Source organism: Schistocerca americana, chromosome 11, assembly GCF_021461395.2.
Source record: "Schistocerca americana isolate TAMUIC-IGC-003095 chromosome 11, iqSchAmer2.1, whole genome shotgun sequence".
NCBI classification, from domain to species: Eukaryota; Metazoa; Arthropoda; class Insecta; order Orthoptera; family Acrididae; genus Schistocerca; species Schistocerca americana.
Window position 1 is genome coordinate 200,649,289 of NC_060129.1, and position 72,089 is coordinate 200,721,377.

At 44.9% G+C, this 72,089-nt stretch overlaps 1 protein-coding gene across 1 annotated transcript; it reads right to left on the reverse strand.

The window, feature by feature from the left end:
* Window positions 1–21,842: 21,842 nt before the first annotated feature.
* On the reverse strand, window positions 21,843–43,685 carry LOC124553558 (caldesmon-like). The gene is made up of 3 exons (XM_047127404.1): window positions 43,635–43,685; window positions 28,086–30,330; window positions 21,843–21,895 (listed from the first exon to the last, which is right to left on the reverse strand). Exons 1-3 carry the CDS (start codon window positions 43,683–43,685, stop codon window positions 21,843–21,845), a joined length of 2,349 nt encoding a protein of 782 aa, XP_046983360.1.
* Window positions 43,686–72,089: the final 28,404 nt, after the last annotated feature.

Genomic DNA, 72,089 nt, shown 5'->3' on the forward strand with positions numbered 1-72,089 from the left:
GATTGAAATTGCGTGTGACGATAATGAATAACTAAAGGGCCTGTGCTGAGATTAGTCGTTCTTAATTCTGTACGACGAAGGCAGTGGCTGTCTCCTTACTTCGTGTTTTTGTGATGAATATAGGTCGTTGATTAATGAAGCTGTGGTGTTGTTCTTCTTGCCACCAGACATATCATTATTACAGCATTCGAGGACGACAAAATGGAATGTAACATCTCCGTAGCAGTCCAATCCGATTGCCAGCCCCATTAGGTACACGGTCACATTAATTAATAATTTATTTGGGCTGCTATCAGATCCCGATCGAGCGGGATAAGTCAGTAAGATCAAACCGGAGTGTTACATGTTAACACAATATGTTCTGCGCATGTGAATACTCACTCCAGAGATACTTCCTCTATGATGCTTCGTTTATTTGTTGTTATATCTTTGCAATTTTCAAGCTGCTAGGTTGGCTTTGTTGTCGCTGTCGTGCTGTTCATTATGGCTGCTCCGCTGCCTATTTGCACCAAAGAAGAGGGACGTTCAGTGATACGCCTTCCGACAACAGAAAAACGTATCAGGGGCCGAAATACCATAGAATGGTTCCGGTACAGTAAGAGAACAGCGTTTTGCCACAACGGAGTGTCTCCGAACGGATTGAAAAATTCCGAAATGGTCGCTCAAGTGTTACGCACGATGAAGGATCCGGACGACCATTTACTGCCACAAATGAAGAAAACATTCAGCGTTCACGTGAAGTGATTCTCTTAAGACACACTATTGGTGAAGTGGCGCATCGTCTGCAAATTAGTCACGGTTCTGCCTACGAAATCATCCACAACTGACTTCGGTTTCATAAAGTTTGTGCAAGATGGGTCCCAAAACAACTAACACAGTTGCATAAACAAACGCGCTTGGACATCTGTAAAGAACATTTGGATCGCTGATGATGACGAAGGGGACAACTTCTTAGACAGCATCATTACTGGTGACGAAACATGGATAAATCATTACGAGCCGGAGAGTAAACGGCAGAGTATGGAATGGAAACTTCCAAATTTGCCGTGCAACAAAAAGTTGAAGACCGAACCGTCCGCAGGAAAACTGATGCCTACGGTCTTTTGGGACGCACAAGGTCCAGTACTGGAATATTATGGGGAAAGGGGCACAACAATAAACAGTGTACGTTACAGTGAGATGCTTACTGCCAGGCTGAAGCCTGCAGTTGGAAGAAAACGCCCAGGATTGCTGTCAGGTGTTGTGTTGTTGCACTACGATGCCCGTCCGAATACTGCTGCCCACACTGCCGAAACGCTCCAGAAACTCAAATTCGAAGTATTGGATCATCGTCCGTATAGTCCCAATCTTGCCCCCTTCTGACTATCACTTGTCTGGTCCACTGAAGCAGGCATTAATGGGCCCTCTTTTTCCTCGGACGAAGCAGTGAAGAAGAGGTGCATTCCTGGATCGCAGCTGAACCGAGAACATTCTTTTATGAGAGCATCAGAAAGCTTGTACAACGACGGACAAAGTGCGTTGAAAAGCAACGAGACTACGTCGAAAAATGTTCTTCTAAGTTTCCTATTTCATAACAATAAAATTTTAGAACTACTTTGCGGATAATTGACTTTCCCTCGTACTTCGTAAAGAAAGACATGAAAGCAAAGGACATACGTGGCGATTTCCAGAATACGCAGGAAGACGCTGCTCTTACATATTAAACTGTTGCCAAGTGAACAAATTGATTTAAATTTGGTCGGGAGAACTTACATGACGATCCGCACAGTCGTCGGCAAAGATGTGTCACTATTCCAGAAAACATTGCAAAAGTGCACAAAATGGTCACGGAGGGTAGCCCATTGAAAGTGCGTGCTCACGCTTGCCACACAACTGAAAGGGTATATCACATCTTAACTGAAGAAGAATTTGAAATGAAAAAATTATCTGCAAGATTGATGCCGCGACTGTTGATGCTGGATCAGAAACTCACGAGAATGGACATATCGGAATAGTGTTCGGCCAGTTTTAGGAGAAACGAACAAAATTTTTTGCTCCGGTTTGTGACCACAGATGAAACTTGGGTGCACTGCTATACCACAGAGACAAAACAAGTCAGAGCAGTGGAAACATGCCGATTCTGCGCCACCAAAGAAAGCAAAGACAATTCCTTCTAGCGGTAAAGGTCGCGGCATAAGTGATCCAGGATCTGAAGGGGATTCTCTTTCTAGATTATCTCCCCACTGGGCAAACAATTACTGGAGGATACTGTGCCATCTTCGTGGACAAATTGCAACAAAAGATAAGCGAAAAAGGCCAGGTTCAGCAAGGAAGTAAGTCATCTTCCATTAAGACAATGCGCGCCCACACACGTGTGCAGGCGCCGTGGCAAAAATTACACGAACTAAGCTACGAACTGTTGCCACACCTTATTCACCTGATACGGCTCCCAGACTTACATCTCTTCCCAAAACTGAAAACTTTTGTTGGTGGACGAAGATTCGCTTCAAAGGAAGAAACCATAGCCGGAGTTCACAACTACCGGGTGATCAAAAAGTCAGTATGAATTTGAAAACGTAACAAACCACGGAATAATGTACACAGAGAGGTACAAATTGACAAACATCCTTGGAATGAAATTGCGTTTTATTAGAAAAAAAGAAAAGTTCACAAAATATCCGACAGATGGGGCTGGACAGCAGAACGTCAGTAACTGCTACCGTGACGGGTGAGAGGTACGCCGATATGTTACAGAATCGCATCATCCCCAGCCTGGCTGATAAACACCTGCTGGAACGTACGATGTTTATGCAGGATGGCGCTCCACCCCATATCGCTAGACGCGTGAAAGATCTCTTGCGCGCGTCGTTTGGTGATGATCGTGTGCTCAGCCGCCACTTTCGTCATGCTTGGCCTCCCAGGTCCCCAGACCTCAGTCCGTGCGATTATTGGCTTGGGGGTTACCTGAAGTCGCAAGTGTATCGTGATCGACCGACATCTTTAGGGATGCTGAAAGACAACATCCAACGCCAATGCCTCACCATGCTTTACAGTGCTGTTCACAACATTATTCCTCGACTACAGCTATTGTTGGGGAATCATGTTGGACATATTGAGCATTTCCTGTAAAGAACATCACCTTTGCTTTGTCTTACTTTGTTATGCTAATTATTGCTATTCTTATCAGCCGAAGCGCCATCTGTCGGAAATCTTTCGAACTTTTGGGCGGACATTTTTGGAACTTTTGTATTTTTTGGTTATAATAAAACCCCATGTCATTCCAAGCATGTGTGTCAGTTTGTACCTCCCTATCTACATTATTCCGTGGTTTATTACGTTTTCAAATTTATACTGACTTTCTGATCACCCAGTATTTTGAAGACCTGGAGGAAACTCATTTCCGAGATGGGACCAAGGCACTGGGGCATCGTTGGACCAACTGCATTAATCTACAAGGAGACTACATTGATGAATAAAAGTTTCAGTGATGTACGTACTTTTTCTGTTCCGTTCCGAGAACTTTTCAAGCCACCCTCGTACATTGTGTAGACAAACGTATTCACCAAATTTCATTACTCTCAACTTAGTGTTAAGATTGTTTTTCTGTGAGTGTAGGTACCCGTTTATTTTCTCATACGTCTGGAACAGTAAATGCAGTGCGTAGCAGTCACGTAATGTACTTCCCGTCAAGCACAGGGGCTTCCAGCGTGTGTAGGGCAGATGCATTAGTGTCACAGCACGCTAAGGGGGTGGAGGATGTCAAGCGGGCCGACTTGGAGCAGGAGAGGCACCACAGGACATTTTAATTTCCACTGTCTATACTTTTACAAGTAAATTCATAAAACTTTGTCAGCATCACCAGGAAGAATTCAGGATTCACACTCGCAGCAGCGGAAGTTCAAAAATATAACAAAATAATTTTCTTCATGTGAAATTTTTTTTATCATTTTTTCACTTACTACTGGCTGCTTTTGTTGCTATAGGTACACTATTCTTCCTAAGAGAGATTCTTCAATGACTTTCGCACAGCATACAAATCGTAGTTACAGGAGTATGAAACCTTAGAAGTTATTTAATGTAGGTTATTTCTTACAGAGAAGAAAACAGCAACCAGCCACTGTTAATACTGCTATTTATTTGGGTAAATAGCGCCGTTACCGGTTTCGAACTGGAAAGTTCATCAGACGGCTGTTCACATAATTCTCAAGATACACTTTACATTATCGTCCGTTTTCGATTTTTATTATTCCACTGTGGCGAAGTATATTTGGTGTGTCCTCGCCGTACGGTAGAAAAACAGTGTTAGAAACGCCCTACGTGAAAATAACTAACCTCCAAACGATGAAATACAGCGTAAATAAATATGTAAAGTTAAGTGGCTATGGTACTTACGTCGAAAATTCCGCGCAATTTTGTTGCGAAGTTGCAGGATCGTATTTTTCACATATTCCTAAATATATCCAGCACTTACGTAACTCGTACAGCACCAAGTTACATCAGCTTTCATTTTCCGATCTACTACAAAATCGGTGGCAGCCGACAAAGAGCGCATACCTAGGGCATGTCTCGGTGAGTCAGCGGCGGCTTTAGACCTTTGTCGCGCTGTTATCTCTGACCCACCGGCAGCAGACATGGCCTTACGTAATGGAGACGTCAGCCGCGATAAAACTCACCTTCCCACCTGTGCGGGTGACTGGCGATTTTCCGGTGCGGACAGGCGTCCGGGGACCACCGGGGTTCGAACCCCTAACCTGTGCTAGTATCCGCAGCTCCCTACGCGCCAATCCGCCAGTCACTACCTCATTCCGAGGTAGGCGCATGTCGAACCCGAGACTAAAGACTGGAAAGCCACACAGGCTGCAGCAATTAGCACGAAAGGAAACTGAACTAATCCGCTGAATTGCAGACACATATCATTGGTACAGATTTGTTGTTTTTGTTGTTGTTGTTGTTGTTGTTGTTGTCTTCAGTCCTGAAACTGGTTTGATTCATGCAACTCTATCCTGTGAAAGCTTCGTCATCTCCCAGTACCTACTGCAACCTACATCCTTCTGAATCTGCTTAGTGTATTCATCTCTTGGTCTCCCTCTACGATATTTACCCTCCACGCTGCCCTCCAATGTTAAATTTGTGATCCCTTGATGCCTCAAAACATGTCCTACCAACCGATCCCTTCTTCTAGTGAAGTTGTGCCACAAACTACTCTCCTCCCCAATCCTATTCAACACCTCATTAGTTATGTGGTCTACCCACCTTAACTTCAGCATTCTTCTGTAGCACCACATTTCGAAAGTTCCTTTTCTGTTCTTGTCCAAACTATTAATCGTCCCTGTTTCACTCCATACATGGCTACACTCCATACAAATACTTTCAGAAACGACTTCCTGACACTTAAATCAATACTCGATGTTAACAAATTTCTCTTCTTCAGATACGCTTGCCATTGCCAGTCCACTTTTTATATCCTCTCTCCTTCGACCATCATCAGTTATTTTGCTCCCCAAATAGCAAAACTTCTTCACTACTTTAAGTGCCTTATTTCCTAATGTAATTCCCTCAGCATCACCCGTCTTAATTCCACTATATTCCATTATCCTCATTTTGCTTTTGTTGATGTTCATTATCCTCCCTTCAAGACACTGTCCATTCCGTTCAACTGCTCTTCCAAGTCCTTTGCTGTCTCTCACAGAATTACAATGTCATCGGCGAACCTCAGTTTTTATTTCTTCTCCATGGGTTTTAATACCTATTCCGAATTTTTCTTTTGTTTCCTTCACTGCTTGCTCAATATACAGATTTAATAGCAGCGGGGAGAGGCTACAACCCTGTCTCACTCCCTTCCCAGCCACTGCTTCCCTTTCATGTCCCTCGACTCTTATAACTGCCATCTGGTTTCTGTACAAATTGTAAATAGCCTTTCGCTCCCTGTATTTTACCCCTGCCACCTTCAGAATTTGAAAGAGAGTACTCCAGGTAACATCGTCAAAAGCTTTCTCCAAGTCTACAAATGTTACAAACATAGGTTTGTCTTTCTAAATCTAGCTTCTAAGATAAGTCGAAGGGTCAGTATTGCCTCACGTGTTACAATATTTCTACGTCATCCAAACTGATCTTCACCGAGGTCGGCTTCTACCAGTTTTTCCATTCGTCTGTAAAGAATTCGTGTCACTATTTTGCATCCGTGACTTATTAAACTGATAGTTCGGTAATTTTCACTTCTGTCAACACCTTTCTTTGGGATTGAAATTATTATATTCTTCTTGAAGTCTGAGGGTATTTCGCCTGTTTCATACACGTTGCTCATCAGATGGTAGAGCTTTGTAAGGACAGGCTCTCCCAAGGCCGTCAGTAGTTCAAATGAAATGTCGTCTACTCCCGGGGCCTTGTTTCGACTCAGGTCTTTCAGTGCTCTGTCAAACTCTTCACGCAGTGTCATATCTTCCATTCCATCTTCATCTACCTCCTCTTCCATTTCCATAATATTTTCCTCAAGAGCATCGCCCCTGTATAGACTCTCTATATACTCCTTCCACCTTTCTGCTTTCCCTTCTTTGCTTAGAACTGGGTTTCCATCTTTGCTCTTGATATTCATACAAGTGGATCTCTTTTCTCCAAAGGTCTCTTTAATTTTCCTGTAGGCAGTATCTATCTTACCCCTAGTGAGACAAGCCTCTACATCCTTACATTTGTCCTCTAGCCATCCCTGCTCAGCCATTTTGCACTTCCTGTCGATCTCATTTTAAAGACGTTTGTATTCCTTTTTGCCTGCTTCATTCACTGCATTTTTATATTTTGTCCTTTCATCAATTAATTAAATATTTCTTCTGTTATCCAAGGATTTCTACTAGCCGTCGTCTTTTTACCTACTTGATCCTCTGCTGCCTTCACTATTTCATCCCTCAAAGCTACCCATTCTTCTTCTACTGTATTTCTTTCCCCCATTCCTGTCAGTTGTTCCCTTATGCTCTCCCTGAAACTCTGTACAACCTCTGGTTCTTTCAGTTTATCCAGGTTCCATCTCTTTAAATTCCCACCTTTTTGCAGTTTCTTCAGTTCTAATCTACAGTTAATAACAAGAGATTGTGGTCAGAATCCACATCTGCCCCTGGAAACGTCTTAAAATTTAAAACCTGGTTCCTAAATCCGTCTTACAATTTTATAATGTGATACCTTCCAGTATCTCCAGCATTCTTCGATGTATACAACCTTCTTTTATCATACTTGAACCAAGTGTTAGCTATGATTAAGTTGTGCTCTGTGCAAAATTCTACCAGGCGGCTTCCTCTTTCATTTCTTAGCCCCAATCCATATTCACCTACTATGTTTCCTTCTCTCCCTTTTCCTACACTCGAATTCCAGTCACCCATGACTATTAAATTTTCGTCTCCCTTCACTATCTGAATAATTTATTTTATTTCATCATACATTTCTTCAATTTCTTCGTCATCTGCAGAGCTAGTTGGCATATAAACTTTTACTACTGTAGTAGGTGTGGGCTTCGTATCTATCTTGGCCACAATAATGCGTTCACTATGCTGTTTGTAGTAGCTTACCCGCATTCCTATTTTCCTATTCATTATTAAACCTACTCCTGCATTAACCCTATTTGATTTTGTGTTTATAACCCTGTAGTCACCTGACCAGAAGTCTTGTTCCTCCTGCCACCGAATTTCACTAATTCCCACTATATCTAACTTAATCCTATCCATTTCCCTTTTTAAATTTTCTAACCTACCTGCCCGATTAAGGGATCTGACATTCCACGCTCCGATCTGTAGAACGCCAGTTTTCTTTCTCCTGATAACGACATCCTCTTGAATAGTCCCCGCCCGGAGATCAGAATGGGGGACTATTTTACCTCCGGAATATTTTACCCAAGAGGACGCCATCATCATCTAACCACTAGACATGGCCTGCACCTCAACAGGTATGGGAAGGGGAGGTTGGCAAAACTTATAGGTGACAGCATAGGTGGGGGTGGTGGGATCACTCATGGGAAAATTCCGTTAGTTGTGGGTGTTAGAGCTGTACCTTTTTTAGATTGAAGTCAGCTGATAGGTATTCCTGCTTAAGGGAAGTCTCTCTAACAAAGAAACCACTTTCTACAAAGCTTGGGTATCCGATTAATGAGGGAATTAGTATATTTCATCAAAATATACAAGGTATTCGAGATAAAGTTAGTGAACTGCTTATAGATATTGACTCTGAAATTATTGGTATATCTGAACACTTCTTAAATAAGGAGATAATTCAGAGGCTTCCTTTACCAGGATACAGGTTGGCTGGCAGCTTTTCTAGGAGCTCTTTGCGGTGTGGGGGAGTAGCCATGTATGTGAGAAACGGTATCCCATTTGAGTCAATTGATGTTTCGAAGTACTGCACTGAAAAGGTGTTTGTATGTTGTGCAGGTGTGGTTAAATTTAGTGGAGCTAAACTTCTTACTGTTGTTATTTATAGATCCCCAGACTCCGATTTCACAACATTTTTGCTAAAGCTAGAGGAGGTTCTTGGTTCACTTTATAGGAAATACAAAAAGTTAGTTATATGTGGTGACTTCAATATTAATTGTATAAGTGATTGTGCAAGGAAAAGGATGCTGGTAGACCTCCTTAATTCATATAATCTTATGCAAACCGTATTCTTTCCAACGAGAGTGCAAGGGAACAGTAGAACAACCATAGACAATATTTTTGTTCATTCGTCATTATTAGAAGGGCATTCTGTTAGCAAAAAGGTGAATGGCCTTTCAGATCATGATGCACAAATTTTAAGTCTAAAAGATTTTTTTGCTTCAACACATGTTAAATATAGTTACCAACTTTTTAGGAAAGCTGATCCAGTTGCTGTACAGACTTTTGTAAACCTTATCAAGGAACAAGATTGGCAAGATGTTTATAGTGCTGATACTGTAGACGATAAATATGCTTTCCTCAAGACTTTTCTCGTGCTCTTTGAAAGTTGCTTTCCGTTAGAACGTTTAAAACAGGGTACTAGCACAAACAGGCAGCCTGGGTGGCTAACTAAAGGGATAAGAATATCTTGTAGAAGAAAGTGGCAATTATATCAAAACGTTAGAAACAGTCAAAATCTAAATGCAGCAGCCCATTACAAACAGTATTGTAAGGTGCTTAAAAAAGTTATTAGGAAGGCAAAAAGTATGTGGTATGCAGATAGAATAGCTAAGTCTCAGGATAAAATTAAAACCATATGGTCAGTCGTAAAGGAAGTGGCTGGTCTGCAGAGACAGGTCGAGGATATAGAATCAGTGCGTAGTGGGGATGTCCGTGTTACTGATAAGTCGCATATATGTACAGTACTTAATAATCACTTTCTGAATATAGCAGGTGAACTAAATAGAAACCTAGTCCCAACAGGGAATCATATAGCGCTCTTAGAAAAAAGTGTTCCGAGACTGTTACCTGAAATGCTCCTCCATGATACTGACAAGAGGGAGATTGAGTTAATAATTAAATCACTAAAGACCAAGAACTCTCATGGATATGACGGGGTATCTAGCAGAATACTGAAGTATTGTTCCACGTATATTAGCTCAGTACTTAGCCATATCTGTAACTTTTCCTTTAGCAGTGGTCGGTTTCCTGACCGATTAAAGTACTCGGTAGTGAAGCCACTTTATAAGAAGGGAGACAGGGATAATGTTGACAATTATAGACCTATTTCTATGCCATCGGTGTTTGCTAAAGTTATCGAGAGGCTTGTATATACAAGGTTACTGCAGCATTTAAATTCACATAATTTGCTGTCAAATGTACAGTTTGGTTTTAGAAATGGCTTAACAACTGAAAATGCTATATTCTCTTTTCTCTGTGAGGTTTTGGACGGATTAAATAAAAGGTTGAGAACGTTAGGTGTTTTCTTTGATTTAACGAAGGCTTTTGACTGTGTTGACCACAAAATATTACTGCAGAAGTTGGAACATTATGGAGTAAGGGGAGTAGCTTACAATTGGTTCGCCTCCTACTTTAAGAACAGAAAGCAGAAGGTAATCCTCCGCAATATTGAGAGTGGTAATGATGTTCAGTCCCAATGGGGCACTGTTAAATGGGGCGTTCCCCAAGGGTCGGTGCTGGGGCCACTGCTGTTCCTTATTTATGTAAATGATATGCCTTCTAGTATTACAGGTGATTCAAAAATATTTCTGTTTGCTGATGACACCACCTTGGTAGTGAAGGATCTTGTGTGTAATATTGAAACATTATCAAATAATGTAGTTCATGAAGTAAGTTCGTGGCTTGTGGAAAATAATTTGATGCTAAATCACAGTAAGACTCAGTTTTTACAGTTTCTAACCCACAATTCAACAAGAACTGACATTTTAATCAGACAGAATGGGCATGTTATAAGCGAGACGGAACAGTTCAAGTTCCTAGGCGTACGGATAGATAGTAAGCTGTTGTGGAAAGCCCATGTTCAGGATCTTGTTCAGAAACTAAATGCCGCTTTATTTACCATTAGAACAGTATCTGAAATAAGTGACATTTCAACACGAAAAGTAGTATACTTCGCATATTTTCATACGCTTATGTCGTATGGTATTATTTTTTGGGGTAATTCTTCTGATTCAAAAAGGGTATTTTTGGCTCAAAAACGGGCTGTTCGAGCTATGTATGGTGTAAGTTCGAAAACCTCTTGTCGACCCCTATTCAATAGTCTGGGAATTTTGACATTACCCTCACAGTATGTATTTTCTTTAATGTCGTTTGTTGTTAGCAATATTAGCTTATTCCCAAGAGTTAGCAGCTTTCACTCAGTTAATACTAGGCAGAAATCAAATCTGCATGTGGAATGCACTTCCTTGACTCTTGTGCAGAAAGGAGTGCAGTATTCCGCTGCATCCATTTTCAATAAGCTACCACAAGAACTCAAAAATCTTAGCAGTAGCCCAAACACTTTTAAGTCTAAACTGAAGAGTTTCCTCATGGCTCACTCCTTCTATTCTGTCGAGGAGCTCCTGGAAGAGATAAAAAATTAAGCAAATTCCAGTGTTACATTCTTGATTTTCTTTATTTAAACTAACGACTTGTTTCATTTTATCTGTTTCTACAATCGTGTTATAATTTAATGTATTGACTCGTTCCATGACCATGGAGACTTCTCCTAAATGTGGTCCCACGGAACAATAAATAAATAAATAAATAAATAAAATACAGTAAAGCTGCATGCCCTCGGGAAGAATTACGGCTGTAGTTTCCCCTTGCTTCCAGCCGTTCGCAGTACCAGCACAGCAAGGCCGTTTTGGTTAGCGTTGAAAGGCCAGATCAGTCAATCATCCAGACTGTTGGCCCTGCAACTACTGAAAAGGCTGCTGCCCCGCTTCAGGAACCACATGTTTGTCTGGCCTCTCAACAGATACCCCTCCGTTGTGGTTGCACCTACGGTACGGCCATCTGTATCGCTGAGGCACGCAAGCCTCCCCGTATAAAATGCCGTATCATATCGAAAACTACCAAAACTCGAGTGATTCTGAACTGTGACATCTGTCGCAAAGAAGTAGGATGTAATATCACTTGCCCTTGAAAGTTACGCAGCTGGTTTATTCCCTGTATCAAATGGATAGTGTTAAAATATCTGCGTACCATATATAAATAATCCACGACACGTACGAAAAGAATCCGTCTGTATTAGGGATGTAGCGACATCCTAAATATACAGGGCGCTATACGGACAAACACAAAACGTCCCGAGAACACGTGACCAGGCCGGCAGTGTATCTTGACAACACAAAATATGTTCTGAGCATGTGAATGCTCACTCCAGAGGTATTTACTCTATGGCTGTCGCCCTGAACATTGTGGACGATTCGAGCGAATGGTTTGGCCACCCAGTTCGCCCGACGTGAATCCCATTTATGGGACACAATAGAGGCCAGTTCGTGTAGGAAATCGTGCATCGGCAGCACTCGGACAACTATGGACAGCTGTACAGGCAGCATCAGTCAGTATTTCTGCAGGGAACTTGAAACTATTTGAGTCCTTGAGTCAATGCCACGTATGAGTTGGTGCACTTAGCTGGGCAAAAGACCCGGTATTAGGATTCCCTTAAGACTTCTGTCATCTCGGTGCACGTAGGTTCGTGTCTCGAACCGTCTTTTGGACGTGTCTGAAAGAACAGACATCATTGGTGATTTTGCAACGCTCGAAGAATGAAATTATCTGCTTCCAGCCGTTGATAAATATCAACGGGGACATCTACATCTACATCCGCAAGCCACCCGACGGTGCGTGGCGGAGGGTACCTTGAGTACCTCTATCAATTCTCCCTTCTATTCCAGTCTCGTATTGTTCGTTGAAAGAAAGATTGTCGGTATCCCTCTGTGTGGGCCCTAATCTCTCTGATTTTATCCACACGGTCTCTTCGCGAGGTATACGTAGGAGCGAGCAATATACTCCTCGACTCCTCGGTGAAGGTATGTTCTCGAAACTTTGACAGAAGCCCGTACCGCGCTACTGAGCGTGTCTCCTGCAGAGTCTTCCACTGGAGTTTATCTATCATCTCCGTAACGCTTTTGCGATTACTAAATGATCCTGTAATGAAGCGCGCTGCTCTCCGTTGGATCTTCTCTCTCTATCTCTTCTATCAACCCTATCTGGTACGGATCCCACACTGCTGAGCAGTATTGAAGCAGTGGGCGAACCTACTGCCTTTTTTCGGATTGCATTTCCTTAGGATTCCAATGAATCTGTCTGGCATCTGCTTTACCGACAATCACCTTTATATGATAATTGCATTTTAAATCACTCCTAATGCGTACTCCCAGATAATTTATGGAATTAACTGCTTCCAGTTGCTGACCTGCTATATTGTAGCTAAATGGTAAAAGATCTTTCCTTCTATGTCTTCGCTGCACATTACACTTGTCTACATTGAGATTCAATTGCCATTCCGTGCACCATGCGTCATTTCGCTGCATATCCTCCTGCATTTCAGTACAATTTCCCATTGTTACAACCTCTCGATACTCCACAGCATCATCCGCAAAAAGCCTCAGTGAACTTCCGATGTCATCCACAAGGTCATTCATGTGTATTGTAAATAGCAACGGTCCTACGACACTCACCTGCGGCACACCTGAAATCACTCTTACTTCGGAAGACTTCTCTCTATTGAGAATGACATGCTGCGTCCTGTTATCTAGGAACTCCTCAATCCAATCACACAATTGGTCTGATAGTCCATATGCTCTTACTTTGTTCATTAAACGACTGTGGGGAACTGTATCTAACGCCTTGCGGAAGTCAAGAAACACGGCATCTACCTGGGAACCCGTGCCTATGGCCCTCTGAGTCTCGTGGACGAATAGCGCGAGCTGGGTTTCACACGACCGTCTTTTTCGAAACCCGTGGTGATTCCTACAGAGTAGATTTCTAGTCTCCAGAAAAGTCATTATACTCTAACACAATACGTGTTCCAAAATTCTACAACTGATAGACGTTTTAAATATAGGCCTATAGTTCTGCACATCTGTTCGACGTCCCTCCTTGAAAACGGGGATGCCCTGTGCCCTTTTCCAATCCTTTGGAACGCTACGCTCTTCTAGAGACCTACGGTACACCGCTGCAAGAAGGGGGGCAAGTTCCTTCGCGTACTCTGTGTGAAATGGAACTGGTATCCCATGAGGTCCAGCGGCCTTTCCTCCTTTGAGCGATTTTAATTGTTTCTCTATCCCTCTGTCGTCTATTTCGATACCTACCATTTTCTCATCTGTGCGACAATCTATCCGACTTTTTTTAACAAAATATGTGACTGAGCCACGGAGGACACAGAGGATAGTGCGACTTCAGGGACTTGACAGTGGCACCAGACTTCCAACTTACTGTCCGCACACTGCATTTGTAGTGCCCCTGATACTATGCTCATCACTAGAGTCAGTCAATCTACCGATTCCCACAAGAGTTTGAGCAATGTGAGTGCATCCGCACTGAAGATCATTGGCTGATAAGCCTTATCTACATGGAGATTTTATCTGTTGTTTCGGACATGTTTAATATACCAACGGGCATAATTGAAAATGTGTGCGCCAACCGACATGAAGCGTCTGCCATGTAAGCAGATCCTAGGTTCGAGTCCGGCCACACATTTTCACCTGTACCCGTTGATATGAGGATTGCGGCTTTAATAGTGGCAACTATTTCCTTACAGCTCGTACAGAATACACATGTAGGACATGTAGGATATGTTATGAGGCATGAAGGGCTCACCAATTTAGTGTTGGAGGGCAGCGTGGAGGGTACAAATCGTAGAGGGAGACCAAGAGATGAATACACTCAGCAGATTCATAAGGATGTAGGCTGCAGTAGGTACTGAGAGATGGAGAAGCTTGCACAGGATAGGGTAGCATGGAGAGATGCGTCAAACCAGTCTCAGGACTGAAGACCACAACAATAAAATACGTACGTGTTTCAAGGTTTTACTGACCTCCAAAATAGTCACCAGCGTTGTGTGTTACCGGTTGCCAGTGATGCGCAAGTCGTGGGATACTCTCAGCGGTGCCAGTTGTGTTGACAGTTCGAGCGGCGCGGTCTATTGCCCGACGAATTTGTAGCAGTTCTGAAGCGAATGCCGGGAAGTGTTTAAAAAAATGGTTCAAATGGCTCTGAGCACTATGGGACTTAACTGCTGAGGTCATCAGTCCCCTAGAACTTAGAAATACTGAAACCTAACTAACCTAAGGACATCACACACATCCACAACCGAGGCAGGATTCGAACCTGCGACTGTAGCGGGCGCGCGGTTCCAGACGGTAGCGCCTAGAACCGCTCGGCCACTCTGACCTGCGAAAGATTGTCAGGTCCTGCAGAAAGTGTCATCACTTCTACGAGGTGCATTCAAGTTCTAAGGCCTCCGATTTTTTCCTCCGGACTGGAAAGAGAATCATGCACATTGTTTTAAAATGAGGCCGCGTTCATTGTCAATACGTCCCAGAGATGGCAGCACCGTACGGCAGATGGAATTTTACCTCCAGCGGCGAGAATGAGAACTGTTTTCAATACTTAAAATGGCGACGTTTTCCTTACTTCAACAGCGTGCAATCATTCGTTTTCTGAATTTGCGTGGTGTGAAACCAATTGAAATTCGTCGACAGTTGAAGAAGACACGTGGTGACGGAGTTACGGATGTGTCGAAAGTGCGTTCGTGGGTGCGACAGTTTAACGAAGGCAGAACATTGTGTGACAACAAACCGAAACAACCTCGGTCTCCCACGAGCCGGTCTGACGACACGATCGAGAAAGTGTAGAGAATTGTTTTGGGGGATCGCCGAATGACTGTTGAACAGATCGCCTCCAGAGTTGGCATTTCTGTGGGTTCTGTGCACACAATCCTGCACGACGACCTGAAAATGCGAAAAGTGTCATCCAGGTGGGTGCCACGAATGCTGACGGACGACCACACGGCTGCCCGTGTGGCACGTTGCCGAGCAATGTTGACGCGCAGCGACAGCACGAATGCAACTTTCTTTTCGTCAGTTGTGACAATGGATGAGACGTGGATGCCATTTTTCAATCCAGAAACAAAGCGCCAGTCAGCTAAATGGAAGCACACAGATTCACCGCCACCAAAAAAATTTCGGGTAACCGCAAGTGCTGAAAAAATGGTGTCCATGTTGTGGGACAGTGAGGGCGTACTACTTACCCATTGCGTTCCAAATGGGACTGCGGTAACCCATTGCGTTCCAAAGGGCACTACGGTAACAGGTGCATCCTACGAAAATGCTTCGAAGAATAAATTCCTTCCTGCACTGCAACAAAAACGTCCGGGAAGGGCTGCGCGTATGCTGTTTCGCCAAGACAACGCACCCGCACATCGAGCTAACGTTACGCGACAGTTTCTTCGTGATAGCAACTTTGAAGTCATTCCTCGTGCTCCCTACTCACCTGACCTGGCTCCTAGTGACTTTTGGCTTTTTCCAACAATGAAAGACACTCTCCGTGGCCGCACATTCACCAGCTGTGCTGCTATTGCCCCAGCGATTTTCCAGTGGTCAAAACAGACTCCTAAAGAAGCCTTCGCCGCTTCCATGGAATCATGGCGTCAGCGTTGTGAAAAATGTGTACGTCTGCAGGGCGATTACGTCGAGAAGTAATGCCAGTTTAATAGATTTCGGGCGAGTAGTTTGTTAGAAAAAAAATCGGAGGCCTTAGAACTTGAATGCACCTCGTAAGCTGGTAATAGGTTGTGATCCAAAAATGAACAGCGTAGACACAGAAGTGACGACACTTTCTGCAGGACCTGACTATAATTTCGCAGGACAATGCTCAAGCACACACGTGTAAGATGCTACTGATGTGTTTGACAGATGGTGCTGTCAAGTGCTGTACCACCTACTGCACCCACCTGACTTAAGCCCTCGTGAGTTCAAATTGATTTCTGAACTGAAGGAAACACTTCACTGCATTCGCTTCAGAACTTCTACAAATTCGTCGGGCAATAGACCGCGCCGCTCGAACTGTCAACACAACTGGCACTGCTGAGAGAATCCTACGACTTCCACATCGCTGGCAACGGGTCATACGCAATGCTGGTGACTACTGTCTCAGTAAAACTTCGAAACACGTATCTATTTTGTAAGAGCTGTAAACAAATACACTACTCGCCATTAAAATGGCTACACCACGAAGAGAACGTGCTACATACGCGAAATTTAAGCGACAGGAAGAAGATGCTGTGATGTGCAAATGATTAGCTTTGCACAGCATTCACACAAGGTTGGCGCCGGTGGCGACACGTACAACGTGCTGATATAAGGAAAGTTTCCAACCGATTTCTCATACACAAACAGCAGTTGACCGGCGTTGCCTGGTGAAACGTTGTTGTGATGCCTCGTGTACGGAGGAGAAATGCGTACCATCACGTTTCCGACTTTGATAAAGGTCGGATTGTAGCCTATCGCGATCGCGGTTTATCGTATCGCGACATTGCTGCTCGCGTCGGTAGAGATCCAGACTGCTGGCAGAATATGGAATCGGTGGGTTCAGGAGGGTAATACGGAACGCCGTGCTGGATCCCAACGGCCTCGTATCACTAGCAGTCGAGATGACAGGCATCTTATCCGCACGGCTGTAACGGATCGTGCAGCCACGTCTCGATCCCCGAGTCAACAGATGGGGACGTTTGCAAGACGACAACCGTCTGCACGAACAGTTCGACGACGTTTGCAGCAGCACGGACTATCAGCTCGGAGAGCGCCTGCGATGGTATACTCGACGATGACGAACCTGGGTGCACAAATGGCAAAACGTCATTTTTTCGGATGAATCCAGGTTCTGTTTACAGCATCACGATGGTCGCATCCGTGTTCGGCGACATCGCGGTGAACTCACATTGGAAGCGTGTATTCGTCTTCGCCATACTGGCGTATCACCCGGCGTGATGGTATGGGGTGCCATTGGTTACACGTCTCGCTCACCTCTTGTTCGCACTGACGGCACTTTGAACAGTGGACGTTACATTTCAGATGTGTTACGACCCGTGGCTCTACCCTTCATTCGATCCCTGCGAAACCTTACATTTCAGCAGGATAATGCACGACCGCATGCTGCGGGTCCTGTACGGGCCTTTTTGGATACAGAAAATGTTGGACTGCTGCCCTGGCCAGCACATTCTCGACATCTCTCACCAACTGAAAACGTCTGGTCAATGGTGGTCGATCAACTGGCTCGTCACAATACGCCAGTCACTACTCTTGATGAACTGTGGTATCGTGTTGAAGCTGCACGGGCAGCTGTACCTGGACACGCCATCCGAGCTGTGTTTGACTCAATGCCCAGTCGTATCGAGGTAGCTATTACGGTCAGGGGTGGTTGTTGTTCTCGGTACTGATTTCTCAGGATCTATGCACCCAAATTGCGTGGAAATCTAATCACATGTCAGTTCTAGTGTAATATATTTGTCCAATGAATACCCGTTTATCATCTGAATTTCTTCTCGGTGTAGCAATTTTAATGGCCAGTAGTGTAGTTGCCACTATTAAAGTTCCAACCCTCGAATATCAACGCCTGTTAGCAGCTAATGGTCCGGATTTCATTGTAATTTCATCAAGGTCTTAGGTGTTTGTCATATATTCAGAACGTTAACTCATTTGCGAAGTTATCTGATATTCGAAGCTGTTTCACATGTGGGAATTGGCTTGTTTAATGATTGGTGGGGGTGTTAATGATTTATACTGTTCTCAATTATCAGTGTGTGACTCAGTGTTGGCAAAGTGAGCTAGTGTGTGCTTCTTCTACTGGCTGCGTTTTGGATTTGCGCTCTCTGATGGCATTTTCTCTTGTTTCAGATATCTACCGCATAAGGAGACAGCACGGCACGAAGATACGCGACGTGGCGCAAGCAGCAAGCGAGTAACGGCCACACGAAGAAAGTAGTAGTGACGGAAAGACTGACTCAGTAATTGGAGACTAGACGAGAAAAATCGCTCTTCTGTGATCACCCCCTATTTTTGTAGCGCGTTTAATTTTTTCGTCACACGCCCTTACTTGGTGTGTACGTGTGCAAGCGAAAGTACAAATGGTGGCAAAGTGAGGGAATGTCAGTTGAGTAAGAATAGCAAACGGGAAGGAAGGTAGTAGCGTAATCTTCGAAGTGCCCAGTAGTTGCTGGCTTAGTCGTAGCTATAATGTTCTGAAGCGACAGTTCACACCAAGTAGACCGTAGGTGGTAGATGCGACAGATCGCCGCCTTAGACAGTTAGTATCGCGGGAGCTCCTGATTGTGTGCGCTTCAAAATACACGCTTCGCTTTCTTAGGCAAAGCGTCCACGCGTACGTTTCTCTCAAAGTTTTCTCACAAGTGTACTTAAAAGGACTCACATACATTTGCAAGTGCCAGATTTTTAATTAATTTATTTTTTTTCCCACCGCGATGTGAGCTGTCGTTATCCTCTGCGGCCTGTCAAAGTGGGAAAAGAAACGCTGCCGAGAGAATTTTAATTGCTTCGGTTTTATACACCAAAGTTAATCGTTGAATACGCAAAAGTCAAATCGATTTCTCCTCTGGCGAGATTTTTTGGAAAAGTTTTTTCGCGCGTGTCGCAATATTGAGCATTGTGTTTTTGGTAGTGCCGCTGTGTATTTTGTAATCGTACTTTATCATCTAGTTTTAAATAAAAATTGTTCCCGGGCCTGATGGTTTCGATTCAGGAGCTAAGATTTTTTGTGATACTCGATAGCAATAAGAAGAGCTTGCCTTGCAACTGTAAAAGCCAGAAATTGTGAATAGGAAACGTTTTATTTGGGATCAGTCGCGTTCGTTATTGGAATTTTCAGACAACGAAGAATCGACGCAGGGATAGACGAGTAGAAGGAAAAAGCCAAGAAAGTTGCCTTAAAGTTCAGCGTTTCAAGACAGTACTTAAACATTCTCGTCTGTGTCTGATATATCAGTCACAATAAAAGTACAAAAAGGGGTACTTTAAACTAGTTGGAAACTAGTCAAAGGTTTTTTTGAATGCGGTTTGTCTGCGTATTGAGCGTTAACTGATCGCTAGGAAAATTAGTACCATTTCATATTCTGCCACGTCTATAGTAGACGTGCAAAGTCTGTACTCAGATAGCATATTTATCTACGCCCAATTAGTCTTCGGCACTTGCACACTCACACATTGAGATAGTAATAGTCTAGTTGTATTTAACTGGTAATTGGCGTGCACACTTAATCAAACGGCTTGCAAGAAAAAGTATACACTCTTACCAGAAGTGTATCGGAAAACATTTTCCTGGTCTGTAAACAAGTACTTAAAAGATTACTCCCGTTTTCATCATCAGTAGGCGGTATCTCAGTACAAACAAGTATTTACGTTGGTTCAGTACTTAAAATAGTGGAATAAAGTATATGTACGTTAATATACCGATTAGTTACGGCCTAGCATTATTCCTTGTAATTTGGGTACTCAAAAAGAAACATACTCCCACAGCAGGAGCGATTTTTCGTCACAGTTCTCTGCAAGATAAAGGCCTTCCTGCTTACATTCGGTAAACGTTGAAAATTTAGCGGGACATAATTCAAATTGGAATTGTAGTGTGGAAGAGTGTAAAGATAACCATTTTGACCATCGGCAAGTTACTGTGTGTTACTGTGTACTTAATAGCGGGGTGCAGCGAACGTGGTGGAATTGATCAACCACTGGACTCGTGCAACGAATTTTTCTGCTCTTGAAAGTTAGAAGTGGCCTAATACTTGTCTTCCAGTTCACACTCTGGAGTGTGGTAGGATCTCGGATGACGACTGAATATTCAAGCTTCCGAGGCTCATAAAAAGACCTGTGTGCGTCTTGACATCTGGTGTCGGTGTCTTCGTATTCGTCGGGGCATCGGTGTCTTCGTATTCGTCGGGGCAGGGCTAGGAGATACTAGAGGACTGACAAATTTAAGTACTTAAATAGTAATTTCTTAAAATCAATTGCTGGTGGAATTGTAGACCACAGATTTCTGCGGAGAAAGTGCTGCGCTCGCAGGTGTGGTACAGATATACTTCCGAACTGGGTACTTAATAGTGTAGATAGAGATCTGCAAGTGCTTCAGAGAGAGGGAGAAACGGGAGCTGTGATAAATGTTCCTCTACTGAAATTCCGCAACCAACTCACTTCTCGTACACTGTCAAAGGTGCACGACAGGGCAGCTGGTTTGGTAGCCTCCTTAGCAGAGTACTTAAGAGTGGACAGTTTTTCTTTTTAGTGTGGTAGCACCCTGAACCCCCCAGTTGCGGTTAGTAAGCTGTCTCGACCCTCGCAGTATCAGCCATCGACCTCGGCACTCGGGCCAAATGTCGTTCCAGATCGGCGAATCGTGCCTGCCACTCTCAAAGTCTCCTCTCTCTGTGCAGACCTCTGAAGACAGCTGACAGTGGGGGAACGTTGAGGACTACTGCTGCCGCTACAGACTGTCTGATTCACTGGGGAGACTTTCCTGCCCATCGCTAGAGTCCGGAGCTGTGTCCCGGCACTACTGTTTCCTGAAGCACGCTTCCCTGGGGAGGATCCAGTTGGACTACTGTGCACGGTGTCTAGCTGTGGTGGTAGCTCAATTCCAGGCTCGTGAAAGGCCCAACTATTTCTAGAGTGACTCACACCTAATTACAGTGCGTCGGTAAAGAGCAACTGGCCCGGACACTCGGTAGTATCTGATCTTTGGCGAGCTCCCGAGTGCTGCCGGGAACCCGAAAGCCCAATTCGGAGTTCCCCGCTTGCCGAACCCCTCGGATCGAACGATGCCGCCGAAGAAGCCCGCTCAGGAACCCGGCGCCAAGGGTTTGAAGAAGGCGCCGGCTGCGGGTCCGGCGCCTCTGGCCGCGCCGGACGACTCTTCGCCGTCGCCGTCACCCCCGCCGTCGCCCTCGGCCGACGACGACGACTCGTCGCAGTCGAGCAGCAGCTACAACACCATCACGTCCCTGGCGGCGCTGAAGGAGCTGCTGCACGGGCCCGGTTCGGGACCCACCAACGACGTGGACCTGGCCTGGTTTGAGCACTACTTCCTGAGCCACGTGAACCGCCTGCCCAAGCACGAGCTGCGCTCGCCCTGCCTGCGGCCCATCCTGGAGGGGCGCCGGGTCTCGGAGTGGGCCGGCGACGCCCACGCCAACGAGGCGCCGCCCCACGCCGGTGAGTAAGAGTACAGCTGCTGTGCGCACAACTAGACGGTAGTAGCTGAACTGCCGCTGTCGTCTCTCTTCTCATCATGCCGTTTGTCTGCCATGAGTGGCCACCTATCCTATGCCTAGTGCTTCGGTGACTCCCTCCTTCGGTGACTCCCTCCTTCGGTGCTAGCTAAATTCTGTATGTTACGGCTCACTAGCTCACTCATGAGTTAGTTGGCTATTTCACCAAAGTTAGCCAGCACATACATAATTTAGCTACTATAATACATATTTTTCAGCTCAAATTCCCTATACCTTCTAAAATCTGAAAGTCAGAAAATAAATTTACAATAATTTCTTACAGAATGTGAAACTTAGAAAATAAGTGAAATGGCTTTATTCAGCAAAAGAATTATCAAGTATATACTAAGATGGTATATGTTCTTTCAGACATATCCGAAAGAACAGATACCATCGGTGACCATTAGAATGAAATTACAATGAAATGAACACCCTTAGCTGCATTCAGGCGTTGATATACGTCAACGGCGACAGATGAAATTGTGGGCCCCGACCGGGAGATCCCGAGTTCGAGTCCCGGTCGGGGCACACATTTTCATGTCCCCGTTGACGAATGTCAACGCCTGTATGCAGCTAAGAGTGTTAATTTCATTTAAATTTATCAATTAAATGTAGGTAGGTGCTTCAAAGATACATGGATTCCTTTGTTAAACCAAAAAGATGTTTTGATCACGATCGACATTTTATGCTTCATTCATTATGGAATTTCAAAGTATCTTAGCGGGTCCCGTGAATTTTTAGAGTTTAGAGATACAAACCAAGCAATTAGAAAAAAATATAGATGTAGCTGATGGTAAGAAATTTTCGTATTTAAACCATGTCACCCAGACGAGGTAAGAAGGTAATAAAAAATCTTCAGCATTTGTTAATGAACCTGGATTATATTCCTCAGTTTTAAAACCACTTCACATTGCTTTCAACTACCCAGTTTAAACTACTTTCTGAAAACAATTTAATTTTATGTCCATAATTTTGCATCTCTATTTCTAACTACTTTTTTCGAAATGAAGATGTTTTTTTCTACTTTCAATGGAAATTTTTTCCCCAGAATAGCTTATCTAAAGATACATTCAGTTTTCGAAAACAGACAGTTAATTGTGTAAAGACTAAGACCATCAAAAGCACAAAAATCCATCAAATTTTACGAAATATAAAAATAAAGAACTGTAGACGATTAGGAAATGTAGAACGATTAGAACTAATCATTACCAACATCACAATAAAAGATTATCGTGGAATAGATACATTTTTAAATCCTAAAATATACGAGATTGTTATTGTTCCAGTTATAGGATAGAAGGAATCGGAATTAAAAATATAGGTCTAAATTTCTTTTTGGTCATCAGTCTACTGACTGGTTTGATGCGGCTCGCCACGAATTCCTTTCCTGTGCTAACCTCTTCATCTCAGAGTAGCACTTGCAACCTACGTCCTCAATTATTTGCTTGACGTATTCCAATCTCTGTCTTCCTCGACAGTTTTTGCCCTCTACAGCTCCCTCTAGTACCGTGGAAGTCATTCCCTCACGTCTTAGCAGGTGACCTATCATCCTGTCCCTTCTCCTTATCAGTGTTTTCCACATATTCCTTTCCTCTCCGATTCTGCGTAGAACCTCCTCATTCCTTACCTTATCTGTCCACCTAATTTTCAACATTCGTCTATAGCACCACATCTCAAATGCTTCGATTGTCTTCTGTTCCGGTTTTCCCACAGTCCATGTTTCACTACCATACAATGCTGTACTCCAGACGTACATCCTCAGAAATTTCTTCCTCAGATTAAGGCCGGTATTCGATATTAGTAGACTTCTCTTGGCCAGAAATGCCTTTTTTGCCGTTGCCAGTCTGCTTTTGATGTCCTCCTTGCTCCGTCCGTCATTGGTTATTTTACTGCCTAGGTAGCAGAACTCCTTAACTTCATTGACTTCGTGACCATCAATCCTGATGTTAAGTTTCTCACTGTTCTCATTTCTACTACTTCTCATTACCTTCGTCTTTCTCCGATTTACTCTCATACCATACTGTGTCCTCATTACACTGTTCATTCCGTTCAGCAGATCATTTTATTCTTCTTCACTTTCACTCAGGATAGCATTGTCGTCAGCGAATCGTATCATTGATATCCTTTCACCTTGTATTTTAATTCCACTCCTGAACATTTCTTCTATTTCCATCATTGCTTCCTCGATGTACAGATTGAAGAGTAGGGGCGAAAGGCTACAGCCTTGTCTTACACCCTTCTTAATACGAGCACTTCGTTCTTGATCGTCCACTCTTATTATTCCCTCTTGGTTGTTGTACATATTGTACCCCTACTTTTTTCAGAATCTCGAACAGCTTGCACCATTTTATATTGTCGAACGCTTTTTCCATGTCGACAAATCCTATGAAAGTGTCTTGATTTTTCTTTAGCTTTGCTTCCATTAATAGCCGTAACGTCAGAATTGCCTCTCTCGTCCCTTTACTTTTCCTAAAGCCAAACTGATCGTCACCTAGCGCATTCCCAATTTTCTTTTCCATTCTTCTTTATATTATTCGTGTAAGCAGCTTCGATGCATGAGCTGTTAAGGTGATTGTGCGATAATTCTCGCACTTGTCAGCTCTTGCCGTCTTCGGAATTGTGTGGATGATGCTTTTCCGAAAGTCAGATGGTATGTCGCCAGACTCATATTCTACACACCAACGTGAATAGTCGTTTTGTTGCCACTTCCCCCAATGATTTTAGAAATTTTGATGGAATGTTATCTATCCCTTCTGCCTTATTTGACCGTAAGTCCTCCAAAGCTCTTTCAAATTCCGATTCTAATACTGGATCTCCTCTTCTCTTCTAAATCGACTCCTGTTTCTTCTTGTATCACATCAGACAAATATTCACCCTCATAGAGGCTTTCAATGTATTCTTTCCACCTATCTGCTCTCTCCTCTGCATTTAACAGTGGAATTCCCGTTGCACTCTTAACGTTACCACCGTTGCTTTTAATGTCACCAAAGGCTGTTTTGACTTTCCTGTATGCTGAGTCTGTCCTTCCGACAATCAAATCTTTTTCGATGTCTTCACATTTTTCCTGCAGCCATTTCGTCTTAGCTTCCCTGCACTTCGTATTTATTTCATTCCTCAGCGACTTGTATTTCTGTATTCCTGATTTTTCCCGGAACATGTTTGTACTTCCTCCTCTCATCAATCAACTGAAGTATTTCTTCTGTTATCCATGGTTTCTTCGCAGCTACCTTCTTTTTACCTATGTTTTCCTTCCCAACTTCTGTGATGGCCCTTTTTAGAGATGTCCATTCCTCTTCAACTGTACTGCCTACTGCGCTATTCCTTATTGCTGTACCTATAGCGTTAGAGAACTTCAAACGTATCTCGTCATTCCTTAGTACTTCCGTATCCCACTTCTTTGCGTATTGATTCTTCCTGACTAATGTCTTGAACTTTAGCCTACTCTTCAGCACTACTATGTTGTGATCTGAGTCTATATCTGCTCCTGGGTACGCCTTACAATCCAGTATCTGATTTCGGAATCTCTGTCTGACCTTGATGTAATCTAATTGAAATCTTCCCGTATCTCCCGGCCTTTTCCAAGTATACCTCCTCCTCTTGTGATTATTGAACAGGGTATTCGCTATTACTAGCTGAAACTTGTACAGAATTCAATTAGGCTTTCTCCTCTTTCATTCCTTGTCCCAAGCCCATATTCTCCTGTAACCTTTACTTCTACTCCTTCCCCTACAACTGCATTCCAATCGCCCAACACTATTAGATTTTCGTCCCCCTTTACATACTGCATTACCCTTTCAATATCCTCATACACTTTCTCTATCTGTTCATCTTCAGCTTGCGACGTCGGCACGTATACCTGAACTATCGTTGTCGGTGTTGGTCTGCTGTCGATTCTCATTAGAACAACCTGGTCACTGAACTGTTCACGGTAACACACCCTCTGCCCTACCTTCCTATTCATAACGAATCCTACACCTGTTATACCATTTTCTGCTGCTGTTGATATTACCCGATACTCATCTGACCAGAAATCCTTGTCTTCCTTCCACTTCACTTCACTGACCCCTACTATATCTAGATTGAGCCTTTGCATTTGCCTTTCCAGATTTTCTAGTTTCCCTACCACGTTCAAGCTTCTGACATTCCACGCCCCCACTCGTAGAACGTTATCCTTTCGTTGATTATTCAATCTTTTTCTCATGGTAACCTCCCCCTTGGCAGTCCCCTCCCGGAGATCCGAATGGGGGGCTATTCCGGAATCTTTTGCCAATGGAGAGATCATCACGACACTTCTTCAATTACAGGCCACATGTCCTGTGGATACACGTTACGTGTCTTTAATGCAGTGGTTTCCATTGCCTTCTGCATCCTCATGTCGTTGATTATTGCTGATTCTTCTGCCTTTAGGGGCAATTTCCCACCTCTAGGACAAGAGTGCCCTGAACCTCTATCCGCTCCTCCGCCCTCTTTGACAAGGCCGTTGGCAGAATGAGGCTGACTTCTTATGCCGGAAGTCTTCGGCCGCCAATGCTGATTATTTATCAAAATTTAGGCAGTGGCGGGGATCGAACCCGGGACCGAAGACGTTTTGATTATGAATCAAAGACGCTACCCCCTAGACCACGGTGATATAAATTACAAAGTTAAAATTAAAGTCGATAAAGTTAAAACACCTAATAATAATAATAATAATAATAATAATAATATACTTGTTTGTTGTTCAATTGTTGTGCATATTGCAAGGTGTAACAGAATGACGTATGCCTAACGTACTGTATTTTTTTATATATCTATTTTAACTGTTACGAATTTTTTCTGGAATAACTATATTATTCTGTGTTAATTTTTTAAAGCATGGATATTCGTAATTGTCCAACTAAACTTGCTATATGTTTTCGAATATTGTAACGACGACGAATGAAATTTCCATCCTCTGCAGAATAGATATGGCAAACATTATATCCCAAATAACTAAACAATAGCAGATACCATTCTCTTCGTATAGTTTCCATAGTTACGTAAACAAATCAGCTTTCCAAGGTGTGATGTCTTAAGGAATAATTAGTTTCTCCATTTAATCATAATTAAATTTATTTATGACTTACTAAAAATCTGTAATAATAAATGGAGTAAGACAGAAACGCAAAGTTTTTAGATCTGTTTAAGTGTAAAATACATTACCAAGATACGAGAGAAAAATAGTTTGTTAGACGAAGAACACTAAATAGAACGTTTGAATTTAGTTTTGCTTAAAAATAGTTGTGCAAAAATTATGGTTTAGAAGGAAGAGGATACTTCCGTACAATTAAAAGATTCAAATAAAAGAAGGAGAAACAAATTTATAAAAAAGATTCTTTTGACAATTAATGTTATTTTGAAGAAAGAGACAGGGATTCTAGCGAACAAAGCGAAACAGACATCGATAAATATTATAAAGAACCATTTCCACAGGATGAGGTGCTGAAAGAGCACAATGGTGGTGGAATTTACAGGATGATGATTTAAATTTTTCTACATTTCTCTTCCAATTATTGGTTGGAGAAAGAGATCAAAGTTGTTGTTTCTATTTGTTGTTTTGTTTAACTTCTGCAACGTTTAAATATTTTAATTTCTGAAATTGCTTGATGACTTGCCTTCAGAAAGGAAGACATCGATTTTTTTTTTTTTTTTCGAAGCAGCGCAGTGGCTGGAAAAAGCGACCAGTAAACTCGAAACGAATATGGAAATTACATTCGAAAGGAAGATAAGTTTAACTTGTAACGAAGATCAATTAAATTCGAAACAATAATAAAAGAACTTCAAACAAACGTTAAACGAACGTTGGACATTGAAATTTGTTTGTGTTTATGTTTAGCTTAACGTCCAACGTTGAGTGAGCTAGTGAGCCAGAACACACAGGATTCTGCCACCTCCTGCACTCCGCTGTCAGCTGTTACTCCTTCAGCTTAACTACACGCTACCTGCAACTTTGGCGGTGGGTGTGAACCCTTCACCACTTCAGCTTTGTGCTGCCGCCCGTGTTCACCTTGCCCTTCATTCGCTCCCTAAGGACACTACTCCAGCCCTTTGCACGGAATTTCGCGTAGCGCCGTCGTGTACGCTGATGACTTTCGAGTCACGGTGGTGTCGAATGTGCTTTCGTCATTGGCGGCAAAGTTCTTCGGTATCGGCTTACGGCACACTGCTCAGTATTTACAGCAGGGCTCTTGGCCCTGTATCAGACCACACAGTACATTCGCCGACACAGGCTTTCCAATTGCGCCCTCTGCTCACTGTCTCTGTGCCCTTCGGAGCCTATGCGTGCTGTACATAGTCTAACGGGTCCAGGAGAGCTGTCACTCGCTCACCCGTGATTGAGCCACTTCGATGTTTACGTGGGTTTCCTGGTCACTTCGGTCTGACGGACGCTGCTGCCAAGTCTGCAGTCCTCGTACCTCCGCCCGCGACTTCCAAAGCTTCCTCCTGAGCTTCCTCCTGAGCTTCCTCCTGAGCTTCCTCCTGAGCTTCCTCCTGAGCTTCCTCCTGAGCTTTCCTCCTGAGCTTTCCTCCTGAGCTTTCCTCCTGAGCTTTCCTCCTGAGCTTTCCTCCTGAGCTTTCCTCCTGAGCTTTCCTCCTGAGCTTTCCTCCTGAGCTTTCCTCCTGAGCTTTCCTCCTGAGCTTTCCTCCTGAGCTTTCCTCCTGAGCTTTCCTCCTGAGCTTTCCTCCTGAGCTTTCCTCCTGAGCTTTCCTCCTGAGCTTTCCTCCTGAGCTTTCCTCCTGAGCTTTCCTCCTGAGCTTTCCTCCTGAGCTTTCCTCCTGAGCTTTCCTCCTGAGCTTTCCTCCTGAGCTTTCCTCCTGAGCTTTCCTCCTGAGCTTTCCTCCTGAGCTTTCCTCCTGAGCTTTCCTCCTGAGCTTTCCTCCTGAGCTTTCCTCCTGAGCTTTCCTCCTGAGCTTTCCTCCTGAGCTTTCCTCCTGAGCTTTCCTCCTGAGCTTTCCTCCTGAGCTTTCCTCCTGAGCTTTCCTCCTGAGCTTTCCTCCTGAGCTTTCCTCCTGAGCTTTCCTCCTGAGCTTTCCTCCTGAGCTTTCCTCCTGAGCTTTCCTCCTGAGCTTTCCTCCTGAGCTTTCCTCCTGAGCTTTCCTCCTGAGCTTTCCTCCTGAGCTTTCCTCCTGAGCTTTCCTCCTGAGCTTTCCTCCTGAGCTTTCCTCCTGAGCTTTCCTCCTGAGCTTTCCTCCTGAGCTTTCCTCCTGAGCTTTCCTCCTGAGCTTTCCTCCTGAGCTTTCCTCCTGAGCTTTCCTCCTGAGCTTTCCTCCTGAGCTTTCCTCCTGAGCTTTCCTCCTGAGCTTTCCTCCTGAGCTTTCCTCCTGAGCTTTCCTCCTGAGCTTTCCTCCTGAGCTTTCCTCCTGAGCTTTCCTCCTGAGCTTTCCTCCTGAGCTTTCCTCCTGAGCTTTCCTCCTGAGCTTTCCTCCTGAGCTTTCCTCCTGAGCTTTCCTCCTGAGCTTTCCTCCTGAGCTTTCCTCCTGAGCTTTCCTCCTGAGCTTTCCTCCTGAGCTTTCCTCCTGAGCTTTCCTCCTGAGCTTTCCTCCTGAGCTTTCCTCCTGAGCTTTCCTCCTGAGCTTTCCTCCTGAGCTTTCCTCCTGAGCTTTCCTCCTGAGCTTTCCTCCTGAGCTTTCCTCCTGAGCTTTCCTCCTGAGCTTTCCTCCTGAGCTTTCCTCCTGAGCTTTCCTCCTGAGCTTTCCTCCTGAGCTTTCCTCCTGAGCTTTCCTCCTGAGCTTTCCTCCTGAGCTTTCCTCCTGAGCTTTCCTCCTGAGCTTTCCTCCTGAGCTTTCCTCCTGAGCTTTCCTCCTGAGCTTTCCTCCTGAGCTTTCCTCCTGAGCTTTCCTCCTGAGCTTTCCTCCTGAGCTTTCCTCCTGAGCTTTCCTCCTGAGCTTTCCTCCTGAGCTTTCCTCCTGAGCTTTCCTCCTGAGCTTTCCTCCTGAGCTTTCCTCCTGAGCTTTCCTCCTGAGCTTTCCTCCTGAGCTTTCCTCCTGAGCTTTCCTCCTGAGCTTTCCTCCTGAGCTTTCCTCCTGAGCTTTCCTCCTGAGCTTTCCTCCTGAGCTTTCCTCCTGAGCTTTCCTCCTGAGCTTTCCTCCTGAGCTTTCCTCCTGAGCTTTCCTCCTGAGCTTTCCTCCTGAGCTTTCCTCCTGAGCTTTCCTCCTGAGCTTTCCTCCTGAGCTTTCCTCCTGAGCTTTCCTCCTGAGCTTTCCTCCTGAGCTTTCCTCCTGAGCTTTCCTCCTGAGCTTTCCTCCTGAGCTTTCCTCCTGAGCTTTCCTCCTGAGCTTTCCTCCTGAGCTTTCCTCCTGAGCTTTCCTCCTGAGCTTTCCTCCTGAGCTTTCCTCCTGAGCTTTCCTCCTGAGCTTTCCTCCTGAGCTTTCCTCCTGAGCTTTCCTCCTGAGCTTTCCTCCTGAGCTTTCCTCCTGAGCTTTCCTCCTGAGCTTTCCTCCTGAGCTTTCCTCCTGAGCTTTCCTCCTGAGCTTTCCTCCTGAGCTTTCCTCCTGAGCTTTCCTCCTGAGCTTTCCTCCTGAGCTTTCCTCCTGAGCTTTCCTCCTGAGCTTTCCTCCTGAGCTTTCCTCCTGAGCTTTCCTCCTGAGCTTTCCTCCTGAGCTTTCCTCCTGAGCTTTCCTCCTGAGCTTTCCTCCTGAGCTTTCCTCCCTACGCGCCAGCTGTCGACCACTTTTTATCCGTCGTATCAATATCCCGAAGGACATTAAATTTTTAGTGCTGGACCTCCGTTTCTGTCTCGTATTTGATAGACATTTCTACACGTCCCAGTTTCTAGTTGTCTTCTTTTCCGTCACTTGGGATTGACGCGTGGTCGTTTTTTAACTCCTCTGTCTTCGTGTTCTCTAATTTTGACATAGGCGCGTATCACCCTCGTTGTTTTTGCGCCCCAAAACAAAACAGGCTAACAAATATTCAATAGAGATATGAAGATAGTAACTGTTCTCGAAAGAACAGATACCATTGATGACGGTGCAGCTTATTCAGAATAAATGAAAATTGAAACCTTCAGCTGCCGACAGGTGGTGTTCATATACCTCGATGGAGACCGCTGAAAATGAGCTGTCGGCAACTGACGGTTTCAGTTAATTATCATTTATTCTAAAGAAGCTGCACGGTCATCAATGGTATCTGTTCCTTCGAGAACAGTTACTATCTTTATATATATATATATATGTGTATATATATATATAGTTAAAGGCTACCCGGCCATTAACCTTGGTGAGTAATGACTGGATGGGCAAATATCTATTACGTATGTAGATTGTGGACAGTTGGGAATGTGGGTCTCACGGAAAGCGTGCAAGGGATAAGTCCCTGCAGTCGCGCTATTCATCTGTGTCCTCGGTGGCTGAGACGGATAGAGCGTCTGCCATGCAAGCAGGAGATCCCGGGTTCGAGTCGCGGTCGGTGCACACATTTTCAGCTTTCCTAGCCGGCCGCTGTGGCCGAGCGTTTCTAGGCGCTTCAGTCTGGAACCGCGCGATCGCTACGGTGGCAGGTTCGGATTCTGCTTCGGCCATGGATGTGTGTGATGTCCTTAGGTTCGTTAGATTTAAGTAGCTCTAAGTTCTGGGCGATCGATGGCCTCAGATGTTAACTCCCATCGTGCTCACAGCCATTTGAACCATTTCAGGTGTCGTTATCGAGGTATATCAACATCTGTCGGGAGCTGAGGGTTTCAGTTAATTATCATTTACTAAATAAAGGTTTATGCGTCGTGTTAAAATTGCCTGCTGTCGAAATATTTCTTCCCCACGCAGTGGATGCCAAGTGTGACGAATATTCGGGTCGGTGGTAAAAACGCACAGTAAACGTAGGTTCGACCCCCGTAAGCCATACAGTGGATTACAGTAAATGAAAATTTCCAACTTAAAGATGTGCCGGGATTAGTAGAGACGGTCGATTTTTGCAAGAAATGTCTGCGATCACTCTCCGTAGCAAACCTGGAGGCACTTTACCCTTGCTGTCTTCAAAATTTGCAACTACCATTACGTGTTGAGGTCTGTGTGCGGGCTGTCAGCGTGAAAAGAAATCGAATAATGCAGCGTAAGTAGGGCTGGCACGCTACCCTCGCCCTCTCTTCAGTCCCCTAGAGCCTAGAGGGTGCACGTGTGTTCTTAGCTGCGAGCGAATGGGAGGCAATCCAGTCAAGTTGTCAGCGGATACTCGCCCGCTTGTTCACTTCTGTTCGTTCCAGTGCAAAAAGAGGGTTTTCATGGGAACGGAAGGGTTTTTAGGGGAACGTAGTACACAGTATTGGGAACCTAGAGGATACGTCGACACCTTCGAGAAACTTGCTGCCAGCGCAACAGACGATGTAGTGTGTGCGCGCGCGGTCACTCAGGCCGGCAATTTTGGAGAAAGTGTGGCGCGCGCATTAACATTTTGCAGGCTCGCTAACCTGCTATCACTGCCCCAGTACCGGATCGGCGGCCCCCTTGCGAGTAGCCGTGCCCTCTGGCGATATCTCTCTATCGCACACGCACACGAGAGAGGGAGAGGGAGAGATCGGTAGCCAAAGCCAACTACAAAAAACTGCGCCCGAACAGGCCTTGGCAGACCCAACGGTACCGACCGGCCGCCGTGTCATCCTCTCAGCCCAGGGGCGACACTGGACACAGATACGGAGGGTCACGTGGTCAGCACACCGCTCTCCCGGCCGTATGTCAGTTTACGAGACCGGAGCCCCTACTTCTCAGTCAAGTAGCTCCTCAGTTTGCCTCGCGAGGGCTGAGTGCAGCCCGACTGCCAACGGCGCTCGGCAGACCGGGCGGTCACCTATCCGAGTGCTAGCCCAGCCCGAGAGCGCTTAACTTCAGTGATACTGAAACGTTACAGTAGTTACCGCTCCATAAGCAGGATTTGTGATTGCTGTAAAGAATGGCAGCTAACTCTAAATATAGATAAATGTAAATTAATGCAGAAGAATAGGAAAAAGAATTCTCCATTAGTAGTGTAGCGCTTGAGACATTCACGTCGATTAAATATTTGTGCGATATGAAGTGGGACAAGCATGTAATGGCAGTTGTGGGGAAGGCGCATAGTCGTCTTCGGTTCATTGGTAGAATTTTGGGAAGATGCGGTTCATCTGTAAAGGAGACCGCTTATAGAACACTGGTGCGACCTATTCTCTAGTACTGCTCGAGCGTTTGGGATCCATATCAGGTCGGATTGACAGAGGACATAGAAGCAATTCAGAGGCGGGCTGCTAGATTTGTTACTGGTAGGTTTGATCATCACGCGAGTGTTACGGAAATGCTTCAGGAACTCGGGTGGGAGTCTCTGGAGGAAAGGAGGCGTTCTTTTCGTGAATCGCTACTGAGGAAATTTAGAGAACTAGCATTTGAGGCTGACTGCAGTACAATTTTACTGCCGCCAATTTACATTTCGCAGAAAGACCACAAAGATAAGAGAGATTAGGGCTCGTACAGAGGCATATAGGCAGTCGTTTTTTCCTCGTTCTGTTTGGGAGTGGAACAGGGAGAGAAGCTGCTAGTTGTGGTACGAGGTACCCTCCGCCACGCACCATATGGTGGATTGCGGAGTATGGATGTAGATGAAGCAACAGGTTTCGTTGCTCGCTCACACTGGGAATACAAACTGAGGACGGTCAGCCGCCAATTTATTGCACGATTGCAGCGTAACCCCATGTGGACGGATGGAGTGTGTGTTAGGCTTCATTATACATATCTGTATATGTCGGCTATGACGTTTTACTGGCACCTGAAAGCGAATCATGCAGGTGGACATTCCTAACCCTCCCACATGTTCATAAAGCGTGGGCAAATACTAGTTGCGAAAAAGCACAAGTACACTGCTGGCCATTAGAATTCCTACACCAAGAAGATGACGTGCTACAGACGCGAAATTTAACCGACAGGAAGAAGATGCTGTGATATGCAAATGATAAGCTTTTCAGAGCATTCACACAAGGTTGGCGCCGGTGGCGACACCTACAACGTGCTGACATGGGGGAAGTTTCCAACCGATTTCTCATATACAAACAGCAGTTGACCGGCGTTGGCTGGTGAAACGTTGTGATGCCTCGTGTAAGGAGGAGAAATGCGTACCATCACCTTTCCGACTTTGATAAAGGTCGGATTATGGCCTATCGCGATTGCAGTTTATCGTATCGCGACATTGCTGCTCGCGTAGGTAAGATCCAATGACTGTTAGCAGAATATGGAATCGGTGGGTTCAGGAGGGTAATACGGAACGCCGTGCTGGATCCCAAGCAGTCGAGATGACAGGCATCTTATCCGCACAGCTGTAACGGATCGTGCAGCCACGTCTCGATCCATGAGTCAACAGATGGGGGCGTTTGCAAGGCAACAACCATCTGCACGAACAGTTCGACGACGTTTGCAGCAGCACGGACTATCAGCTCGGAGACCGTGGCTGCGGTTACCCTTGACGCTCCATCACAGACAAGAGCGCCTGCGATGGTGTACTCGACGACGAACCTGGGTGCACGAATGGCAAAACGTAATTTCTTCGGATTAATCCAGGTTCTGTTTACAGCATCACGATGGTCACATCCGTGTTTGGCGACATCGCGGTGAACGCACATTGGAAGCGTGTATTCGTCATACTGGCGTATCGCCAGGCGTGATCCTATGGTGTGCCATTGGTTACACGTCTCGGTCACCTCTTCTTCGCATTGACGGCACTTTCAACAGTGGACGTTACATTTCAGATGCGTTACCACCCGTGGCTCTACCCTTCATTCGATCCGTGCGAAACCCTACATTTCAGCAGGATAACGCACGACCGCATGTTGCAGGTCCTGTACGGGCCTATCTGGATAAAGAAAATGTTGTCTCAACAACTGAAAACTTCTGGTCAATGGTGGCCGAGCAACTGGCTCGTCACAATACGCCAGTCACTACTCTTGATGAACTGTGGTACCGTGTTGAAGCTGCACGGGCAGCTGTACCTGTACACGCCATCCAAGCTCTGTTTGACTCAATGCCCAGGCGTATCGAGGCCGTTATTACGGCCACAGGTGGTTGTTCTGGGTACTGATTTCTCAGGATCTATCCACCCAATTTGCGTGAAAATGTAATCACATGTCAGTTCTAGTATAACATATTTGTCCAATGAATACCCGTTTGTCATCTGCGTTTCTTCTTGGTGTAGCGATTTTAATGGCCAGTAGTGTAAGACACGTGTCTGGCGCAGTAGTTAGATCGGTTACTGCTGCTACAGTGGCAGGTTACCAACATTTGAGTTGGAACGTGGTTTTATAGTTAGCGCGCGAACGAGCGATGGGAACAGCATCTCAGAAGTAGCGGCGGTGTGCTGATTTTCCCGTATGACCATTTCAGGAGTTCACCGTGGATATCAGGAATCCGGTAAAACATCATCAAAGTCTCGGACATCGCTGCGGGCGGAAAAAGATCCTGCAAGAACGGGACCAAGGACGACTGAAGAGAATTGTTCAACGTGACAGAAGTGCAACAACCCTTCCGCAAATTGATGCAGTTTTCGACGCTGGGCCATCAAAGAGTGTCAGCGTGCGAACTATTCAACGAAATATCATCGATAAGGGCTTTCGGAGCCGAAGGCCCACTCGTGTATCCTCGATGATCGCACGACACACAGTCTTTACGCCTCGTCTGGGCCCGTCAACACCGACATTGGACTGTTGATGGCTGGAAACGTGTTGCCTGGTCGTACGAGTGTCGTTTCAAGTTATATCGAGCGGATAGACGCGTATCGGTATGGAGACCTCCTCATGAACGAACTGCATGTCAGCAGGGAACTGTTAAAGCTGGTGGCTGCTCTGTAAAGGTGTGGGGCGTGTGCAGTTGGAGTGATATGGGACCCCTGATACGTCTAGATACGACTCTGACAGGTGACACGTACGTAAGCATCCTGTCTGATCACCTCCATCCATTCATGTCCACTCTGCGTTCCGACGGGCTTCGGCGATTCCAGCAGGACAATGCCACAAACCACACGTAGAGAATTGCTACAGAGTGGACCCAGGAACAGTCTTGCGAGTTTAAACACTTCTGCCTGTCACCAAACTCCCCAGAGAGGTACACAATTCAGCGTATATGGGATGCCGTGCAACGTGCTGTTGAGGAGAGATCTGCGCCCCGTCTTACTCTTCCGGATTTAAGGACAGCCCTGAAGAATTAAAGGTACGAGTTCCTCTAGCACCACCTCGGACAGCAGAGTCCATGCTGGGCCGCGCTGCGGCGCTACAGCGTGCTCTCTGGGGCCCTCCACGACATGAGGCAGGTTCATTAGTTTCTTCGGCTCTTCAGTGTGTGTGTGTGTTTATCATGCACTAATTAATTTTCAAAATTATATTTCGCCTTAATAAATACGATAATGCTTTCAATAGGCAGCACCAGATCAAAAATGGTTCAAATGGCTCTGGGGACTTAACTCTGGGCACTGTGGGACTTAACATCAGAGTTCATCAGTCCCCTAGAACTTAGAACTACCTAAACCTAACTAACCTGAGGACATCACACACATCCATGCCCGAGGCAAGATTCGAACCTGCGACCGTAGCGGTCGCGCGGTCCCACACTGAAGCGCCTAGAACCGCTCGGCCACTTCGGCCGGCTCCACATCAAAGTAGATCCATCCCTCCAATATAGTATGTCAGAGGCCTTTAAAGATAACCTTGCAAGAATCCAATAACTCAAGTGTGGTTCAGCGGTACAATTGTTACGCTGAAAACTGGACGCAGTTAACATTGCGTTTTTCGCGAAAGCTGATAACATACAGTGGTCCTACAAGCTCAAGACGTGCTAGTAAGCTGATACATTCTCATGTATTCATTTGGAACATAATTGTTGACAATGCACAACGGTGGTGATGACAATAGTCACGCTGCTGTTATTGTCGTTGCGGACCGTCGACGCTCTTGCGATTAGTGACCCGCATTGCCGGTTTACTACGTCTGTGGAACACAGCTGAATCACCTGGCAGAATCTCCTCTGTGCAACGTGAAACGGACAGAAAACAGCAACACTCCAGTAAAGACATGGTGGAAATAAATTTACGTAATTGAAGCATATACTACAGGGTGTCGTGCAAAAAAACCTGGGCAGTAGTACTAGAATGTTCATTGCCGCCGGACAATTTTTCGTATGTTTCGAAGCTGTTGCGACGGCGTTTTGTGTTGTCAGTACGAAAGCCGTTGCGACTTTATAAGTCATGCGAAGTATCTCGGCGAGATGTATTCTCTTATACATCTACATGACTACTCTGCAATTCAAATTTAAGTGCTTGGCAGAGGGTTCATCGAACCACAATCATACTATCTCTCTACCATTCCACTCCCGAACAGCGCGCGGGAAAAATGAACACCTAAACCTTTCTGTTCGAGCTCTGATTTCTCTTATTTTATTTTGATGATCATTCCTACCTATGTAGGTTGGGCTCAACAAAATATTTTCCCATTCGGAAGAGAAAGTTGGTGACTGAAATTTCGTAAATAGATCTCGCCGCGACGAAAAACGTCTTTGCTTTAATGACTTCCATCCCAGCACGCGTATCATATCTGCCACACTCTCTCCCCTATTACGTGATAATACAAAACGAGCTGCTTTTTTCTGCACCCTTTCGATGTCCTCCGTCAATCCCACCCGGTAAGGATCCCACACCGCGCAGCAATATTCTAACAGAGGACGAACGAGTGTAGTGTAAGCTGTCTCTGTAGTGGACTTGTTGTATCTTTTGAATGTCGTGCCAATGAAACGCAACCTTTGGCTCGCCTTCCCCACAATATTATCTATGTGGTCTTCCCAACTGAAGTTGTTCGTAATTTTAACACCCAGGTACTTAGTTGAATTGACAGCCTCGAGAATTGTACTATTTATCGAGTAATCGAATTACAACGGATTTCTGTTGGAACTCGTGTGGATCACCTCACACTTTTCGTTGTTTAGCGTCAACTGCCACCTACCACACCGTACAGCAATCTTTTCTAAATCGCTTTGCAACTGATACTGGTCTGATCGTAATAATACGAATCGTAATAGTGGAGGCTTACTATGACCGGTTCATTTAAGGAAACGCGGGACATTCTTGCAAAGTAGTTTCCTGGCGTTTCCATGCCAGCAGAGCAGATTTGGTGACAAAGTGGGTCAGTTGCAAATGCAACTGCGATCGCTGATGTTGGAGGACGAAGGATGCAGAGTCCAGAGACGTAGACACGAACATCATCGCAACAGGTGAGCGTCTCGCGTACCTATTTGGAAACTACTGCGAGAGCAAAGAGCTTCACTGCAAGATAAACGCAGCCAAAACCTCTCAGACAAACAGAAGCTAAACGATGTCAAAGTTAGCGTAAGGAGGGAGGGCTATGCGTGAAGCGTTCAGTGAATTCGTAAGTATAATTCTCTGTACCGATTTGACAGAAAATCCTACGAAGTTCTGGTCTTCCGTTAAATCAGTAAGTGGCTCGAAACAGCATATCCAGACAGTCTCGAATGATGGCGGCATTGAAACAGAGGATGACACGCTTAAAGCTGAAATACTAAACACCTTTTTCCGAAGCTGTTTCGCAGAGGAAGACGGCACTGCAGTTCCTTGTCTAAATCCTCGCACGAACGAAAAAATGGCTGACATCGAAATAAGTGTCCAAGGAATAGAAAAGCAACTGGAATCACTCAACAGAGGAAAGTCCACTGGACCTGACGGGGTACCAATTCGATTCTACACAGAGTACGCGAAAGAACTTGCCCCCCTTCTAACAGCCGTGTACCGCAAGTCTCTAGAGGAACGGAGGGTTCCAAATGATTGGAAAAGAGGACAGGGAGTCCCAGTCTTCAAGAAGGGTCGTCGAGCGGATGCGCAAAACTATAGACCTATATCTCTGACGTCGATCTGTTGTAGAATTTTAGAACATGTTTTTTGCTCGAGTATCATGTCGTTTCTGCAAAACCAGAATCTACTATGTAGGAATCAATACGGATTTCGGAAACAGCGATCGTGAGACACCCAACTCGCTTTATTTGTTCACGAGACCCAGAAAATATTAGATACAGGCTCCCAGGTAGATGCCATTTTCCTTGACTTGCGGAAGGCGTTCGATACAGTTCCGCACTGTCGCCTGATAAAGTAAGAGCCTACGGAATATCAGACCAGCTGTGTTGCTGGATTGAAGAGTTTATAGCAAACAGAACACAGCATGTTGTTCTCAATGGAGAGACGTCTACAGAAGTTAAAGTAACCTCTGGCGTGCCACATGGGAGTGTCATGGGAGCATTGCTTTTCACATAAATTCTATGTATTGCAAATACATTGAAACAAAGATCTTTTATTGTACGATTATATGATAGCGGAACAAACACTGGTAGCAATTACTTCTGTAAAATATCTAGGAGTATGCGTACGGAACGATTTGAAGTGGAATGATCATATAAAATTAATTGTTGGTAAGGCGGGTACCAGGTTGAGATCCATTCGGAGAGTCCTTAGAAAATGTAGGCCATCAACAAAGGAGGTGGCTTACAAAACACTCGTTCGATCTATACTCGAGTACCAGGTCGGGTTGACGGAGGAGATAGAGAAGATCCAAAGAAGAGCGGCGCGTTTCGTCACCGGGTTATTTGGTAACCGTCATAGCGTTACGGAGATGTTTAATAAACACAAGTGGCAGACTCTGCAAGAGAGGCGCTCTGCATCGCGGTGTAGCTTGCTGTCCAGGTTTCGAGAGGTTGCGTTTCTGGATGAGGTATCGAATATATTGCTTCCCCCCTACTTATACCTCCCGAGGAGATCACGAATGTAAAATTAGAGAGATTAGAGCGCGCACGGAGGCTTTCCGGCAGTCGTTCTTCCTGCGAACCGTACCCGACTGGAAGAGGAAACGGACGTAATGACTGTGGCACGTAAAGTGCCCTCCGCCACACACCGTTGGGTGGCTTGCGGGATATAAATGAAGATGTAGATGGAGATGTTAGACACCACAAAGGGATGATGCCTTACAAAATGAGACGCCTCCAAGAACTCGAGGAGGAAGATAGGGCAGAACGTGTGAATTATTTGCGGTACTCGGCTGTCAAGCAGTTGTGAGTGGAGCGTTGGTTGCGCTGCTGTGTTTCACGATTCGCGAAGCCTGGTCCCATCTGAGAAGACACGTCAACCGCCAGAGCATCAGAGGTACGCTACTGGTAGACAATCAGTCCCTATACTGTTGATGAGGAACCTCCTCACCGTCAAAGAATCGGAGTCTGTGGTGTGCCGTGTGATGTGAATGTGGTCTCGTAGATTTTCAAACAGTTAAAGTTCCTGCATATAAGCAAATATTTGGGTGACTTGGGCAAACATTTATCCGCTATGAACGCACGCATCTTTTTCAACGGCATGGGACGACGTGTCACACTTGGCGCGAGTCAGTCTCACGAATTCGTGAAAGAGTCACAGGAGAAAGGACTTGACAGCCAAAGGACTGTGCCCGCCTCTTTCGTCGGACTTGACCACTCTGACATCTCTGGCTGGTGAGAAAAAGGGTAACTACGATAACCCAGTCGCGTTATAAAACGTGAAAGCAATATTCGTAATGGTATGTCCAGTATTTACGCGGCAGAGTTGCCCGAAGTGTACACTGACGTGTTAGGTCGCGGGGAAAAGCATTGAGAAGCACAAGGTGACTTTAAGCGTCTAATCTAATGTAAAAGACAAGGTCAGTTCACTAAATATAGACCTTAGCATAGACGTATTTGTTATTTAGCTTTGCTATCTAATGATCGCGTGTTTACTTACTTGTTCTTGTGTTGCTCACGGCCGGATTTTTGTGCGCCACCCTGAGAACTCCATACAAATACTTTCAGAAATGACTTCCTTACACTTAAATCTATACTCGATGTCAACAAATTTCTCTTCTTGAGAAACGCTTTCCTTGCCATTGCACATTTTATATCCTCTCTACTTCGACCATCATCAGTTATTTTACTCCCTAAATAGCAAAACTCCTTTACTACTTTGTCTCATTTCCTAATCTAATTCCCTCAGCATCACCTGATTTAACTCAACTACATTCCATTATCCTCATTTTACTTTTGTTGATGTTCATCTTATATCCTCCTATCAAGACACTGTCTATTCCGTTCAACTGTTCTTCCAAGTCCTTTGCTGTCTCTGACAGAATTACAATGTCATCGGCGAACCTCAAAGTTTTTACATCTTCTCCATCAATTTTAATACCTACTCCGAATTTTTCTTTTGTTTCCTTTACTGCTTGCTCAATATACAGATTGAACAACATCGGGGAGAGGCTACAACCCTGTCTCACTCCCTTCCCAACCACTGCTTCCCTTTCATGCCCCTCGACTCTCACAACTGCCATCTGGTTTCTGTACAAATTGTAAATAGCCTTTCGCTCCCTGTATTTTACCCTTGCCACCTTTAGAATTTGGAAGACAATATTCCTGTCAACATTGTCAAAAGCTTTCTCTAAGTCTACAAATGCTAGAAACGTAGGTTTGCCTTTTCTTAATCTTTCTTCTAAGTCGTAAGGTCAGTATTGCCTCACGTGTTCCAACATTTCTACGGAATCCAAACTGATCTTCCCCGAGGTTGGCTTCTACCAGTTTTTCCATTCGTCTGTAAAGAATTCGCGTTAGTATTTTGCAGCTGTGGCTTATTAAACTGATAGTTCGGTAATTTTCACATCTGTCAACACCTGCTTTCATTGGGATTGGAATTATTATATTCTTCTTGTATGGAAGTGAAACATGGACGATAACTAGTTTGGACAAGAAGAGAATAGAAGCTTTCGAAATGAGGTGCTACAGAAGAATGCTGAAATTAAGGTGGGTAGATCACGTTACTAATGAGGAGGTATTGAATAGGAGTGGGGAGAAGAGAAGTTCGTGGCACAACTTGACTAGAAGAAGGGATCGGTTGGTAGGACATGTTTTGAGGCATCAAGGGATCACAAATTTAGCATTGGAGGGCACCGTGGAGGGTAAAAATCGTAGAGGGAGACAAAGAGATCAATACACTGAGCAGATTCAGAAGGATGTAGGTTGCAGTAGGTACTGGGAGATGAAGAAGCTTCCACAGGATAGGGTAGCATGGAGAGCTGCGTCAAACCAGTCTCAGGACTGAAGACGACGACAACAACAACAACAACAACAACAACAACAACAACCACCACCCTGAGAACTACGTAATAGGATCATTTCTTCTGAAAACATGATGTACTTCTAATCACCCATTTCGCAATGGGAGCATGAAAATATTCGTACTGGTGTAGGACAGCTTTATGGCTTCGCAACCTGTCAGCTCTCTCATATACAGGATGGCCCATTGATAGTGACCGGGCCAAATATCTCACGAAATAAGCGTCAAACGAAAAAACTGCAAAGAACGAAATTTGTCTAGCTTGAAGGGGGAAACTAGATGGCTATGGTTGGCCCGCTACATTGCGCTGCCATAGGGCAAACGAATATCAACTGCGTTTTTTAAAAATTAGAATCCCCAGTTTTTATTACGTATTCGTGTAGTAAGTAAAGAAATAAGAATGTTTTAGTTGGACCACTTTTTTCGCTTTGTGACAGATGGCGCTGTAATAGTCACTAACGTATAAGTACGTGCTATCACGTAACATTCCGCCAGTGCGGACGGTATTTGCTTCGTGATACATTACCGATGTTAAAATGGACCGTTTGCCAATTGCGGAAAAGGTCGATATCGTGTCGATGTACGGCTATTGTGATCAAAATGCCCGACGGGCGTGTGCTATGTATGCTGCTCGGTATCGTGGACATCATCCAAGTGTCCGGACCGTTCGCCGGATAGTTAAGTTATTTAAGGAAACAGGAAGGGTTCAGCCACATGTGAAACGTCAACACGTAAACCGGCATAATATGCACTATTGGGCAACGCAAAATCTACGGTGGCTGCGGCAGGTGGAACATCAGCGACCTCGGTGGGTTAATGTATGGTGCAGCATTATGGGAGGAAGCATAATTGGCCCCCATTTTATCGATGGCAATCTAAATGGTGCAATGTATGCTGATTTCCTACGTAATGTTCTACCGATGTTACTACAAGATGTTTGACTGCATGACAGACTGACGACGTACTTCCAACATGATGGATGTCCGGCACATAGCTCGCGTGCGGTTGAAGCGGTATTGAATAGCATATTTCGTGACAAGTGGATTGGTCGTCGAAGCACCATACCGCGGCCCGCAAGTTCACCGGATCTGACGTCCCCGGATTTCGTTCTGTGGGGAAAGTTGAAGGATATTTGGTATCGTGACCCACCGACAACGCCTGACAACATGCGTCAGCGCATTGTCAATGCATGTGCGAACATTACGGAAGGCGAACTACTCGCTGTTGAGAGGAATGTCGTTACATGTATTGTCAAATGCATTGAGGTTGACGGACATCATTTTGAGCATTTATTGCGTTAATGTGGTATTTACAGGTAATCACGCTGTAACAGCATGCGTTCTCAGAAATAAGTTCACAAAGGTACAGGTATCACATTGGAAGAACCGAAATAAAATGTTCAAACGTACGTACGTTTTCTACTTTAATTTAAAAAAGCTAACTGTTACCAACAGTTCGTCTAAAATGGTGACCCATATGTTTGTGACTATTACAGCGGCATCTATCACGAAGCGAAAAAAGTGGTGCAACTAAAACATTCATATTTGTTTACGTACTTTACGAATATTTAATAAGAAATGGGGGTTCCTATTTGAAAAAACGCAGTTGAGATCCGTTTGACCTATGGCAGCGCCATCTAGCGGCCCACAACCATAGCGCCATCTGGTTTCCCCCTTAAAGCTAGACAAGTTTCGTCCTTTGTAGTTTTTTTCGTTTGACGCTTATTTCGTGAGATACTTGGCCCGGTCACGATCAGTGGACCACCCTGTATATATAATCTCCTCTCGTGTGTGTGTGTGTGTGTGTGTGTGTGTGTGTGTGTGTGTGTGTGTTTGATGAGCGCCACAGATACACGCGCACGACACACAAGTGCCGCCTGCAGCAGCGGTGATGGGTTCGCGCCGGCCTGGTTAAGCATCTGGCGTCACGCGTTGCGCAAAAGGCCAGCAGATTCCTGGAAAGTGTGCTGGCGCGGCCCCCGCTGTAAGCCGCCACACCACACCACACCACACCACACCACACTGCCCGGGGACGGCCGCCGCTGAGGATGGCAGCTTACGTAGGGCGGGGTGCCTACTGGCAGGGGCAGGCGAAAGTCTGTATTTCCCACCGTAATGCGTTGCTGACGTCGTCGTCGGGGTAGCATTCATTTGAGGCTGGGCGAGGAGAGCCCTACGTCAACGTGACGTAGGCACGCGTCGCCACGAGTCTCACGAGTTGTCCTATCCACTGTTGTGTGCATTCTGTATACATCGACTGTTGTGTGCGTCTTCAATCTGCACTGTCCGTTGTTCTTAGTTGATTTACAACGTTTGAAGGCAAAATTAAATCGAACTAGATGGTATAATATTTCTAGCAACATTCGGAATTACTTCGAACTTCAGTTTCTCAGTTTAACGTTTCTGCCCACATGAATTATGTACAAAATAATCGCTCTCAGCACTATGGGACTTAACTACTGTGGTCATCAGTCCCCTAGAACTTAGAACTAGTTAAACCTAATGAACCTAAGGACATCACGCACATCCATGCCCGAGGCAGGATTCGAACCTGCGACCGTAGCAGTCGCGCGGTTCCGGACTGCGCGCCTAGAACCGCTAGACCACCGCGGCCGGCTGAATTATGTGCAATTCATTGGCTTTTATAAAAATACGAAACACTTTAATTACTCCCTACTTCACGTTTCTATCCACATGATTTATGCACGTTTCACGGGATTTTGAAAAAAAAATAGACTAAAAGCTTTTTTTACTTTCGTTCCGGTTCCTTCGTCCAGACATTCATTATGTTCCTGAAACAAACAATACAATCCCAAATTGTTGTGATTACAGCTTAATAATTAATTCAACTGGGATGATCGTAACAGATAAATGTCACTTTAATTGTACACCGTGTTGCTAGAGGAGGCCGAAATGCACGCGTTTAAGCTCACGCAGACTGGCGTGAGGTCTGGAACAGGTCAGAGAAATAAGACTAGCAAACCAGGAGGTACTCGTAGAACACTTAACTTTAATCCACAATCGGTGTACATCTCTCTTGACTGTACATAATTTCCATTTCAATATACACTGATAATGGCGCCTTGCTAGGTCGTAGCAAATGACGTAGCTGAAGGCTATGCTAACTATCGTCTCGGCAAATGAGAGCGTAATTTGTCAGTGAACCATTGCTATGAACGTCGGCTGTACAACTGGGGCGAGTGCCAGTACGTCTCTCTAGACCTGCCGTGTGGCGGCGCTCGGTCTGCAATCACTGACAGTGGCGACACGCGGGTCCGACGTATACTAGCGGACCGCGGCCGATTTAAAGGCTACCACCTAGCACCTGGCGGTGACACCACAACATGTATTTACATTTAGCTTTGACGTTATCGGTACAACCGCAAAGATCGATTTACGTACTCATGTACTCGATTTAGGTTATTTACGTCACGATGACGTAGTGTTACGTCACTATGACTTACGGTTCTCCTCACCTAGCGTGAGATTGAATGCTACCCTCGTCGTTGTTGCTGCTGGTGTGCCCTTCACTCTGAACACGTGTTTTGCCGCAGCTGCCTGTGCCGTAGTAGGAGTCGCTAGCGATGGCGATAGAGTTCAGGTGAGCGTTCTTCTGTGAATCCTGCAGATAATGCAAGCAGTAAACCTGACCGTAGCGAGGTGTCGAGTGATTTTAGATTCCATTTGATCGGAGCTGTCATCACCGATTGTGATGGCAAATGATAAATTATGCGTAAGTAAGCCAGACTTAATAAATAATAATAATAATAATAATAATAACAGGATACCCCAGTCAGAATTAGATAACATCAAACAACTACTACAACAAATACTGGAACAAAATAATGTGCAATCAGAAGAAGAAGAAGAAAATACAGTAATGGACTTAAACATCTCAGAGTAAACAAACAAAGAACACCATGCATCAATTAAACAATCAGAGGAAAACGAAATCTGAAGACAGCCACCAGAACAAGCACAAATAGAACATGAAGTGACACACATGTTAGATATAGAAGAAAAATTTCAGCTAACATATATAGAATACAAAGACACAAATACAGACATTAGACCATTCTTGCATAGACCACTAAATAACCCAAAAGTCGAAACAACAACAACTATCAAGACAATCATACACAACGAAATAAATGAAAACACAACTATGGAAAAGTTACAACTACTGGTTTATATAGGAGGACTCACTACACCAAATATACACACTAGGCAGAGGTCAGAACCAACCAACACACAGAAGAAACCCACAAAACCAGCATGGCAACACAGGCTACAGATCAGAATAGAAAAACTGAGAAAAGACATCGGACAGCTAACACAATTTATAAGAAATGAAATCTCGGAAAAAAACGAAAAAGTTACGTAAAATCTCACAACAAGAAGCGACAGAGCAATTAGACGAAAAGAAGCAGAAATTACAAGCATTAGCCAAACGACTCAGAAGATACAAAAAAAGTGAAAATAGAAGGAAACAAAACCAAACATTCAACACAAACAAAAAGAAATTTTACCAGACAATAGATACCACACACATTAAAATAAACAATCCACCAAACATAACAGACATGGAACACTTCTGGAGCAACATATGGTCAAACCCGGTACAACATAACAGGCATGCACGGTGGATACAAGCAGAAACAGACACATACAAGATGATACCACAAATGCCTGAAGTGACAATTTTGCAACATGAAGTCACCCAAGCAATTAATTCTACGCACAATTGGAAAGCCCCTGGAAATGATAAAATAGCAAATTTCTGGTTAAAGAAGTTCACCTCAACACATTCACATCTAACTAAATTATTTAACAGTTGTATTGCAGACCCATACACATTCCCTGATACACTTACACATGGAATAACTTATCTGAAACCTAAAGATAAAGCAGACACAGCGAACCCAGCTAAATATCGCCCCATAACATGCCTACCAACAATATACAAAATATTAACTTCAGTCATTAAACAGAAACTAGTGACACATACGACACAGAACAAAATTATAAATGAAGAACAAAAAGGCTGTTGCAAAGGAGCACGAGGATGTAAAGAGCAACTGATAATAGATGCAGAGGTGACATATCAAGCTAAAACTAAACAAAGGTCGCTACACTACGCATACATCGATTACCAAAAAGCTTTTGATAGTGTACCCCACTCATGGTTACTACAAATATTGGAAATATACAAAGTAGATCCTAAATTGATACAGTTCCTAAACATAGTAATGAAAAACTGGAAAAACACACTTAATATCCAAACAAATTCAAATATCACATCACAGCCAATACAGATTAAGCGTGGAATATACCAAGGAGATTCATTAAGTCCTTTCTGGTTCTGCCTTGCCCTGAACCCACTATCCAACATGCTAAATAATACAAATTATGGTTACAATATTACTGGAACATACCCACATAAAATCACACATTTGCTATACATGGATGATCTAAAACTACTGGCAGCAACAAATCAACAACTCAACCAATTACTAAAGATAACAGAAGTATTTAGCAATGATATAAATATGGCTTTTGGAACAAACAAATGTAAGAAAAATAGCATAGTCAAGGGAAAACACACTAAACAAGAAGATCATATAATGGATAACCACAGCGACTGCATAGAAGCGATGGAAAAAAACAGATGCCTATAAATATCTAGGATACAGACAAAAAATAGGAATAGATGATAGCAATATTAAGGAAGAGCTAAAAGAAAAATATAGACAAAGACTAACAAAAATACTGAAAACAGAATTGACAGCAAGAAACAAGACAAAAGCTATAAATACCTATGCTATACCAATATTGACCTACTCATTTGTAGTGAAATGGAGTAACACAGACCTAGAAGCACTCAATACACTTACACGATCACAATGCCACAAATATAGAATACATCACATACATTCAACAACAGAAAGATTCACATTAAGCAGAAAGGAAGGAGGAAGGGGATTTATCGACATAAAAAACCTACATTATGGACAGGTAGACAAATTAAGAAAATTCTTTCTAGAACGAGCAGAAACTAGCAAAATACACAAAGCAATCACCCACATAAATACACTCCTGGAAATTGAAATAAGAACACCGTGAATTCATTGTCCCAGGAAGGGGAAACTTTATTGACACATTCCTGGGGTCAGATACATCACATGATCACACTGACAGAACCACAGGTACATAGACACAGGCAACAGAGCATGCACAATGTCGGCACTAGTACAGTGTATATCCACCTTTCGCAGCAATGCAGGCTGCTATTCTCCCATGGAGACGATCGTAGAGATGCTGGATGTAGTCCTGTGGAACGGCTTGCCATGCCATTTCCACCTGGCGCCTCAGTTGGACCAGCGTTCGTGCTGGACGTGCAGACCGCGTGAGACGACGCTTCATCCAGTCCCAAACATGCTCAATGGGGGACAGATCCGGGGATCTTGCTGGCCAGGGTAGTTGACTTGTTGGGTGGCACGGGATACATGCGGACGTGCATTGTCCTGTTGGAACAGCAAGTTCCCTTGCCGGTCTAGGAATGGTAGAACGATGGGTTCGATGACGGTTTGGATGTACCGTGCACTATTCAGTGTTCCCTCGACGATCACCAGTGGTGTACGGCCAGTGTAGGAGATCGCTCCCCACACCATGATGCCGGGTGTTGGCCCTGTGTGCCTCGGTCGTATGCAGTCCTGATTGTGGCGCTCACCTGCACGGCGCCAAACACGCATACGACCATCATTGGCACCAAGGCAGAAGCGACTCTCATCGCTGAAGACGACACGTCTCCATTCGTCCCTCCATTCACGCCTGTCGCGACACCACTGGAGGCGGGCTGCACGATGTTGGGGCGTGAGCGGAAGACGGCCTAACGGTGTGCGGGACCGTAGCCCAGCTTCATGGAGACGGTTGCGAATGGTCGTCGCCGATACCCCAGGAGCAACAGTGTCCCTAATTTGCTGGGAAGTGGCGGTGTGGTCCCCTACGGCACTGCGTAGGATCCTACGGTCTTGGCGTGCATCCGTGCGTCGCTGCGGTCCGGTCCCAGGTCGACGGGCACGTGCACCTTCCGCCGACCACTGGCGACAACATCGATGTACTGTGGAGACCTCACGCCCCACGTGTTGAGCAATTCGGCGGTACGTCCACCCGGCCTCCCGCATGCCCACTATACGCCCTCGCTCAAAGTCCGTCAACTGCACATACGGTTCACGTCCACGCTGTCGCGGCATGCTACCAGTGTTAAAGACTGCGATGGAGCTCCGTATGCCACGGCAAACTGGCTGACACTGACGGCGGCGGTGCACAAATGCTGCGCAGCTAGCGCCATTCGACGGCCAACACCGCGGTTCCTGGTGTGTCCGCTGTGCCGTGCGTGTGATCATTGCTTGTACAGCCCTCTCGCAGTGTCCGGAGCAAGTATGGTGGGTCTGACACACCGGTGTCAATGTGTTCTTTTTTCCATTTCCAGGAGTGTACATCGGCTACACCACTACAATTTCATAACCACCTCTACAACCCTTTAGATCACATAACATCAACAGATACAAAGAAAGTAAATTGGAAGGGGAAGACACAACATGGCAAGCACCCGTATCATCTAACACAGCCACACATCGATCAAGACGCATCCAACACATGGCTAAGAAAAGGCAATATATACAGTGAGAAGGAAGGATTCATGATTGCAATACAGGATCAAAGAATAAACACTAGGTATTACAGCAAGCATATTATTAAAGATCCCAATACCACAACGGATAAATGCAGACTTTGCAAACAACAAATAGAAACAGATCACATCACAAGCGGATGTACAGTACTAGCAAATACAGAATACCCCAGAAGACATGACAATGTAGCAAACATAATACATCAACATAAACTAATAAAACAACACGTTTCCACATACAAGTATGCACCACAAAATGTACTGGAGAATGATGAATACAAATTATACTGGAACAGACCCATTATAACAGATAAAACAACACCACATAACAAACCTGACGTCATACTCACCAATACAAAGAAGAAATTAACACAACTAATCGAAATATCCATACCCAATACAACAAATATACAGAAGGAAACAGGAGAAAAAATTGAAAATACATCCAACTGGCTGAGGAAGTCAAAGACATGTGGCATCAGGATGAAGTTGACATTATGCCAATTACACTAATACTACACGAGTGGTACAGCTACATCCAAACTTACATATACAACTACAGAAATCTGTAATTATTGATACATGTTAAATTACCCGAAAGTTCCTAAATGCGATGTAACATATACCGTACAGTTAAAAGGAAGTCACGCGTGATCAAGGTCCGCGTCACTTCCCGTTTTTAACCGGACGTAACGTCTGAGACAAAGAGATGATGATGATGATGATGATGATGATGATGATGATGATGATGATGATGATGCAAATCCAGCTCTAAGCAAAGAACGGAGAGCAGAAAGGTGGAAGGAGTATATAGAGGGCCTATACAGGGCGATGTTCTTAAGGACAATATTATGGTAATGGAAGAGGATGTAGACGAAGATGAAATGGAAGATATGATACTGCGTGAAGAGTTTGACAGAGGACTGAAAGACCTGAGTCGAAACAAGGTCCCCGGGAGTAGACAACATTCCTTGGGAGAGCCAGTCCTGACAAAACTCTACCATCTGGTGAGCAAGATGTATGAGACAGGCGAAATTCACTTAGACTGAAAGATGAATATAATAATTCCAATCCCAAAGAATGCAAGTGTTGACAGATGTGAAAAATTAACGAACTATCAGTTCAATAAGCCACAACTGCAAAATACTAACGCGTATTCTTTACAGACGAATGGAAAAACTGGTAGAAGCCGACCTCGGGGAAGATCAGTTTGGATTTTGTAGAAATGTTGGAACACGTGAGGCAATACTGACCCTACGACTTATCTTAGAAGAAAGATTAAGGAAAGGGAAACCTACATTTCTAGCATTTGTAGACTTAGAGAAAGCTTTTGATAATGTGGACTGGAATACTCTCTTCCAAAATATAAAGGTGGCAGGGGTAAAATACAGGGAGCGAAAGGCTATTTACAATTTGTACAGAAACCAGATGGCAGTTACAAGAGTCGAGGGGCATGAAAGGGAAGCAGTGGTTGGGAAGGGAGTGAGACAGGGTTGTAGCCTTTCTCCGATGTTGTTCAATCTGTATACTGAGCAAGCAGTAAAGGAAACAAAAGAAAAATTCGGAGTAGGTATTAAAGTCCATGGAGAAGAGATAAAAACTTCGAGGTTCGCCGATGACATTGTAATTCTGTCAGAGACAGCGAAGGACCTGGAAGAGCAGCTGAACGGAATGGACAGTGTCTTGAAAGGAGGATGTAAGGTGAACATTAACAAAAGCAAAACGAGGGTAATGGAATGTAGTCGAATTACGTCGGGTGATGCTGAGGGAATTAGTTAAAGTAGTAAAGGAGTTTTAGTATTTGGGGAGCAAAATAGGTGATGATGGCCAAAGTAGAGAGGACATAAAATGTAGACTGGCAATGGCAAGGAAAGCGTTTCTGAAGAAGAAAAATTTAACATCGAGTATAGATTTAAATGTCAGGAAGTCGTTTCTGAAAGTATTTGTATGGAGTGTAGCCATGTATGGAAGTGAAACGTGGACGATAAATAGTTTGGACAAGAAGAGAATAGAGGCTTTCGAAATGTGGTGCTACAGGAGAATGCTGAACATTACATGGATAGATCACATAAGTAATGAGGAGGTATTGAATAGAATTGGGGAGAAGAGTAGTTTGTGGCACAACTTGACTAGAAGAAGGGATCGGTTGGTAGGACATGTTTCGAGGCATCAAGGGATCACCAGTTTAGTACTGGAGGGCAGCGTGGAGGGTAAAAATTGTAGAGGGAGACCAAGAGATGGATACACTAAACTGATTCAGAAGGATGTAGGCTGCAGTAGGTACTGGGAGATGAAGCAGCTTGCACAGGATAGAGTAGCATGGAGAGCTGCATCAAACCAGTCTCTGGACTGAAGACCAGAACAACCAAACAACGGCGGGAACAGGAAATTCCTTGGGGGGGACTGAATTGTCTCTTAGTAGGTGGATTGCGATAGTGTTTAGACTTTATTAAATTCGTTGATTAATTACGTGAATTACGGAATTTGCAGTTTCGTTGCCCTCGGAAGCAGTTGCATAGGCGGCCTGAACGTGGCTCGGGGTTCCATGATGGCCGTTGCTACGCTTTTGTAACTCCGCAGTACAGGCGTCACCTACACACGCAGACACGGTGTCAGCTGTTTGCCGCGTCCGATGCTGCCATTGTTTGGCTGCGTTCTCAGCAGCCGAGACGCCGCGTGCATTTGCGCTCTCTCTCTCTCTCTCTCTCTCTCTCTCTCTCTCTCTCTCTCCCCCTCCATTCCCCCCCCCCTGCCCCCGTGAAATGGTCTGCACCTGGAACACAGTTGGGGAATCGTGCATCCCTGCGTTATAAACTCACGAGCTAAGGGCCGGCAGTTGCGCTAGCGTAGACTTTATGGGCTGGAGAGATTCTTTGTTTTAATTTGCTCGAATTATTATGTTGTTGACAAGTTCCAACACCACCTAAACTACTTACGCTAATTAAGGCCGTATAAGCGTGGTCTTTTCCGAGTGAACTGCCGACTAAAAAGAGATTCTTCTAGTTGGAGTCCAAGGTTGTTGTCAATCTCGCCATTTGCGTTCTTGTGGAGATGTTTCCGTAGCAACTTCCATCCCTTAACAAACATTCCTGTATATCTAACATATATTTACAGGGTGGCGCACGAACTGTGTTACCAGTTGTTTCTTTCACAATCTACGACGCACATTAGATATCCCGCTGGGATCTCTACCGCAGTACCAGCATAGCTTGGAAAAACAGATGAGTTACGAAATGTCGTGTAATTCACGATGCTGCCGCTAGGAGACTAGTAGGCAGCAATGGCTGACAACGGAAGACTGACCACACAGCAACGATCGGCAATTGTTACTTTTACAGGAAACGGAAAAGCCTTGTTGTGACTCAAGAGGCGTTTTCGACAACAGTTTAACACACGATGGGTCCCTTGCAAGAAGACCATCCACAGGCTGTACGATAAATCTGTACAGGAAGGAACAGTATTGGAAACGAAGCGACCTCGGCCTAAGCTAGTTTGTTCGCCAGAGAATTTAGAAGCGGTACGAGTTGATGTACAGGCAAGTCCAGGGAAATCGTGTAGAAAGGCAGGAGTGCAACTGGGAATATCCAGACGCTCCGTTCAACGCATTCTTAAGTGACCTCCATATGTACCCATACAGGATGACCTGTCCACAGCTCACTGAAGAACACAAGCAGCAGAGACAACTGTTTGCTCAGTGGGCGGAGGATAGGGAAGAAACTCTCAGCAACGTTTGGTTTTCAGACGAGGCGCATTTTCATTTAGACGGTGTCGTTAACAAACAAAGTGTACGCTTTTGGGCCACTGAAAGCCCACAAGTGCTTCACGAGCGACATTATTACAGCGTGGGCAGCAATTTCCAGTCACGGACTTACTGGACCCTCTTTCTTTGAAGAAACTGTGAACAGCGAGCGTTATTTGAGCACGCTTCACAATAGCTTCATTTCACAGCTTCTTGCTACTGCCTTGCCATTCAACACGCAGTGGTTCATGCGAGATGGAGCAAGGCCACATCGACATGCGGATCGTTTCACTCAGGTTTTCACGTCGCTTCAATGAGGGACAAAATTGGCCCCCCAATAGTCCAGAACTCAATCCATGTGACTTTTTGTTTTGGGGGTACCTAAAGGAAAAAATTTTCACGAAACGTCAACGTGATTTAATGGAGCTCAGAAGACTTAAGCTTCAAGCTTGCAGTGAAACTACAGAAGATACGTGCCGTAAGGTAATCACTAATTTCAGTGTTCGTTTGAAGGAAGTTAGGAAGCGAAATGGTGGACATATTGAGCATGTGCTGAGTTAGAACAAATCTCCATAGACGGCTCTTCATTGTAGTGTATGTTCCTTTCAGATTGTATTGCAAAAAAGTATATACTCAAAAACAAAACAACACATTTGGTGCGCCACCCTGTAGCTTTAACCCTTAACTCAGAAGGTGCCTTAACTCAGAAGGTGGGGTCTCCCTCACGGCGCGAAAATTTTCGAACTCTGTCTCTCCAAGCCCAGATGTGGCGGAATGTTCCATATCCCCGCTACTTTCGTTAAGTTGCCAAGCCTATGATGTTTTGGTGTCGGTTGCCTTATCGCCTTCTGTGTTTATTGTTGACATGTGTTAGTCTCTCCTAGACAGCTTGTTAACTAAGGACCTGTTTTCTTCAGCACGGCACCGTATAGCCTCTAAATGTGTTGGCACAGATGTGTCGTTTTTAACGTTCCCTTGTTTGATGGAATTGTTAGCCGGTGTATGGACGAATGTGTCAGTGATAAAGATGAAGAAATAAACGAAAAAGATTATTATTTTACATTAGCCAGTGATAACAGTTCTGGTATCGAACAAGAACTTCCATTCAGGGGACGCACTTAAAGTTGTGATGGCGATCTGTCTGTTTCTTGACTGAAATACTTAGTGTGGGTGTACATCGAATGTGTTCTGAGTGGTGATAAAAATGTAGTTCCCAGCAATGAATGTCAATTCGACAGACTTTCGTTTTGTACCCATCGGGTGAAACTTTTATGCGCAAATTTAAACCTCGGAATTTATTTTTATTGGGAAATTCATTTGCTGCAAAGATCTTTCGTTTTGGACCCATCGGGTGGTGAAACTTTTATGCGCAAATTTAAACCTCGGAATTTATTTTTAATTGGGAAATTCATTTGCTACAAAGATCATACAATTTTCCAGAATGTAAAATTCAGTACTCAAACAGCCCATTTGTGTTTACTACTTAAAAGATCCACAAAAATGTGCTGTTGTGTGATAAATAGTAAAATGCTGCAGGCCTTCGTTTAGTGCAATAAAATAAACTAGAAGCATTTAAATAGCAATTAATTGTAAAAAATAAATGTTACATACAGCAAATTAAAAATTTCAAATGATTTCGCCTTAAATCTCTGTTTACACATACGGGTCTCACAGACCCCACCTTGTGGTATACGTTACACAAGTCACCTCTCGAATTAAGAGTTACAATTTTTCAGTGGAACGAAATATTTTCTCAAATTTTCATCCGCTATTCAGCACTTAGACGTTGTTTTTGCAGGAACGTAGACACACGTATTTTTTTTTAATTTCTAACCGAAAAGTCAAATATTAATTTTCATGGACGTAACTTTAATAATTCATTTTCAGAAAAAAGCTTTCACCCTCTCCCCCACGCCCATAAGGGTTAATTTCTAGCAATGCTGAAACACGTATTCATATCTGACACAGAAATTAAGTATCAGTTTTCGTAAGCATAGCTTCAAGTTTGCCTCAGTAGCGACGTGTTCGGAAAAAAGCCCTTCATCGCCTATTTCACCCGCATAGTGTTGGAACTTCGAAATATTCTTCCTTAAACGACGCTTACAGAAGAAGATTAACAACTTCCCGAAATTTAAAGTTTCTGTCCTTACTACAGATGGGCAAACTGAAACACTTATTTGTTTCGAAACAAATGAAACAGTACAATGTAATGTTTCGATACGCTGTTTCGATACAGTGAAACAGTTTGTGTTTTGTAATCTAATAAACCTACACATTTTATCACCCTGAATGTCTACTGTATAAGTATGTCCACATAAACACAAATGAGGTGCGAGAGCGCTAATCATATCGCAGAAAGCATGAAACTATCACTTAGGCGTCTTGGCAGTTTCGTGTTTCCTGCAGCAAATGCGCTGCCTTCGTGTCGTGTGACTTTCATACTTTTCAATTGGCTGAGGAAAGCCATAGCTGAAGACTGAAGGACCACCACGAACGGAACTGGAGGTGGGAGCAAACTGCAGAAACAGCGGATATGTTACTGGGATTCCCACATTCCGTTAGTATAGGTAATATACCCATCCTGCTAATTTACATGCACACAAAGGGAATCATTGTGGATAATAGGCACAGTGACTATAGACTCACAGATAAAGCCAAATAATTCAAATAAGTAACAAAATATAATAGAAAAATTTGTGTCTTTCAAGGTGTTTCGAACCGTTACTGTAAATTCACCATGCTTCCCATCCCTTCCCGTTCACCATTACACTATCAGTGATATGTCAAACAGATTGCTTGCAATTATACCTTCATCAAATTTATGTATATGTCTAATAACTGTCTCTACGCCTTTTTTTTATTCAAAATGTTGTAGGCTTACTTGCGTTTCTTAATATGATTACTGTACATGACCAGAGAAGCGTATGTCATAAAGTGTAATTTAATCGAATGATTTTCACATATTTATTATTTTGGATGTGAATAGTATGCGTTGTTTTATTGTTTGGTTAGTGTTTATAAAGCAGATGTTACGCCATTTCGGAATAGGATAGTCAGCTAGAAACGAAGCTTTATTTTCGGATAACTTGAGCTTCATGCTATTGGTTGTCAAAAAGATTTTACGAAGTGGTATGTTGTGTTTCAGTACGTGTGCCGAGCCCGAATCTCGTCCGACACAGAGCGGAATGAAACATCACTGTTTCGATACAATTAGTCCGTTCCAAGCACAGGTGGCCTGAAACAGCCTTATTCTGAAACAACGGTACAGTTTCCGTGTCTGGCTCGAGATCGAATCTGGTGCCGTTATCCGAAACAGGGGTGGAATGAAACACCACTGTTTCGAAACAGTGAACCACAGCCCTTCCGAAACACTGAAACAGTTCCACGTATCGATACACTGTGTCGAAACATAGAAACAGTGGCCAAGTCTAGTCTTTAGTGATTTCGGCTGCGGGACGAAGTCAGCCGACTCATTGTTGCTTTCTCTACATAGAGATTAAGGTTATTGTTGTGGTCCTTTCGGTGCCCAACCGTAAAAGTGCGGTCAGAAGCGACAATTATTCGTTCGTCTACCCTTCTATCTATCTTGCCAAGATTAAAGCCATTGCGAAACCCGCCGCTACACAGAATCGCCAAGCTGGATGGGAGTTACTATTGTCACTCGCCGATCACAGAACCAGAACGGCCTCATCCGTCTGTGTCACTCACAAAGCAGGCATACCAGAAGCAAACAAGTCGGCGGTCACGTTCTCTTCGAAAGAAGCAAAGCTCTACGTTAGTGCCCTAGTGAGCCAATCGGTACCGACCGGCCGCCGTGTCGTCCTGTGCCAGAAGCCTCATGCGATTTTCGGCGGCTCGCCATTGGAATAGTGCTACATCTACATGGGCACTCTGCAAATCACATTTTAAGTGTCTGGCAGAGGGTTCGTCCAACCACCTTCACAATTGTCTATTATTCCAATCTCGTGTAGCACGTGAAAAGAACGAACACCAATTTTTCCGTGCCAACTCTGGTTACCCTTATTTTATTGTGGTAATCGTTTCTCCTTATGTATGTCGTCGTCAGCAAAGTACTTTGGCATTCGGAGGAGAAAGTTGGTGACTGGAATTTCGTGAGAAGATTCCGCTGTGAAGAAAACTCTCTTGTTTTAATAATGTCCACCCCAAATCCTGCATCAAATCAGAGGATCTGTCTGCCCTATTTCACTATAATACAAAACGTGCTGCCTTCTTTGAATTTTATCGATGTACTCCGTCAATCATATCACGTAAGGATCCTACACACACCACGTTTTCTGTGTGTTCCTTCCAATTAAAATTTTTGTTAATACCAATTTCTATGTATTTAGTTGCATTTACGGCCTTTAGATTTGACTCACTCATCGTGTAACCAAATTTTAACTAATTCCTTTAAGCACTCATGTGGATGACTCAATACTTTTCATTATTTAGGGTCAACTGCCAAATTTCGCGCCATACAGACACATTTTCTAAATAGTTTTGCAATTGGTTTTGATCTTCAGATGGCTTTGCTAGTCGATAAACGACAGCCTCATCTGTAAACAACCTAAGACGGCTGCTCAGATTATCTCCCAAGTTCTTTATATAGACAACGAACAGCAAAGGGGCTATAACACTACCTTGGGGAACGCCAGAAATCACTTCTGTTTCACTCGATGACTTTCCGTCAATTACTACGAACTGTAACCTCTCTGACAGGAAATCACGAATCCAGTCACATAACTGAGAGTGTATTCCATAAACACTCAATTTCACTACCAGCCGCTTGTGCGGTACTGTGTCAAAAACCTTCCGGAAATCCAGGAATAGGGAATCGATCTGAAACCCCTTGTCAATAGCACTCAGCACGTAATGTGAACAAAGAACTAGTTGTGTTTCGCAGGAACGATGTTGTATAAATCCGTGTTGACTGTACGTTAGTAAACTGTTTTCTTATACAGGGCTATTACAAATGATTGAAGCGATTTCATAAATTCACTGTAGATCCATTCATTGACATATGGTCACGACACACTACAGATACGTAGAAAAACTCATAAAGTTTTGTTCGGCTGAAGCCGCACTTCAGGTTTGTGCCCCAGAGCGCTCGAGAGCGCAGTGAGACAAAATGGCGACAGGAGCCGAGAAAGCGTATGTCGTGCTTGAAATGCACTCACATCAGTCAGTCGTAACAGTGCAACGACACTTCAGGACGAAGTTCAACAAAGATCCACCAACTGCCAACTCCATTCGGCGATGGTATGCGCAGTTTAAAGCTTCTGGATGCCTCTGTAATGGGAAATCGACGGGTCGGCCTGCAGTGAGCGAAGAAACGGTTGAACGCGTGCGGGCAAGTTTCACGCGTAGCCCGCGGAAGTCGACGAATAAAGCAAGCAGGGAGCTAAGCGTACCACAGCCGACGGTTTGGAAAATCTTACGGAAAAGGCTAAAGCAGAAGCATTTCTTAAACAGGAGATTGGAAAACCGATGGATCGGTCGTGGTGGAGATTATGATCAGCAATTCATGTCACGGCCTCCACGCTCTCCCGACTTAACCCCATGCGATTTCTTTCTGTGGGGTTATGTGAAAGATTCAGTGTTTAAACCTCCTCTACCAAGAAACGTGCCAGAACTGCGAGCTCGCATCAACGATGCTTTCGAACCCATTGATGGGGACATGCTGCGCCGAGTGTGGGAGGAACTTGATTATCGGCTTGATGTCTGCCGAATCACTAAAGGGGCACATGTCGAACATTCGTGAATGCCTAAAAAAACGTTTTGAGTTTTTGTATGTGTGTGCAAAGCATTGTGAAAATATCTCAAATAATAAAGTTATTGTAGAGCTGTGAAATCGCTTCAATCATTTGTAATAACCCTGTAGAACAGGCTGGATCAAGGTTTTGTAAAGTCGAACCTCGAACTGTGTGGAGAGAGATTTGGACCGAGGCAGTTATGCTAGGCTGTGGTAAGATGGGTTTCCTGCTTGTATTCTGGCATTGATCTCTGCTTCACATGACGAGTTCTCAGTGAAAAGTGCCCCTAGGTATTTGAATTCTTGCGCTCTTGTAAGAATGGTCCCCAACCTGCAGTGATGGTAGATGACCAGCAGTCTGACAATGACGACGCGTAATAACGAGGTACTCTGTCGTGGCTTCGTTTACGTTTAGCCAAAATTTGCTGGCAGCCTCCTTTAGTGCTTTGGTCATTTGTTCCAACTCGTCTTCCGACCTAAGCAAAAAGATGTCGTCTGCATAGGCTAAGTATGCCAGTCTCTTTCCTTCGATTTCAATCCCTTCGTTCTCTTGGAAGGTCTCGCGTACGATCTTCCCGAGGGCAAAGTTGAACAGGATAGGGGACAACCCATCTCCTTACCTGAGTCATGTCACAATTTCAAAATCCTCTGTTACGCGATTTCCCATCTTCACCTTTGCACGTGTTTCGTTCAGACAGATCTTTATCAGATTTATGAGTTTCTCTGCTATGCCAAACTCCCTTAAACAGTTGAGCAGACTCTTGCAATGTATGCAATAGTAGGCATTCTTAAAATCAACGAATAAAATATGCAAATCCTTACCATATTCACCCAGTTTCTCAGTTAGCTGCCGGAGACTGAAGATGTGATCTACTGTTGACCGTCCTGGCCGGAAACCTCCCTGGTACTCCCCAATCACCGATTCTGCCACTGGCTGAATTCTATGTGTGAGGCAATTGGACAGGATCTTTTATAGCAGACGTTAAGCAGGGTGATTCCTCGATAGTTGTCACATTACAGTTTGTCGCCCTTCTTATGTATTGGACAAATCAGAGCTGTTTTCCATTCTCCTGGTAGTTCTTCTTTGGTCCATATTGCCTGTATCAGTCGGTGTATTTTTTCTGCAAGTTTCTCTCCTCCTGCCAGGATCATTTCAGCCTGTATTCCATCTTCACCTGGACTCTTACTCTGTTTAAGGTGTTTGATTCTGGTTTTTATCTCATCCAAGGTAGGTGGGGGGATAGTCTCCTGGTCGTCTGCTCTTGATCGAATGGGGAGAATCTGGAGCGGCGCTCGTGGAGTTGCACAGCACCGGCTGGAGCGCGCTGTAATCGGTGTCGGTGTCGTAGTGCCAACCTAAGAACTTTCGCTTACGCCGTGGCATCGTAGCTATCGATAGCACAAAGTTTCGAAATGTGGTGCTAGAGAAGAATGTCTAAGTTTTGGGTGGGTATATGGTGTAACTAATGAGGTGGTACTGAACAGAATTGGGTAGAAGAGTAATTTGTGGCAGAACTTGACTAGAAGAAGGGATCGGTTGGTGGGACACGCTCTGAGACATCAAGGGGTCACCAAGTTTAGTGTTGGTGGGCAGTGTGGAGGGCAAAAACCGTAGACAGACACAAAGCAGTGAGAAGGATGTAGGTTGCAGCAGGTACTGCGAGAGGAAGCAGCCCGCAAAGGAGAGGGTAGCATGGAAAGCTGCATGAAACCAGTCTCAGGACTGAAGAAAACGACGACGACGACAAGCAACTGGACTGTTGAAGGTCCAGTAGAAAAGGAGAGCCGGCTGCTGTGGCCGAGCGGCTCTAGGCGCTTCAGTCCGGAACCGCGCTGCTGCTACGGTCGCAGGTTCGAATCCTGCCTCGGGCATGGATGTGTGTGATGTCCTTAGGTTAGTTAGGTTTAAAGGGGGGGGGGGGGGAGGGGTTGGACGTCGACAAACGGGCCGACTTGGAGCCGGAGAGGCACCACAGGACATTCTATTTTCTACGGTCTGTAGTTCTACAACTAAATTCATAAAACTTAGTCACGATGACCAGGAAGGATTCAGGATTCACACTCATAGCAGTGGAAGTGCAAAAACATAATTTTTTTTTATATGAAACTTTCATCATTTTTTCACTTACTGTTGGCTGCATTTGTTGCTATATGTACATTTTTCTTCACAAGTAAGAGAGACTCTTTGATGAATTTTGCACAGCATACAAACCATACTTAGAGCCGTATGAAACTCTAGAATTTTCCAAATCTATTAAAAACTGTGGTAAAAATTGAGATAATTAACAACAAAATTTGATTTTTTTTTTTCTAAACGAAGTTTAAAACGTAACAGCTAATTCACTTCTTCATAAATTAGACTCTACAGTTTGACACCTATAAGTATGGTTTGTATGCTGTGAGAAATTCAGCGAACAGTCTCTCTTACTTCAGAAGAAATCTGTACCTATAGCAACAAATGCAGCCAATAGTAAGTGGAGAAAATGATGAAATTTCACATGTAAAAAAATTGTTATGTTTCTGAACTTCCGCTGCTAGGAGTGTGAATCCTTAGTGGTCATACTGACGAAGTTTTGTGAATTTACTCGTTAGAGTATAGACAGTGGAAATTAAAATGTCGTGAGGCGCCTCTCCTGCTCAAATCGGCGCGTTTGACGTCCTACCCCCCCCCCCCCCCCCCTCAATTAGTTCTAAGTTCTAGGGGACTGATGACCTCAGATGATCAGTTGCATAGTGCTCAGAGCCATTTGAACCGAAAGTAGAGAAATCGGAGTAGCTGAAGGCTGTCTAACCCGAACGCTCTAGCGCGTTGCGAGAGGCGCAGAGAGAGAGAGAGAGAGAGAGAGAGAGAGAGAGAGAGAGAGAGAGAGAAGGCAGGCGCTGTGCGCAGACAATGGCGCTTGTTTTGCGGCGAGTTGGCCAGACGGTTTGGGCGGCTGACGCACACACTGTGAGCATATGACGCAACGTGCAGGGCACACAGCCACAAGTAGGGCGGTTCAGCACCTGCCAGGTGGCTGCGTGGAGCGCGGAAGCAGGCACGGGCAAACAGCTCCGGCGGGATCCAAGCAGTTACCAGTGTCCGGTTTACCTTCGCGGACAAAAAGTTACTCTCCCCAGAAGACACGACGCTAATGTGGACTCGGTGCGGTTCGTAAGGACACTACTATAGACTAGCTCTATCGCTGTAAGTTCCTCGACCTTCGCACTGAACTTGGCGATCGCACCTTTGTGTAGGCCGATGTCCTTAAGACCACCCGTGGTATCAGATGTGGCTTCGTCATTGCCTTTGTCGTCGGGGCCGCCACCTTTAAATACCGGCTCCTCGACCAATGTTCGAGCTTTACGGCCGAGCTTTTTGCTCTCCATCAGGCCGTTCAGTATGCCCGCCGCCACCGCCATTCATCGTATGTACTCTGCTCTGACTCGCTCAGTGCTCTTCAGAGCCTTGGAGCTCCCTATCCGGTCCATCCCTTGATTCAACGGATACAGCAGTCCCTCCATTCTTTCGCTGATAATGGTGGTTCTGTCAGCTTTCTGTGGGTTCCCGGACATGTAGGAGTGCCTGGGAATGAGGCTGCGGATGCTGCAGCCAAGGCTGCAGTCCTCCTGCCTCGGCCAGCCTCCCACTGTGTCCCGTAATCTGACGTTCGTGGGGATGTATGTCAGAGGCTTGTGTCGTTGTGGTGGGATGCTTGGTAATCCCTCCAGGGAAACAAGCTCCGGGCAGTAAAACCGCTCCCAACTGCTTGGACAACCTCCTCCCGACCGTCTCGGCGAGAGGTGGTCTTTCTGACCAGGTTGCGGATTGGGCATTGCCGGTTTAGCCACCGCTACCTGCTCTCCGGTGATCCAGCCCCGCAGTGCCCTTGTGGTCAGGCATTAACAGTGCGCCATGTTTTATTGTCGTGTCCCCGCTTTAGTCAATCTCGTGTTGTCCTGTCTCTGTCATCTACTTTACCGGATGTTTTAGCTGATGACGCTCGAGCAGCTGCTCGTGTTCTGCGTTTTATAACTTTAACTGACTTGACCAAAGACATTTAACCTTTTTACTTATTTTATCTGCATCTTTGTCAGATCCTTCTGGTGTCCCCCCATCCCCTTGAGTTTTACTAGATTCCATGTGCTCTAACAACAGTGACTGGGCGCTAATGACCTCAGCAGTTGAGCGCCCTTAAACCCCATTAAAAAAAAAGTGGCTCCGTCACCGGCGCCGGCGTATTTCGGTATCGGCTTCCCGCAACACTGCTCACAGCGTTCACTGCACGGCTCTCCGCCCTGTTCACAGGCCACATAGTACATACGTCGACACAGACTTCGCAATTGCGTCATCTGGTCCGACTTCCTCAGCGCTCTTCAAAGCCTCCGTGCGCCGTACACCGCCCGCCCCTTAGTGCAACGGGCCCACGAGAGGTGTCAATGGCTCACGGTTGATGGAGCCACTGCGATGTTCATGTGGGTTCCTGACCACGTCGGTCTGACGGAAAGCGAGGCTGCAGTTCACGTGCCCCAGCCCGCGAGTTGCCACATTCCGTCAGATGGTCTCTGTGTTGGCGTCTGCCAGGAGGTGGTCTCACTTTGGCATTACCTTCGTGGGAACAAGCTTCGGGCTATTACGCCTCTTCCAGCGCGGCTTGGAGACCACCTCTCGCCGTGTGGACATCATGTTAGCTAGCTAGGTTGAGCATCGGGCACTGCCTGTTAATCCATCGTCATTTAAAGGGAGGTTTAGTACACTACTGCCCATTAAAATTGCTACACCACGGAGCTGACGTGCTACAGACGCGAAATTTAACCGACAGGAAGAAGACGCTGTGATATGCAAATGATTAGCTTTTCAGAGCATTCACACAAGATTCGCGCCGGTGGCGACACCTACAACGTGCTGACACGAGGAAAGTTTCCAACCGATTTCTCATACACAAACAGCAGCTGACCGGGGTTGCCTGGTGAAACGTTGTTGTCATGCCTCGTGTAAGGAGGAGAAATGCGTACCATCACGTTTCCGACTTTGATAAAGATCGGATTGTAGCCTATAGCCATTGCGGTTTATCGTATCGCGACATTGCTGCTCGCGTTGGTCGAGATCCAATGACTTATCAGAATATGGCATCGGTGGGTTCAGGAGGGTAATACGGAACGCCGTGCTGGATCCCAACGGCCTCGTATCACTAGCAGTCGAGATGACAGGCATCTTATCCGCACGGCTGTAACGGATCGTGCAGCCACGTCTCGATCCCTGAGTCAACAGATGGGGACGTTTGCAACACGACAACCATCTGCACGAACAGTTCGACGACGTTTGCAGCAGCACGGACTATCAGCTCGGAGACCACGGCTGCGGTTACCCTTGACGCTGCATCACAGACAGGAGCGCCTGCGATGGTGTACTCGACGACGACCCTGGGTGCACGAATGGCAATACGTCATTTTTCCCGGATGAATCCAGGTTCCGTTTACAGCATCACGATGGTCGCATCCGTGTTTGGCGACAATGCGATGCACGCACATTGGAAGCGTGTATTCGTCATCGCCATACTGGCGTATTACCCTGTGTGATGGTATGGGGTGCCATTGGTTACACGTCTCGGTCACCTCTTGTTCGCATTGACGGCACTTTGAACGGTGGACGTTACATTTCAGATGTGTTACGAACCGTGGCTCTACCCTCCATTCGATCCCTTCGAAACCCTACATTTCAGCAGGATAATGCACGACCGCATGTTGCAGGCCCTGTACAGGCCTTTCTGGATACAGAAAATGGTCGACTGCTGCCCTGGCCAGCACATTCTCCAGGTCTCTCACAAACTGAAAACGTCTGGTCAATGGTGGACGAGCAACTGTCTCGTCACAATACGCCAATCACTACTCTTGATGAACTGTGTTATCTGGTTGAAGCTGCACGGGCAGCTGTACCTGTACACGCCATCCGAGCTCTGTTTGACTCAATGCCGAGGCGTATCGAGGCCGTTATTACGGCTAGAGGTGGTTGTTCTGGGTACTGATTTCTCAGGATCTATGCACCCAAATTGCATGACAATGTAATCATATGTCAGTTGTAGTATATTCGTCCAATGAACACCCGTTCATCATCTGCATTTCTTCTTGGTGTAGAAATTTTAGTGGCCAGTAGTGTGTGTATATATGATCCGACCGGCGCCACAACGAGCGATGCTGTCAATGCATAGGCGCGCCGACTTGGATTAGATTTACTTTCATTCCAGTTGATCCGTAGTGAGGAGGTCCTCCAGGATGTGAAACACGTCAGAAAAACAATAATACATGACAAATATTTACAACTAAAACAAATAAGCTATTGTACTATTCCACAGGTCCCAAGTGGAATGATCGTCATTTTTGAATGAACACTATATGAAAGTCATTTTACAAATACTAATGCACTGAATTTAAAATAAAAGTTTTTTATTTATTTAAAATGTAAGAAACACGAAATAGAACTACTATAATACTTATTTTCAATGAACACATTACTGCACTGAAATTGTGCAGAAGTTATATTGTACTTATATACAAATCAGTTGGTTTTACTGAGAAATTCATCAATGGAGTAGGAGTTGGCCACCAATAAATCCTTTAGGCTTCTCTTAAACTGCCAGGGAACAAGGGGTCTTAACTAATGGCTTGCAGCAGCAATATATTGCAATGGAAAGGTCACAGCCACACTGCAATAAATAGTAAGCACGCCCCCAAATTCTTACGGAGCAATAATGTTACGATTACCCGTATCCCAGTTAATTAGCGGGAAACGTAGATTACTTCCAGTTGCCTTAAGGCACTTTCAGCATTAAATAAACATACCAAATCCTGCTGTGACAAATGATTAAACCATTAACTCTACGGCTGCCGGGCGCGTACACAACCGCAACCAGTCCGAAAGCGGTCAATATGTGCTAAAACAAGTTAAAAGTTGCATGAAAACCATTGAAATCACACTCTCCACATATGAGGAACGAAATGAGGAACAAAATGCCTCCTTAAAATAGCGACTATGGAACCAAGTTCAGAACCATCTCTGGCAGCTACCCGTGCCGCAATAAGTTTCAACAACATTCTTAGATAAACACAGAGTAAAAGTCATACGTAACTTGGAGCTTGGAAATTACGAGCTGGGAAGCTGTTCACCGCCCATTGACCGGCACCGCACACGCGGCGCAACAAAAGAAAAGGGCTGAGAGCACAGCGAGGTCCATGCACCACGGTTAGGGACGCGGGCATTTTTCCAACACAAGGTGGCTCGTTGAACGGCGAGCGGAGACTTGTTCGTCGCACGTTCACTTGGAAAAGCCGCCGGGGGAGCAGTCAAAGATAGCAGGGGCAGCGGATGCAGGTGCAGTACCCTAGCGCCAGCCGCTACGGCTGGGTCTGAACTGTGGAATGGACACACACAACTCTAATTATCGTGTTGCGTGTTGTAACTGCAAGTGATGTGCTTACTGTGTGTTATTGTTAGCGAAAACTTTATACGAACTAACTGAGCAATGCAATTCGCAGTATCAATACAGAAAGTCAGTCACCGCAGAATTCATCCAGCCCTGTTCAAAAAGATTTCGGGCTTGCAGCCGGTCGTCGTAAACTTCACTGCACGATGTTTCGGCTGGACAAGTGCCAGCCATCTTAAGGTGGGCGGAACGAGGACTGTTGGGCACACCTGAAGATGGCTGGCAGTTGTCCAGCCGAAACATCGTACAACTACCTGCAAGCCCGAAATCTTGTTTGATTCGCCGGGAAATTTCCAATTTTACTACATTGAGCCCCTTTAGCACTGAATAATCTCGCCCTGTTCAAAGTTGATAACTTTGGTCGCTGTGCACATAATAATAAATCAAATTGTCTTGCCTCTAGAGCAGCAACGGAGCAACGCGATATATTCTGGTCTGTCATAAAAAATGAAAATATGCTAACCACAGGCTCAACGGTGTGCGGTACTGGCCGTAATACTTGAAATGCACACGAAATTATTTTCGCTGATAAACGAGAACATTCAAAAAAAATTCAACTTCTTTAAAACACACATGACCTGGACAGGGAGGCGTTACTCATTGCGGTTAATTACTAACACAAAGTTTGTATTAGCTAAATTAAATTTAAAGTTTGGCTTTCCAAAAACATTTGACAACTGAAGCTACGTTACAATTGCTACACCAACAGTGAGATTTAAATACCAAGTATTATATAACTTCACTAATCCAACATAACTGCAAATCACTAAATTACATTGCTCTGTTAACACAGAACCGCTACAAAAATTAAATATCTAACTAGCCTTTTTATAAAAACAGTTGTTTATGCTGGGGTCACTCAACAGTTACAAACCATCAGCCAACTCATCTACACTAACGCGCTGGCGAAACAAAAATTATAATTATTTGACGTCTTTACTCTGCTTGCATGAAAACTACTGCTTCAGTGTTCAACAGTGTTCACATACCTATATCATCTAACTGTTGCTGGCTTAGCAGAGCACACCACAAAAACTGCCTACTCCGCATTTTTCTCAGACACCTACGTGCAACTGAGCGCCCCAGGCACGTTTGTACTCCAACACTACGAGCTGCATTCAAGTTGTAAGGCCTCAGATTTTTTTTCTAATTAACTACTCACCCGAAATCGATGAAGCTGGCCTTACTTCTCGACGCAATCGCCCTGCAGACGTCCACGTTGTTCACAACGCTGATGCCATGATTCCGTGGCAGTGGCGAAGGCTTCTTTAGGAGTCTGTTTTGAGCACTGGAAAATCGCTGAGGCAATAGCAGCACGGCTGGTGAATGTGCGGCCGCGGAGAGTGTCTTTCATTGTTGGAAAAAGCCAAAAGTCACTAGGAGACAGGTCAGGTGAGTAGGGAGCACGAGGAATCACTTCAAAGTTGTTATCACGAAGAAACTGTTGCGTAACGTTAGCTCGATGTGCGGGTGCGTTGTCTCGGTGAAACAGCACACGCGCGGCCCTTCCCGGACGTTTTTGTTGCAGTGCAGGAAGGAATTTGTTCTTCGAAGCATTTTCTTAGGATGCACCTGTTACCGTAGTGCCCTTTGGAACGCAATGGGTAAGGATTACGCCCTCGCTGTCCCAGAACATGGACACCATCATTTTTTCAGCACTGGCGGTTACCCGAAATTTTTTTGGTGGCGGTGAATCTGTGTGCTTCCATTGAGCTGACTGGCGCTTTGTTTCTGTATTGAAAAATGGCATCCACGTCCAATCCATTGTCACAACCGACGAAAAGAAAGTCCCATTCGTGCTGTCGTTGCGCGTCAACATTGCTCGGCAACGTGCCACACGGGCAGCCGTGTGGTCGTCCGTCAGCATTTGCGGCACCCACCTTGATGACACTTTTCGCATTTTCAGGTCGTCATGCAGGATTGTGTGCACAGAACACACAGAAATGCCAACTCTGGAGGCGATCTCTTCAACAGTCATTCGGCGATCCCCCAAAACAATTCTCTCCACGTTCTCGATCGTGTCGTCAGACCGGCTTGTGCGAGCCCGAGGTTGTTTCGGTTTGTTGTCACACGATGTTCTGCCTCCATTAAACTGTCGCACCCACGAACGCACTTTCGACACATCTGTAACTCCGTCACCACGTGTCTGCTTCAACTGTCAATGAATTTCAATTGGTTTCACACCACGCAAATTCAGAAAACGAATGACTGCACGCTGTTCAAGTAAGGAAAACGTCGCCATTTTAAGTATTGAAAACGGTTCTCATTCTCCCCGCTGGCGGTAAAATTCCATCTGCCGTACGGTGCTGCCGGGACGTATTGACAACGAACGCGGTCTCATTTTAAAACAATGCTCATGTTTCTCTCTCTTTCCAGTCCGGAGACAAAAAAAATCAGAGGCCTTAGAACTTGAATGCACCTCGGATAATGATGGCAAACTGGAAGCAGTATTTCCGGGTCTGCGATATAAAGCCTATCAAAGAGAAACGTCGTTTATAAAATCACATTCGGGCGCCAGGTACAAATGTCCCCCAGCAGAGACTCACTCCTTCCACTGTCTTGAGTACTCCTCAAACCAGCAACGTATGTGTGCAGCAATGCAAAGACCGATGTCTTGGTAAGAGCGACTCACCACAGCATACTTACCTCGAAAATGTAACGAAGTAGAGGAATTGATAGCGTCGTCAGCTAAAAAAAAACTGACTCGGTACAGGCCTTGAAGGGATAATGGTTGTAACCTCCCCACAAAAAAAATAATAAAAATTAATATTATTGGGTTAATGATACTAATTTAAGTGTAACGCCTCCACAAAATTCATTCCTTTCACATTTGTAACCTCCCTACAGAAATTCATTCACATTTAACCTCCACACAAAATTTGTTTCCCATTTAATGTAAGCTCGAAACAGAAATTCCTAAACCTCGTAATAAAAAATAAATTCAGTAACCTGGTAGAATTTGGACGACAGCAACGCTGCGTCATGGCCCTGTAAGATCATTCTGAATAAGAGAGCAAAAATTCTTACCTCAATAAAAACGGCGAATATGTGCTCTTCTAATTTTTTTTTTTTCTTCCCGAGGACAGCTCTGTGCAACGCTGGCCGATAGATTTGTCATTCATGAAAGGAAGCAACTGATTTTTCTTTTGTAACAATAGCAATGATCATGGATTGAAGAAATTAGTAAATTCTTTAAATTGAAATTAATTTTTTTTAGAAAATTACTTTATATCATGAAGATTATTATGACATTTTTGAAAGATTTACGTGGGACTTTACATAATGTTACTAGATGTGCGCGAGGCTGGTTTTTTAATACCTTATACAATAATACTCAGGCTTCGGCATCGCTGCACCGCGACCGGCCCAGCCAACACGATACACCAGACAGGCGACTGCTCGCTAGCAACAACTTACTCCTACTGCTGCACAGTTCTTACTGCAGTCAACACTGCTCTCTGGTCTCAGATTCTCTTATAGCTTACATATCGCAGGCAGCGTATACCTCTTACACGGTACGAACCGACCTTCATTGTTTTCCTCATCCAGAAATTGTTACTGGACGCCGATATGGAGCGGCGTGTGGCCGGGACAACAATGTTCCGGCCCTTCTCCATTTACGAGAACGGAGCCGCTACTTGTCAATAAGGTAACTGCTTAAATAAAAAACGTGATGCACTTCTTTGAACTTTCTCTCGGTGTTCTGTCAATCCTATCTGGTAAGGATCCCACACCGCGCAGCAGTATTCTGAAAGAGGACCGATTAGTGTAGGCAGTCTCCTTACTGGAGCCTTCCCCACAAAATTTTCCGTGTGTCCTTTCCAGTTAGTCGTCGTAATTGTAGTATCTAGCTATTTACTTGATTTTACAGCTTTAGACTTGACTGATGTATCGTGTAATAAAACTTTAACGCATTCCTGTCAGCGGTTTCCGCACCATACAGACACCTTTTCTAACTCGTTTTCAACTTGTTTCGATCTCCTGATCACATTACTAGTCCATAAACGACAGCGTCATCTGTAGACAACCAAAGACGGGTGCTCAGATTGTCTCCGAAATCGTTTATATACACACATTAAAAAAAGTTTTGCATCATTAGAGTTCACAGAACACCAGAAGATAGACGTTGACTGTGGATATTGTACCACAGACACAGTCCCTTCGACTGTTCAGAGATGTCACTAAACCTGTCCGAAGTTGTAAACAACCACGCATGAGCAGCGCCTGTCAGACAGCCGATCAGTTCCAGTCATTCCACCAGGAAGGAGGTACACGGCTCGTGTTCTCTGTAGTTCAACCGTGCCTAGACGGTCTATACCGCGGTTACTTTGTGCCAGGAAGGGCTCTCAACAATAGAAGTGTCCAGGCGTCTCGGAGTGAACCAAAGCGATGTTGTTCGGACATGGAGGAGATACAGAGAGACAGGAAGTGTCGATGACATGCCTCGCTCAGGCCGCCCGAGAGCTACTACTGCAGTGGATGACCGCTAACTACGGATTATGGCTCGGAGGAACCCTGACAGCAACGCCACCAAGTTAAATAATGCTTTTCGTGCAGCCACAGGACGTCGTGTTACGACTCAAGCTGTGCACAATAGGCTGCACGATGCGCAACTTCACTCCTGACGCCCACGGCGAGGTCCATCTTTGCAACCACGACACCCTGCAGCGCGGTACAGCAGGCCCAACAACATGCCGAATGGACCGCTCAGGATTGGCATCACGTTCTCTTCACCGACGAGTGTCGCGTATGCCTTCAACCAGACAATCGTCGGAGACGTGTTTGAAGGCAACCCGGTCAGGCTGAACACCTTAGACACACTGTCCAGCGAATGCAGCAAGGTGGAGGTTCCCTGCTGTTTTGGGGTGGCATTATGTGGGGCCGACGTCCGCCGCTGGTGGTCGCGGAAGACGCCGTAACGGATGTACGATACGTGAATGCCATCCTCCGAGCGATACTGCAACCGTATTGGCAGCGTATTGGGGAGGCATTCCTCTTCGTGGACGGCAATTCGCGCCCCCATCGTGCACATCTTGTGAATGACTTCCTTCAGGATAACGACATCGCTCGACTAGTGGCCAGCATGTTATCCAGACGTGAACCCTATCGAACATGCCTGGGATGGATTGAAAAGGGTTGTTTATATACGACGTGATCCACCAACCACTCGGAGGGATCTACCCGGAATCGCCATTGAGGAGTGGGACAATATAGACCAATAGTGCCTTGATATGGATAGTATGCCACGACGAATACAGGCATGCATCAATGCAAGAGGACTCGCTGCTAGGTATTAGAGGTACGGGTGTGTTCAGCTCTGAAGGTCTCGCTGTATGGTGGTACAACATGGAACGTGTGGTTTTCATGAGCAATAATGAGGGCTGAAATGATGTTTATGTTGATTTCTATTCCAATTTTGTGTACAGGTTCCGGAACTCTCGGAACCGAGGTGATGCAAATCGTTTTGGTGTGTGTACATAATCAACATCAAAGAGCCTATAACTCTTACCTTGGGGAACCCCAGAAATCACATCGGCTTTACTATATAACTTTCCGTGAAGTCTTGCGTACTTTGATGTCCCTGACAGGAAATCACAAATCTATTCACGTAACTGAGACAATATTCCACAAGCACGCAGGTTCACTAAAAGTCGCTTGTGTGGTACAGTGTCAAAAGCC

Excerpts from the sequence above, each read along its gene's own strand:
- LOC124553558 (XM_047127404.1), bottom strand. The coding sequence starts at position 43,685 with ATGCTTAACCAGGCCGGCGCGAACCCATCACCGCTGCTGCAGGCGGCA. Across the intron at positions 30,331-43,634 it reads CGCTGCTGCAGGCGGCACTT|CTGGCGCGTAGGGAGGAAAG; the intron begins GTGTGTCGTGCG and ends AGTGGTCGACAG. Across the intron at positions 21,896-28,085 it reads TTTGGAAGTCGCGGGCGGAG|ATTTTAGAAGGTATAGGGAA; the intron begins GTACGAGGACTG and ends TCTGACTTTCAG.